General features: G+C 39.0%; 1 protein-coding gene and 1 long non-coding RNA gene across 2 annotated transcripts; both read left to right on the top strand.

Moving 5' to 3' along the window:
* Positions 1 to 29157: 29157 nt before the first annotated feature.
* Positions 29158 to 33047, top strand: LOC119719971. Its single transcript, XR_005270028.1, has 4 exons — positions 29158 to 29242; positions 29817 to 29895; positions 31207 to 31292; positions 32959 to 33047. It is a non-coding gene; the product is annotated as an uncharacterized LOC119719971 (long non-coding RNA).
* Positions 33048 to 46237: 13190 nt separating this feature from the next.
* On the top strand, positions 46238 to 58181 carry LOC119720441 (caspase-3-like). Its single transcript, XM_038190104.1, has 8 exons — positions 46238 to 46307; positions 46672 to 46794; positions 53170 to 53294; positions 53399 to 53566; positions 55872 to 56097; positions 56944 to 57108; positions 57446 to 57555; positions 58047 to 58181. The coding sequence occupies exons 1-8, from the start codon at positions 46238 to 46240 to the stop codon at positions 58179 to 58181; spliced, it is 1122 nt and encodes a 373-aa protein (XP_038046032.1).
* Positions 58182 to 65533: the final 7352 nt, after the last annotated feature.

Here is a 65533-nt window from a genome sequence, read left to right as displayed (position 1 = left end):
GACATGTATCGTTGCATCTAATGGAATGACTCATTCTACTTGTAAGTTGCTTTAATAAATGCTTTTGAATTACAAATTGAAAAGTTTATCACAGCTTTAATAAATGCTATTGAATTAAAAATTGAAACGTTTATCACAGCTTCTTAGTGCTTTTCTGTGGTTGACATTCATTTTTGTTTACATCATGATCAGGAAGGTATCGTTTTGTTTTATAACCTTTCAAATTCTATTTGCAAATAAAAAAGAAATTGCCGCTAGAGTACTTAGCAATTGCCCAACTAGGCTTTTACATAATGTTGCTTCAATGTAATGTTGTGTATTTGATTAACATGTCGATTTTTAAAAGGATTCAAGGATACAGATTCGTAAATTATTACACTCAGCAGACCATCGTATTGGCTATATTGTTACCGTATGAATTAAAGTGACTTCAATTTAGGCAACAGTTATAATTATCAAGCACACATTCAGATTCCGCGTTGTCCTAACGGAACATTTTATTATTTTCGTATTACCCAGTTAAAATTATTTCATCAAACTCAGTTACCAGCGACAAGACGTATCAGACCGGGATCTTTAAGGTTTAATTATTCCAACCATTAAGAAAATGATGACCTCTCTTATTGACGCTTTTCATCCGAGCAATGAGGTGCCCGTCATGCTCCCGCTCCGTCCGACCGTCATCGGCGATTCCAACACATTCAGGCACCTGGCTTTTTATGATGCGGTCCATTCATTATAATCCTGCATCACTGATAAGCCGACAGGTAGGCGACGAGCGCAGTATTGCGGCCCAATAGTGCTCTAAATTTAGTCAGCTCCTGGAATTCCTCTACGATGTGGACGGACAAATACCCTGCTTTGGTGGCTAGTTTGGAAACAAACTTTGCCAGTGTAAATTCTGGATTAAGCTCTTTCAGAGGGGATCTTATGTGGACACCGTTTTAAAAAGTTGCTTTGGATAGATACACGGCCTGAGTGAGCCGTCTTTTTTTTAAACAGCCGTTGTTAATCGAGCTGCACCAGTCCAAGTGTCGGGAGATTCTTCTTATGACCAAGTCTTAATTTCTCAATCTTGCTCAGCTCGGCTTGCAATTTGGGTGTGATGTAAACGCTCCACTCACGTGGCGGGTCCATGTAGGGTTGAGCATCTGGCTTGGGATGTAGGCAAATGCGCACCTTAAAGTTACCTAGGGTGTGTCAAACAGCATTGGGTACCGTTGCCTCGTGTCTTGTTTGTCCTCACCGGAGTGTTAGGATCATCCCCCGATTCTTGTGGGGGCCCTGTCGGTACCTGAGGCTGTGGAACATGTGTGCCAGTATGGATCGTCATCACCAAGTCTAGGGTGCTGCTTTTAGGGACCCCAGCAATAACAGGATCTGGCTCGTCTACCACAAATAACTTCTCACGGCTCAAGTCATTCTGCTTGCATCCGTAGCAGGTGATTTCGGAGCCATTGTATGCCTTCGGATTGGTTTGGATGGGGAGAGTTGGTTCCTCCACTTGTCTCATAATTTGACGCGTCGTGCGAACTGGTAAGGCATTAGCACTCTCCCCCGTGTCATTCTGAACGTGATGGTGGTGTTGCCAAAGACGATCGGGACAGATCACAATAATGTCATCTAGTCTGGTGAAGGCCTCGGCTGGTTCTCGTCGGTGATTGTTGTGCACATGTCTGATACTGATAAGGTAATGGAGCTGAATGTTTCGGACGGCACATCAACTGCGGCTTGGTCATCCTCGAGTTACTCTTGTTCTTCCTTGTCACATGTGAGGTATCTGTCATTGGAACCACTTCCGCTATTGGGAGAGGCTATGATTACTAGCCTCTAGTTTTCTGGAAACGCTCTGCGGCCATCGGCGTCCCCTATGTGATTTGCTTTATACAAGCGTTCTCGTCGCCGAGTTTTGGTTTCGGTGTCCTTGCTACCACAGGCTTTGCACGTGTCACAGTAGGAAGCAACACATGTTTGCACAGTGGATTCACTTGAGAGTGTGTGCAGGCACTGGCTACTGGCAGCCATGGCCTCATGGCGGCGCCCCTCCTCGAGCATTGCTTCATAATTACAGCCATGGACCTTTTCAAGCAAACTCTGTCGAAATCGCTCTAGTGGTGTAGATGCAATAACTAACTCAACTTCTCGTTCATTTGAGTTCTGCGAGCAAAACGTCGCACGCGCAATAATTGGACTAATATCCCTAAACCTATTGGCAAATTCATTTCGTTTTCATTTTGTTTTTGTCAGTAACGCATAAGTTCAAGCCTATTGAAACGGACATTAACATTTTATCCATAACTGGTCTTTAAAATGTGCCCACAGTTTATCTGGCTTTGCTAGGTCTTCTTGTGATAGACCGAACGCATTAAGGCGTCTCAAACCCTCTGCGCCAATAGCAATCTTGATCTTTATTCCTGGCTGGCTAATATAGTTGTCCTGTGTTTACAGGATCAAGCGTTTCCAAAGTATGAATTCCTCCGCCAAGTCTTCAGCCTAGCAGTGCCAGTTCATTTCAGGATATCAGGCCATGTTGCTTGGTTTCGGCTACAACTATAGCACATTTTAGTATGCAGAGTATGACAGACAGGGTGATCTAGCTTGCTGCTGCTTTGACTACAATGATTAAGTATGTTCAGTGTTGTTGCATACTTTAACTTAGTCATTAGTGTTGTCCGTGCAAAATTTGGCATCGAAATCAGATTTACACTGTCGCGTTGCACGCAGAGGAGAATGGCTTTATAATAATTCAAAAAACCTTAAGTCTATACAACTCTGACAACTTTATATACAGACGTATTAAACAGCGATAGTTCAAACTGATATAACTTACAACAAGTGAATTGTGACACCCGTTCAGTTTTTTTTGCTGTGTAATTGATTGGGGTAAGTACTGCTATAATCGGGTCATCTGAATGCACGTACGTACCAGTTGGAAGAATTATCCGGCGAGGTCGCTGGCAGGATAGGCGGTGCTCTTGGAGCGCAGTGATGTCACACACTGTCGACTGGGAAGATGTGGTTTTGCTTGCGTTGCTATGCTGCTGGCGCCGTCTTCACGCATTAGGTGCAGCGACGGTGAATGACAGGAGTGCGGATGTCCATGAGAGGTCATGCCAATCAAGGAGTTTTTGTTTCGGCACTGGGATGCTGATTCAGATCATCGATGGCTTTCTGGTATTGCGATGTGCCGTGTTGCAAGTCGATGCGTGCTGGAGCACCCCGCCGTAAACATTGTATGTCTGCCATGCGTGCAGCGCACAAACTTAGTTCAGTTTGGTGGTTATGTGCACTCGACGCGTATCGCGGGTGTATGTACAGCACATGAGTACGTACAATGCACGTTGCCGTGGCTGTGGTCTTGTGGTGAGTTTGCCTAGCCTGACGGTCGGGTAGGAGTTTTCTGTATATGCCGCAAAAACGGGCCATTCTTGGAACGCCGATCATCAAAAGACAGTCCAAGCGGTGTTTATAGACGAAACTCCGGTCCTTGGCACGTACCGTTGCCACCATATGGATCGAGGCTGAACCACCCCAATAAGATGAAGCATACAGGAGGAGATGGACAGGGGATGTGTAGAGTTGTGTTATTTGACCTCTGACTTTTCTCGACATTTCTGCCTGTCCGGGTCGTAATTGTGACGTCATTTTAACATAAACCAAGCCCACTGCACACGGAGAAGCTTAATCGCCCAAAACAAAATATCTGGAGAACGCTTTAGCGTGTCATGTAATAATACACTCAACCAAAATAGAAAGTTCCCCCTAATACTTTGTTGTCTAACTCAAAAAATACTGAGCACCTGTCGCTCAAATAATGACTAATCATGACAGAAACTCCTAAGCAATCCAGTCATACTCTTTATTGGGCCCAAAACAGTGACAATGTGTACGAAATTATGCAATTTATCATTTTACCTTCCTTTACTGAACCTCGAATAACATAAAAAGTATGCAGTAAGAAAAGGGTGAAAATATTTGAAATTAATTTTATATTTTTTTCTTGTTAGACGATTGCGTTAGAGATGAAAATGTTCAGACTCAACTTGCACGATTTCAAAAAGTGCAACTTGTTTTCGGGATCATTGTCTTAAATTGCATAAATGCATAAACACATTGTCACTGTTTTGGACCAGATAAAGAGTATGACTGGATTGCTAAGGAATTTCTGTAATGATTAGTCGTTATTTGAGTGAGAGGTGCGCAGTAGCTTTTGAGTTAGACAACAAAGTATTAGGGGGACTTTCTTTTTTGGTTGATAGTATATACAGCGTGAAATATTTCCCTATCGATATAAATAGCTTAGGGAATTCGACTTTTATTAGAAAAAAATGCCCGAAGGAAATTGGTAATGAAGGTACCATTGTTTGTCCAAGCGTGTTGAAATAGCTCCAGTTCCTTCAATTCCAGCACTTTATTTGCAGATTTAAGCCCGCCGCACAAGGGAGCTACGTGCTCAGCTACGTGCTCTGGTTTTTCTACACGAATATATCCGGCTTGATACATGTATCATCCAGATAGACCTAAAACAGTTTGCCTACGAACTTTCCATTATCTGATTTTAGGGATTTATATGTGCATTTTTTTTTAAAGAGAGTTTGAATTTCTTTTAAAAAAAGATACCCACAATATTTTCACGGCTAATCCCATACAGGTTTACCACGGTTTCTCTTTGTTGTGGAAATGTTTCTCAAATTGCGAAGGAGGAAGATGCACTATTATCCTGCCCGGTTAAGGGAGATTTACAGAAGACCCTCCGACGAAAAAAAATGATTACAATAGACAATAGTAAAAAAGATTTTAGCATATGGGACTTTAAACAGCACCTGACACATTATAAATGTGTAACATGCACAAACTTTACATTTAAAGCTTCGCTACATATATAGAAATTATCAATCACGTCCTTTCCATTGAAGTACAGTTAACCCTAAAAGGGCCGGGTTATCTCTCATCCTGGGGGGGGGGGCATTCCCCGCCCCTAAGATCTCGGCCATGGAGTGACGAACATTTTTTGAAACTCGGTACATTTATGACGCAACTCAACATAAACATACCCAAGAAATGTCATTACTATAGGTCAAAGGGTTTTGGAATTATGGCTAATTAATTATCTATTATTATGTACGAATGGTAATTCTGCTCTGTGTACACGACGTATATATGGGAAAATTCAGTTTTTACGGCGCGAAGCCGGGGGGGGGGGCGGATGATGACTGTCATTTATTTTGTAAAACTTGCCATTTTGTTAGTGTTGGCATTGGGGAGGCCACTTAGGTGGTTTCTTTTACAGTAGAAGCACGCAATGAGTTTCAAAAATTAAACACAAATTTCTTTCTCCCCAACATTTTAAGGGGTTGTGCAGGATTGGGGAGCACACGTGGGGGAGGGGAAAAAGGCCTCAATTGGGACGTGACCCGACTCCCTCTCCGCCATTCCACCACTCTATAACGGCATTCGGCAGAAAATGTCAAATGAGTTTGTTCGGTAAAGAGTCATCTCTTCCTGAAAATTTTGAAGAGTTTTGAGGGCAGAAGCCAGTGCCATGTTGATGATGACAACACTGATTATGACAATAACGACGGTAACGTTCTTAAGATGCTCTTTTTTATATTGCCATTTAAGGTGAAACGTTGCAAGGCTCAACTATTCAAAGGGTATTATTTCGCTTAAGTGTTGGAAAAACTCTGCTTTTCAATATCAGTTGTGCATCACTTTTGCTTTTTTAATTAATTAACACCTTTCCAACGAACAATTCTAATTATGAGGACCAAATCACAGAAACCATTACTTTCCTCAAATATTAGTCATATGTATAATGTCCCCAAGTGGTGACCTTGACTGGCAAATGTAGTTGTATTTATAGTGCAAAGACACAAAGACTATCTATTCGAATAGTGTGGCTGTTGAGTGACAGAATTGTGCACTTTGTGACTAAAGCATGAAACTGTGCATGTTGGTTCTTAATGCCATGAAGAAAATTTTCATATTTGACCACTGGTAACCTTTAGAGGTCAATGAACTTTGTGTGCCCTATTTATAGATATTTAAGATTTACTATTCAAAACCCCTTTTTTCACAAATGTTGGTCTTCTTGCAATTATATGAATTTTCAGATGTGTGAACATTCATATCTGACCACGGGTGACCTTTGAGAGGTCAATGAACTGCCGCTATTTATCGTATTTTTTTAATATTTCAAATACCACTTCTTCATGACCTAAGTCTTAATACAGGGTGTATCAGCAAAAAAGGAGAAAACCAAGATGTAAATTATAAAAACATCTTATAAATATTTTCAAATAAATAATAAAGTTAAAAATCACGTGAAACACCAATGTGTCCTCTTTCTAATGAGACCTTGATTATGTGTATGTGGCCATGGATGATTGAGCATTCGTTGTTTATATGTCAAGGGTCAAAACCTGAACTGGGCCAAGTTTGTGCAAAAGGGTATCTGGTATCTGGGCCTGTGAAACGGCTTAATTTAAAGAAAGAAGATATCCTTTTCTTTAAAACAATTTATTCACCTTCGACACAGTGATTTAAACTTCTCATTTTTGAAGTTAACCCCTCACACCCTTTAACCGTCAAAGGGCCAGGTTATTTTTACCATCTCTCAGCCGGGTGGGGGGGGGGGGGTCGGCGGATTCCGCCCCCCATGATCTCGGCCATCGAGTGACGACAATTTTGAAACTCGGATACATGCATAGAGCAACTTATCATAAACATACCCAAGAAATTTCATGATTATAGGTCAAAGGGTTTTGAAATTATGGCTAATTAATTATATGTATGGTAATTCTGCTCTGTGGCACGACTTAATGGGAAAATTCAGTTTTCCCTGCACGTAGCGCCGGAAAAGTTTTCGCTGCGCGGCAACCCGTGTTCCGATTTTTATATAATTTTTTGGTATCAAAAGATGTGCAAGACACACGGCTTAAAGGTCATTACAGCTTGGGTTCAATAATTCCACCGCGCTTTGTTTAAGTTAGATAGCTGGCATTCCGGGCGTTTCGTTTAGTTTTCCCTGTAGGGCTAGGTCCAAAATATTGTTGATTCCGTTCCAACTCTACTTTGAGTTGACATCTCCCTGGTTCTGCTCCTGCTTTGCAACCAGCATTTTCTGCGAGCATTGCACACTCCACTTTTATTACTGCAAATTTTGGGTGCGGCTACCCGTTGTAGCAGCAATATAATTGTATATCCGGCGTTGCCGGCATTGCAGTTTTGCAATATTTTTCTGCTGCTGCTTCTGCATCGATTTGACATCGACAGCCTGGCATGAAGGTAGATCATCCCAAGTGGTGAGTAAATCCCTTGTGTGTTATTTAACTTTTTATGCCTGAATCTTTTTATGCCTGAATCTTTTTTATGCCTGAATCTTGTTATGCAACAGTCAGTTTTATGCAACATTCTGTTCACTTACTGATGTATTTATAAAAAGTATTATTTGATTTAAAATAAGTAAAAACAGTGCTTCCCCAAATTACTTTGAATTTATGATGTCTTTAATTATGTACTTTGATCTGAACGTTTTCCCATAATTCATTAGTGATTTATTGTTTGTAATTTTAGATCATTGGATAGATCTAGACAACTTCCATTCCCTATTGACTGTCGTTCTTTTTATATACCCAAGTTCTTTGCATACCAAAGTTCTTTATACACTAATTCTTTCGTTAACACCAGATATAAATTTGTAAATACATCGTTTCATATATTTGAAATCAATTTAATTGTGTTGTGAATAAAATATTGTGATATTATTGAGACATCCAAAAGACTTCGCTCCACACAATTCTTTTAGTGGAACCACTCGGTTGTGAGGAGAGTGCCACATTTAAAACTAATTCATATCGCTCTCCCCGGTTACACAAGACCATTTTTTTTCTGGTGAAAAAGACATCTTTTAAACCCCTAGACTTGCATGACGTGAGCATAATTATTTCCAAACCATTCAAGCCCCTGTCACACTTTCGTGTATCCTAATTCCTTATGAGTTCCTTATGAGTTTCTTATATGAGTTTCCTTATGAGTTCCTTTTCAATACGCAGCCGTACGCTCAAAACGTCGATTTTTTTTTAATACTTCGACTTATGTGGGACGCACATCTAGCGTACAAGTACCGAATTCAGCGCATCCATCGCGTATGAGATGCGTATGAGTTGCGTATGCAGTGCACAACATTATTTTTTGGGCTGCGAATAGGTCAGTATGCAGTGCGCATGCCTAGCGTATTCCGGACGCAGCCGACTTATGCCGACCGCATGCTTGACGCATTTTTGAGCGTATTCCCGCCGCATTTCCACCGCTCGCCGTTCAGCGTGCGTTGCATCTGCGCTGCAAGTACGTTATGTATAAGTCCAATACAGGCGGCGCATATGCTGACGGGTGCGTCAAAAACACATAGCGTACTCGTAACGCACTCGACCGATGCGGGACCGATGCGCTGCGTATTTATAACGATAGTTTTGGGCATGCACAAAACTACGCTGCGTACGCTGTTACGCAGGTCATAAGTTATAAATACGCAGCGCATCGGTCCCGCATCGGTCGAGTGCGTTACGAGTACGCTATGTGATCGTGTCGCACCCCGTCAGCATATGAGCCGCCTTTATTGGACGTATACATAGCGTACTTGCAGCGCAGATGCAACGCACGCTGAACGGCGAGCGGTGGAAATGCGGCGGGAATACGCTCAAAAATGCGTCAAGCATGCGGTCGGCATAAGTCGGCTGCGTCCGGAATACGCTAGGCATGCGCACTGCATACTGACCTATTCGGAGCCCGAAAAATAATGTTGTGCACTGCATACGCAGCTCATACGCATCTCATACGCAATGGATGCGCTGAATTCGTTACTTGTACGCTAGATGTGCGTCGCACATAAGTCAAGGTGATCAAACAAATTCGACGTTAATTGAGGGTACGGCTGCGTATTGAAAATTTTTGATAAGGAACTCATAAGGAATTAGGATACGCAAAGGTGTGACAGGGGCTTTAGTTAACGCACAATGTAGGTGTATCAAAAATTAGTGTTGGCGTAACATGGCGGTCACTTGACAGCGTTTTGCATCCAGAATTAAACAATGTAATATCATAGGCGGGTAAAGGTTTTCGTTTAGAATGTCTATGGTTAAAATGGATCAAATTATCCCCCAAATAGCAGTTTGACTGAAAAATGGGTAAAACATTTGTACACTGCCTCCGTGCGTAAGACGTAGTGCTACCCGATTAGGTCATCGGCTAGCAAACATTATGCCAAAATGGTCTTCAAATACGAAAATTACAACGGTGGTACTGGTACTGGTATTTTGCAAAATGGCTGCCAGGCCTTCAAAAGGGGGAGTTTGCGTTAGGTCCATATCTGGAAATATTTGTCTCATACTTAACATTATGTTTGAAGTTTCATGCTTTTATGAAAGCAGGGGGGGGGGGGGGGGGGCTGGGATGGACACCACATAACACAAAAGGTTTCGCTGTTAATAGTATATTGATGCAAATTTGCCCACTTGCTTTACACTCTTAACTTTACATCCAAACGGATATTTTAAAGTATGTGTACAGTTTGTTCTTCGTTTTCAGAACTATTTCAATTCATTTGGAATATTGGAATATTTCAAGATTACCTCAAAATCGCCACCTTTTGTTTCTCGTAACAAATAGGTTGGGAGGGGGGGGGGGCAGTCCAATGGCCCATCCCCCGGTCATAAAGTCATTTACGCCCATGGAAAAAAAAACGATTGAGGGCGTGCTCTCTTTTTCTGCTCATGCGATCGACTATTATTTACACAGCTTTTTATATGCGAGTTTTAGGTTAAGCTGTCGCATCGTCAAAGGGTAAGTCACAAAAATAACTATTTTCGGACCTCAACATTATTTTTTTTGATATGAAACTTGGTTTCAATAACTTAACCATAATGTGGATCGATAAATATGACTCAACTGGTTTAATACAATGTGAACTTAGGCCTAGGAAATAATGGCATAATGGCGTGGAATTCCAATGGCGTGGAATTCCCCAAGATAAAAATACATTTGTTAAAGCATACAAAGTACCATAAAGGTAAGTTATTGTACTGTTATTAATCAAATTGTATTCATTTCGTATAATTGTTGGAAGCAATGTTTGCTCAGGCTGCGGATGTGGTTATCGCCCAGGATACCTTTGATATTTTTCTGCGTCATCTTGAATGTAGGGATGGTGTCAGAGATGCCACGGCGCTGTCTAGTCGCGTTAGCATTGGTCGTGTTGCGGAAATGGCGCCTCGGGGGTAGGGCTTCATGTTGAACAATACTGCTTGGAACGGAACTGAACACCAAACCCTAGGTGTTAGCTGTAGTTTCAGTGATAGGCCTACGTGTTGGTTCCAGAACATGCTGAATCAAGAAGTGCACTATTCACATGTCAATGAGATGGGTATCGCCTGATGTAAAAGTCTGTATCCCATTTCCCTCAACTGATAGATTTGGCACTGTAGTCACCGCTGAATTTAGCACACTTCAGAGATCTGCAGAATCCTTTCCAATGGTGAATCAATATACTTCCGTTCGCTAGACGTTAGGGTTAGCGAATGTAAGCGATATTAACAGCCTTGGAGCAAAATGTGATCCCAAATAATTTCAGACTCGGTAGCCAGTTCTTGAAAAGGAAAGCAAGCATACTCATGTTAATAGTGTAATAAAAAAAAAACAGTTCGGTCTTTCCTATAAACGTTGGAAAAGGCCTCAGGAAACAGTTCACAGTACAGAATTCCGAATAGAGCTGTCTGAGTGGGTTTTGGTGATGCAGATCACATCAGGTTCGTGATCTTCAATCAGTGCTTGAAATGCCCTTACCTTTCCACGTAAACTGACAGACTCCACACTATATTTTGGGCCCTAGCCTACTTACAGAAACCTATCCCTTTTTTCCTGAGTTGAAAACGTTAAACATTATGGGCCTATGCCTATACTTACAGAACCTATAACCATAGAGAGAGGCGGTACTGTCAACCTAGATACTTAACTTATGAACTTGTAAATATTAAGTTGTATGTTGATTACAGCTAGTTTAAAGTGGGTCTAAGCTTACAGGTAGTAGGATATGAAATCAAGACATTCCAACTTTTTCTTGACTTAAGACAGAGCCTGAGTCCATGGTTCCTTACGTATACAGACGTGTGTGATTATGTCCCCCGTCTTTACAGTTTGTTGTTTTCAGGATTTCAATAGAATCAAATTTATGACATGGACACAAAGTAACAAGGGAATAAAATCTAAGAATGTGATTTTTGAAGGATTCGAAGTGGTGTAGCATACAATTGTTGAAATGTGAGCTTAATTCGCAGTTCATGAGCTCAAAATACTCATTGTGTGCTCCGCGTATTCTGTTTCACTCTTGAATTTTTGTAAATCATTCTTACTGACCGAAATTCATGTGTGCCTGCATGCATGCGTCTTGCAGCTTCCAAATATTGTTTGTGAGTTATCTTTAAAATTTAGCCAACAAGTAAACGATATATTTTGGTTAACACAAACTTAAGTAAACGTCCTTCATTATGAGCGTTGTCTTGCATTTTTCAAATTTTTCCACAATTGCATCTAATAAATAAATGAAAAAGGTGGATTTTTATTGCATACATCACCTATTTTTCAGTATAGTTGGCAGTTGTTTATCTATTTTAAGATACGGGGTTGAAAAAGTCGAGGTGAGTAGGCCTAATATCAATGGACTCACTGAAGCGATGCCTTGGTTGGTAGGCTGTTTCTATGGATCGTTCAATGGCAAGCCGCACTGCAGTGCTTTCATTTGTATTGGCCAGTACATACGTTGGTACGGGATTGAAAACCATGCATAAACACACGTAGTCCTCCACAGAACTTCATTGCATATAATATGTATATATGTAGCGGCGAGTTGTGAAATTTAATTTGGGTTTAATCATAGTTGTTATTTCAAAGTGTTTTCTAAACTTTAATTTATGATCACGCATACCTTTGATTGGAAATAAGCTTGTTGCGGTAAAACTGTTCATTAATTGTTCCCGTACTTTCGTAATAGCGCCCTCTTGTGATATGGTGCATTTTGAAAGGTCAAAGTGTAAATTCTTCATGATTCCGATGATTCGTAAACAATGAACGTGTACCAAATTTATCTCCCCAAATAAATGTAAAATTATCAGGTTTTCTAAGTCCCAAATGTTGTAGTTTCGGATCCAGCACAATCGGTAAGCCTTGTTGATTTATTCATGGTTAAAATTTATCATATTCTGAGTGATTTAGTAAGATTATTTGTAGCTTTTCAAAGTGAAGATTTATATGTTTTGGGGGTGTTTACTTACACGTACAGGGATAATGTACGCACTATGTCAAGTGAAGGCTCAAGCTCAATCGCAAATATTTGACTAATTAATCTCATGGTTTATTATGTTTTTCTGTAATTGTTAATACTAAAGTTAAGTATTGTAATTTGTGTAATTACAGTGAACCACCACCACCACCACCTCCATAAGAACCAAATACAGCAGCAATAAAGTACTACTGCCTCAGGGTGCGTTCAGAAAGGGACCGAATAAAAACACTTGTGTAGCAAATGACGTTTGCAAGGCTACAATATATATATATATATATATATAGGTTTGCGTTTGTCTTTGTAACAAACGCAGGGTGATGGACTGATGGGCTCCGCTGAACTATTACATTTGACATTGTCGAACTCAGTTGTAAATAATTATTTAATATAAGATAACTTTGAGGGGGGATACAAGAATATATTGCACGAGCTAGCTATTGTACGAGTCGAAGACGAAAAAGCCTTGATTACTATTTATATTAGGCTGACTAGCTTGATCCGCAAAAAATATAATTATTTCAGGACACTGCCTTTATTTCTCAAATTTCGTAGAATTATTGCGCCGCTCGAAGCTTTTGTCAACAGTGCGCGTATACCCTGTGCCGCCCGCTACGCTCTGTTGGCTGGTTGACTGTGACTTGCTTTAAATTGTCGGGAACCAGCGAAAATGCCATGACTGCAACATCAGTATTAATTATTGCAGTCATCCGGGTACTTTTTGACATACTATTGTAGTCATCTGGGTACTTTTTACGAAATCATACAATACCTTGATTTATTGTTTACTACTGGAAACCTGATAAAACTAATAATTACGTTTATGCAAAAACAGATAAAATATGAAATACCCTTGTTTTCGCTGTTAAGCATTACATTAAATTGAGCAAATTCACTAAGAGATCGATACATTTTAAGTCACATTTTATCTACACGTTATTTCTGCTTTAATTAACGTCATCATTTTAAATTGTATATAACGGATTGATAACTTCAGGATTGATGAGATCACAGTATTAGCTTACCCATCGTCAATAATGATGCTGACATCATTGTTATGGTAACAATGATCCCCAGTAGGTACCACACGATTTAAATTTAAATATACAAAACATTGATCATTGATAAAGTCTCCCTACAATGACTGATAATGTTATCTTTATTAAACTTCGCGAAGTGTTGATGTCCAAACAATGTTTATAGGCAATTTGGTCATTAACAAAATAAACTCTGAGTGGATCTGCCGCAAGAAGGAGTCCTTTCGGAGGATGACGTCACCATAATCCCTTTGTTTAAAAGAAATTACCTTTGCTCACTAAACATTTCTTGTATTAGTTTTACTGTAGTACAATGCCTTCGTATTCAAAATTTAATCATTGCAATTCCGGTAATACCAAAAGTAAAGGTTCAAGCGGTTTTGTACCCGAGAATCGATAATGTTGGCCAAGACGATATCAATCGCTTCACTAAAAATGAACCAAGAGTTCAACAGATATAGTTGAAAGAAAGTAATGTCAGGTTTTGAACTTAGAACGCTGAATTTGATATGTGGTGACGTCAAAATGTTTGTTACATCTTTGGCAATGAGGGTGCATGTTTGTACGAGGTTTCAAGGTCATCTGACATTCCCTTGCACCGTTCTTTTTGAAGAAATTTCGTTTGTTTTAATTATTTCGCTCCTTTCGGCATTTTGAATTCACCTTCCATTTGCCCCGGTAGTAACGACCAAGGGACTTCGCGTACACTACATATGAAATGCTTATCAGGGCACAGATTATAAAGACTTTAGTGTGAACGTGATTCTTTGTTTGTTCATGAGTTAGGATTGAAACAACACAGTCGCTTTTTGAACTAAAGTCGCTTGTAATTTGATATACCTGATGACGTCACACTTGTATTTACTGCTCAGTATCGGGACTGATGGTCATACCAATTTTAAAATTCATGCGTTAATTGTTCCGTTTGAAAGAAAAGCGGCGGAGGATAAGCAAACGAACACGACAAACTACCACGACAAAACCAAGGGTGGTGGGGTTCCCCCCACACTCAATTCAAGTGTAGCATTATTGAAATATATGTTCACACTACCTATACAAAATATTTCAAGTATTTGAAGGCGTGGAAACAAACTGTTAGTCACTGCTGGCGGGTCACCAAGCAACACAGTGCTAAAGTGGGAGTATATAGTATATATACGGAATCATTCACTTTGAACTTGTCCTCTGGACGGACGCTTATGCTTCTTTGTCTTTGTGCAGCCTTTTTTTGCAGCCGTGATGTACGGTGAGAAAATTAATTCTAAAATTCTAATGGCATAAGGCGCATTCGAGAGTTCCACAATATCTGTCATGGTTTAATTTGTGATGATGTTTTCGTGTTTATTCGTATAGTGATACAACTGGTGTTCAGATGTGTTTCATAAATAGTGTGGTTTTTAAGCGCCAGTCATAAATAGGAAATAAAAATGTAAGCATGAGATGACTTTTACGGTCAGGCATTGTTCTTTTGCATTTAAAATGGAGATTTAAACGCTCAAATATATCCAAGTTGGTTTGTTCATTTGTTGCGCTTAGATCGACAAAACATGAACAGTACACACATGTACATTGCAACTTGTGATGTCGAGCTTGTAATAAATCATACACGTACAGGCAGCACATCATCAATCATCAAACTGGTGGAGTCATCAAAGGTCAATCGTGTTTGCATTTATCAGGTACACGACCAAACATGACACTTAATTAGCATAAACCTTTTAAATGTCTGACCTGGGTCAGGTGGATCATTGTTTACATTTCTAGTTGTGAACTTTGGACATGTCGGAAAATCCCGAACGTATTTGTGTTTCTAGACTGATAGTTGTTTGTTTGCTAATTTTATATCGATGCGCGGCTCGTAAGGATCAAAATAATTACGATTTTTTTTTAGTGTTGTGTACAATTACCACATAACTCTTTTACAATCGATTCTATACCATTTCAAACCTCATACCCCCCCATTCAAATGACTGTAATGTAAACATACAGTACATATGCCAGTAAAATAATACCAAATGACTTCAAAGCGAAGTGCGTTTCGTAAATGATGGAAACAGTTTATCAGTCGTATTACCTTTTCTTCAGAAACAAAATATCGATCCTATTGCAGTTGGGTTTTCGTTAAAGTAAAAGAGCCGAGAAGGTATAAACGACTTATACAAAGACTAATTCGAATTGAGGGTTACTGTTAGTTCATATTCCATTAACCTTGTTTACTACATTAGAAAGCATGGGAATCATTCAATCCAATCATAATAATGCAGTTCCGTAAGTAAGTGGTCATGAGTGCTCAGGTGGCACTTGGGAAGCAGTTGACTCTAAATGCCCTGAAAAGATACGTCTACTTTATGAAAATGTACGTTTTTGGGAGTCAAACAGCTCATTATTTGTGATTTTTTTCCCCCATGACCGTCACTTTGAGTTTAGAGTTTAGAAAGGTTTGCTTCTCAGTTTTCTTTGGCAAAGTGAGGTCGTTGAAAATTTATAACAAGAATTTGAGAAACTATTTAATTCATATTTACGTACAGGGCTTTTAAGGAGAGATCAAGATTAAGAGAACCATTAGTGGACATTGTGGAAAGGGTCAAACAGACGACGACAAGACCAAGATGCAACAGGGGACCCAGGCACCATCCGTACCAGCAGGTGAGTAATGCTAAGGATCCAAGAAAGAAGATCCAATGACGACCTCTTTTGAGAATTCCCAGCTGTAAAGCAAAAAAAACCAAACTTGTTTTCTCATTACAAACCCAAGTCTTCCAAAAGGAAACATAAACACGCAGACTATTTTCATTCAATATTTTCAATGTTTTAAAATTTCGATCTTTTTTTCCAAATTGTTGGTGGGTGGGTCAAGCTTAATAATTGAAAATCGAAATTCACTTTCCATGGTAAAAAGATAAAAAAAACAAAGAAAGATAGATCTTTTGACTTGCCTGAACTACGCGCAAGCGTTCCGATATCGCGATGCGTGTTTCTTTTCCAACTTCGTCCCCTGTATGTACTGTCAATGGCGTAGCCAGGAATTTTTCAGTGGGGAGGGGGCGCTGGGGGGGGGGGGGGGTGCTGGAACATTTCATGGGGGGGGGGGGCGTCATGTAGATCAATGATAATTTTTTTAGAAACTCAAAATCTCAGTGGGGGAGGCGACTGGGGGGGGCGACAAGGTTTCATGGGGGGGGGGGGCGCTGTCGTCCCCCACGCCCCCCCCCCTCCCGTGGCTACGCCACTGCCGGTCATACAGTTAAAGTTTATGTAAACTTGTATGAAAAGTCAAAGAAAAGTAACTCCCATGATCTATTTGACACCAAGTTTGTGTTAACTTGCCGGTAACGCCATAAAAAATTATCCAGACAAATATGTTTATTTTGTAACATTATATGTTCGTCTGTCGGTCTTCTATGATGTTATGTTTACTTTAAGGTACCTTCAATGGTACTATGTTTAATAAACCTGTTCATTTAATAACGCACATATAGTTGCCAAATATGGCACTAACAATTTTGAGGTCGGCAATTTCGTCTTTAAAAATCTGGGAACGTCGGGTTACCGTACACACAATTGTCCTGGAAACAACAGTACCAAAGTACAGAAAGTCGTACGCAAGAGCTCCCCAGCAAGTACCGCTGACGCCATTATGATTCCAAAATTTCTCACTGTGTCACACAGTGAAATAACTAAACAAAGTCGTTGTATTGTGAACACATAAAAGCATTCAAGTCGCGTTCCTGTACACTTTCTGCAAGTGGACATAGATATCCTTGAACCGCTGGCCCTGCTTTGCATAACAAGTGCACATGAATGAACGATTCGACTTTTATTCACAGAAATTTCTATGTACAGTCATCAGACTCTATTCAGTAAAGTCCCCGTCAAAACGAAAGTAAACAATCCACGTGCATAACGCACGGCTACACCATCGTACAGTGTGGCAGGGACACCAACAAGTAACAAAACAACTAAAATTTAAAAAAAAATGATAAATATTCTGATCGAATTTCGTTAAAAAATACTTGTTGGTGAGGTATCACATATTCTAGCAAATTGATAAAAATGTACAATATTACAATATGCAATTTTGAGGGAAATGGGCAAAATACTGCATAAATATTTTCACTTGATCATATTCATAATACACAAACCTACAATTTTCATTTTCAGACCAACAACGAGAAATATTGTTAACACTGGGCTTATTGTGAGGAGTTGTGCTGGGAATCCATGAAGATGTTATTTTCAACATAATTTCTAAACAATTTAATGGGACATTCCGTGACATGAGCCTTCCAGATGAAAATTTTATGTGTGGGAAAGTATGGTACACAAACATGACTGTGTGATTCAAAAGCAGTTGTTGATGCGATCCCTGAATTTACAGCACTCCGTTTAACGGTGCACACCAATACGTAAATTCCCATAGGCACCAAAGATAAATACCCCAATTTAAACAAATCGGGAAACATACTCTGAACCCTCACAGGTGATCAAAGCATACATCAAATTGAAAGCTGAATTAATCCTCTTTACCTTTTGAGTAATTTTTTTTTTTTTTTGGGGGGGGGGTTTGACCTATGACTTTTAGGTGATTTTTTCCTCCAACGATGATCACCTCATCGCCATTTTGAAAAAAAAAAAAAAACAGATTCCTTCCACTCCATATCAATATAGATTCCATTCAAATGTTTTGTTCAGAATTCCAAATTCAGGAACATGGACCCTTCACTTCTACAAATACAGACCCTCAAGTGCAGGGGCCAAAATTCTTTATTATTACAGATAAACTGGTATACAAATCGTAATTTGGCCGGATTAGGTCGCGCCTATTTGGACTGCCTCTCATATGTACTGCGATCGGGGAAATCTCCAGCGTAATAAAGACTTGAAGAAACTTTATTTGATTTATTTGATTCAATTATTTTATTTTAAAACTTAAAACATAAAATAAAAGCTAAAAGTTAGACAGGCTGCCACGGATATGTAAAAGTAAAAAAAAAAATTGTCATCAGACATTTATCCAAACCCCTGCCAATAAAACAGATTTAAAATTCCATTCATAAAAAATAAAGTAATATTGAAAAGTAAATTGTACAAATAATACGAGACGAGACATGACGAGACACGACGAGACGAGACAAGACGGGGAGATGAGACAAGACTCAACAAAAAATCATAGAGTGAAACATTGGACAAGCCAGACATATACAAAAATATAAAAAAGGAACTAATAAATAAATACTCTTACAACCCAACAAACACACAAACAAACAAAACAAACAACCAGATTCAATAACGGGAATGAATGACAAAAGGGCTAAAAAGATTATTACAAACAAAACAAAACAAAACCGAGAAACAAAAGCAATCCCATTTCCCAGAGAGAAAAATGCAACCATAAAAACAAACAACCTAGTTGACATACATAGGTCTACACTCACATTAAATACACACACTAAAGAAACAACAAGAAAATACCCGGGAACAAAATGAAATAAGGCACAATTTTACATTGACGATAAAATAAATATGACTGCAATATTCCTCCCTCAGTTTTGAAAGAAAAGATTCACAACCTTCCATAGTTAAAACTTTTTCTAATTTTAACACGGTGACTTCGGAGAACATCAATGAGGAAATTGAACAGTTCTCTTATCTTGTAATCCATGTGTCTATCAGTTCTAAGTTTCAAGTGGTGAAACGTTAAAGGCTATGCGACGGAGCTGCACTGCAATTCATTCCTGAAATTATTGTTGCATTCCCTATTAGTTCATTAACTTTATATTAGAATCAACATTATTATCTATGATAACGAATTTGGCGGGAAACAGAGCTTTCACACAGTGACTTTACTGGGTTTTTTTTAACTTCGTGGGGATTACTCCAACGTCAGGCTTTTCCTTGGTTTCAACACCGGTGTCGGAGTCTCACAACACTAACTGGGGAAACCAAGTATGCCAAAGATTCTAGCTGAACCGAGTGGGCACGCTACGAGCTTTCGCTTCGCAGAGACGGCCGGACTGAAGCGGGAGCGGACCGCTACAGTGACGGGGAAGCAACAGCTGGACGGGGCCAGCGAGTGTACCGGATCACACTATAGTTCGAGCCATGGTGTGCATGGTCAACCGGGGCCAGTGGCGTAGCCAGGAATTTGTCGTTGGGGGGGGGGGGGGCGCTGGGGGGCTGGAACATTTCATGGGGGGGGGGCGTCATGTAGATCAATGATAATTTTTTTAGAAACTCAAAATCTCAGTGGGGGGGGGGGGGGGGGGCGAATGCGGGGGGTGGGCGCCCCCGTGGCTACGCCACTGTGTACTGTACATGTACGTCATGTAGGCCTACGTGTATCCGATCGCTATAACAACTGGACTATTCAACCACTGGACTCCAAGACTACGAGGACCGCAGCCTGTGATGTGATGTCTGCCCAAACCTGATGTTTTCTTTCGCTCGTACCCCCCGCCCTGCAAACAGGGCCGGGGGGGGGGGGTACGAGCGAATGTTTTTCTCAGCTACCTCACGTGACAGGCACAACCTCGTATGTCACATGTCATCCACCTCATCTAGAAAACGACAAAACCACGGTCATCTTTGTGGCTTCCAAAACTGCAACCTGTCATTCCCAACAGCATATCAGCTGGCGAAACACAAGAAAACTAAAGGTCACCAGTGCAAAAAAGGAAGACCGACAACGTCACGCCGTCACTGAACTGTACATGCAAGTGCATGTACATGTACATGTTCAGTTTTTTATTAATCGAAATTAGGGGTGGGTGGGTGGGTCAAAATAATTTGGAAAAAAAGTCGAAATTTTAAAACATTGACAATTCTGAATGGCCCCTAACTGTGCTAGTGATGCGATGATTATACCGTGCTGATTGTGTGATTGTGTTGTTTTAGATTCCCAACAACAGGGTGCACACGTCGGATCCATCAACCATGTTAGCGGTTCTCACAACCTTTTCACTGTTGGTAGTAGTCAAGTCAACTATACTGTCAATAGCCCTGCGCCGCCAGAGAGGGCAGGTAAATACAAATCTTCGTAACGTAACTTTCAGGCGCTATCAATTCATGTTTTTCAAATTTGGAAACTTTCAGACGCGTTACATTGTCTGTGACAGAGCCATATTAAAAGTATAACAATAGAGCTTTATTGTATTTAAACCAGACGTGTGGATCATTATTTCCACTGAATCATTAACTAGATATCGTGGTTTATTGGCTATGTCAGGGACATTGCATTTCTTTTTTTAACGCTGGCATTACCCACAGGGCAATTAGTATTCCTATTCATAATCAAGTCAGCTACATTAAGTGCCAAATTGAAGTGTGCAACGCTTAGGCGATTCTAAGTGTTGTATTCATGATAGTTATTCATCCCTGTGTTTGTAACGATGGAATGTAAATGCACTTGTAAATAACTGACACTGAGAGACCATGTAGGTGCAACCCAGTAAATCGGCCAAAAATCCGTCCCCCAAGCTCATGAATAAAAGGTATCAATTCATATCATTCTATATTAGAGAGCTTTGAGAGACATGGAGTTTGGGGATTGAAGACATCACTTCTGACCTGGACTTGGGATTTCCAATTCTAAGCATTTGTGGTTGCAATTTAATATGGTCCGAAAGTTAAGTGGCACTATTAAGCCATACAGTGGAGGGATCCTTTGTCAAAATAGCTACTTCTCCAGTTTAGGAAATATCATTATCATATCATTATCGGCAGTTCTTCTTTGGGTGAGAACTTCTCACTTAGTCATCGGTCAACTCACGAAAAATTGAAAATGAAAGACAACATGTTTTTTTTTCTGTGCAGCCTGAACACCATTGAGAGTTTTGAGTATTAAAACATTTTTTGAGTATAGGGATTTGTCACTATATGGGAATTTAATTACGGTTGCACCCTCTGGACCGACAAAATGAACGCTGCGCCACGCATGCACTTTGCCGCGACGGTGGTTTTCAGTGGGCGGAACCAAGGGGAGGGAGGCCTAAGAATTTCAAAGGGTTCACCAAGGCAAATGTGCAACAAGTGCTCACAATTCTTCAAAGGGCTCTGCTTACAGTTAGCGAAAAGTCCCTGCTTACCATAGCAGAAAATTCCGTGCTTACAATAAGCGTATTTCACGTGTTAGCGGGGAATTGTGGCTTGAGCGCATGCGTACATTCCATAACTAAGGCTTCTGTGCAGTGCAGGGTTAGCGCAGAATATTTCTGCTAGCGCGGTTTATAGCACACAATGGTGATCGTAAGCGCGGAATTCTGTGGTTATAAGCAGCGCCGTGAAATTTGGCCCAGATGCGTGTATGTCAACCTTTTTCGTCTGTCAAACCCTCGGATGGTGTAGGCCCCTACGCAGAAGCAAAATAAAAATGTATTAACCGTTTCTATGCATACAATACTCACCTATTGTCAATGTGGTATTCAAATGCCCGGGGTAATACATCGCCTTTGAATGATTAGACTTTTTTTTTAGTAAAAAAAAAAACAAGGTTAGAATAAGCGTTAACTTTTGTTTTTCCTGTTGGTTGGTTGGCTCGGTCCCGTAATGACTGGCAACCTGTGATGATCTCAACAGTGTTTCTACTGCAGCTAGAGTATGTACCTCATCTACCTATTAATCCATCAAACAGACAACTTGTTAAGAGTAATTTCGTGTAAATACTTCATATATCCAAGCTCATTTTTTTTTTTTTTTTTTTTTTAACTTTGTTGGATGACAGGACTTAGGGAGCAAGTTTACCAAAAAAGACCTTTTAAACTTTTATTTTGCCCGTTGCCATGGTTACGGGCCATTATGTGTTTTAGCCATTTTTCGGCAATTTTGAGGCTGCAAAAATTCATTTGTCGCGTTATTTTCAAAGGTCATCCAGCCAAACTGCAAAGTAATGTCACAAAAGTAACTATATCACGACAAAGTATCATCCTTACCCTTACAAGAAAAAAATAAAAACACTCCTGAAAATTCTCCTTTATACTACTTTTAGACCCTATAATACAGCATGTTTTTACAACTAGCAAAACTGCATTTTTTACCCCATTTTTATCCCTCAAAAATGGCACTTGCCAGGGCACTCAGAATAATTTCCCTTCGGCTATGGTTAGTTCAGACATTGGTCTTTTCATATCGGGTGAGAAAATTTTGGGTTATTGTATAGCCTTTGTGCAGTAGCGCTCCAAAAATGGTAAATTTCACAAAAACGTTAAAAAGTGTATTTTCAGTGTTTTCCTTTGTTTTGAGTAATACAGAGATGCCACAAGGTTTGCTTGAAAAAAACGGAACTGGGTCTGCTTGAAAAAAACCGGAACGGCTGCTTGAAAAAACCGGACTTTTGTGTATGTGAAAAAGCCACTCCGTGTCCGACACAAAGTCCCCGCTGTCATCTTTATCTTGTAGCCAAGCCAAGTTCTGTTTATTTTTTAATTTTGCTTCTATGGCCTTGAAAGCTGTCGGTTCGTTCAATCACTTTGACTTTTTCCATCCTAATATTTATTCTGCCTACCCGAATTTCCAACGTAATATTCGACACGAAACATGCATGATTCCACAACACTGCTGTCGGTGTACATGATCCTTGCACTACGCGATGCGCTCAACGAAAACATGGTTGGTACCCGAATTTTTTGTATTCACATATATCACTGCGATCGGAAACCACCGATAGCTGAAATGATAGACTTGATTTCCAGGCTGAATGCCTTGTGTGCTTAGCACACAACACGCCCGCACGCGGTGAAGCACGCGCGAGGCGCCGTTGTATACTGCGTGCAATTAAGTACGTTGGCCGTTTGTATCGCATGCAGGCTCGGCAACAACATACACAAAGACTGTTTTTAAGACTACTTCAACGAACAACGTTGTGCCATGCGTGCGCCTAAATGTACTAAATCGAGGTAAAAATCAACGCATTTCCACAGTTTTTCTTCTCTTTTTCTGGTTAATTTGAGGGCCGGAAAAACCGGAATTTTGTGAGATTTTTTAAAAAAACCGGAATTCCGGTTAAAACCGGAAAAGTGGCATCTCTGGTAATAACTTGTGTAATTGGTATTGTTCATGAATCTAGCACATTTTTACAAACAGAATTAGACTGTTTATCATTTTAAGACCATTGGATGAATAGTAGGTCGTGTACTTCCCCCCTCCCCACACCTGGCTAGGCCCCGCCCACTCCCCCTGTGCCACCGAATTTTGAACTTGTATGTTGCATAACAAAACATGCAAGTGAACACTTTAGAAATAGCATAGAGTTCCTTCCCTCCCAGCTAGGCCCCTTCCCTTGCCACCAAATTCAGATTTTGATTTGCCTAAATTAATATTGTAAATAGATGTCAATTTGCAAGTGAAGCTTTCATAATCTACACCAACAGGCGTACCCGTCTCACAGCCCACCCCTGCCATTCCTTTTCCTACTCCAGTGCTCATTATGAGCAACAACCCCTCCCCTCCCAAAGAATTGTGCAGAATATGTATTATTGTTAAGGGTACATATTGCCTTGCGGAAAGTCCACATATTTACATACTCTATGTAGGTTTCGCTATTTGTTTCGTCAACGTGGGAGTAGTTTGGAATATCTGGAAAACCCAGTGGGGGGGGGGGGGGGGTGTAATATGGATACATGCACATGGTACATGTGAATGATGCTGAATTTTTTTTAACACAATTGCATTTATTTTATTATTTTTAATACAGAGAAGTGATATGGCGATTACGAGAGCAAATAACTCATATTTTTATATTAAAATACATGTACATTAAAACAACTATCACTCTAGTGAAAACTCAAAATGGCCTCTATATTGATTGATTGAATTTAATGTGTAAATATGGTCAGATCATGCACATATAAAGTCGAATATAGTACCGTTATGGGTGCTGCTATGCTCTCCAAAATCGTAATTTCGTAATCAGCATGACATTTTGAGTCTCTTCCAAACTGTCATCAGCAGTCAACATGGCCACACTTCTGTGGTGCATCCATTGTTACATGGCAAGCAATCTAAATGTATTGGTGCTTATAAATTACAGGTTTGTTTGTATACGAGCAGGTTTTTTTTCTGAAAGGGAGGGGTACAGCACACTGTGCTCCCATGTTGATTTGCATATACTTTGACCGATTTTCCTACAACCGATTTGGCAGGAAAATATTGGTTGACCATTACTCTATAATATGACATTCTTGGTTCTATTGCTGTTACCACTAGAGGTGTTTTTTATATATTTTTCGAAACTCTTGTCTAGATAACATTTTGGGCATAATTTCTGTATTTCTGTGTAAACATTCATCCCAGTCAAGCAATTGTATGCATCCATTGTCACTGCCATAGGGACTTATAATTACTGATTTTATTCCAAAAATGTGTGGGTTTTTTACCCGAATTGGCAAAACTAAAGTAAATATACACAATTGTGGTGATGTTTTTTAATGCTCTGCAATTGATTCATGTAATAACTATAAGAAACGTATACATCAAAACAAACAAAATGGTACAGATTAAGAGGTGAAAATTACATGCGCTTCTCGCACCAATGGCGGCCATGTGACATACTGAGCATGCATTGTTGTTAATTATATAGCCATGAATTTCAGTCATAGGATAATACTTATGTGATAGGCTTTGAAAATGGAAGTATTTTTGACTTTAGTTTATTAGCACCGATGTCTTTACAACGGTTGCCATGGTAATAATAAGCACACTACAGATGTGTATTTGGTGCCATAAAACTTCATGTTGATCAGGCAAATACAAATTTGGAGGACACTTCCACTAAAAAAATACTTCAGACCCTAACTACATGTATATAGCCAAGTCAAGTCAGAGTGAAATTCATGCAATCAAATTGATGCTGTGTTCTCTCGGAGCTTTCACTGGAGTGATCGTTGTTTTAAAGTACATGAATTTCAATATAAACAAATAAGAGTTAGTTGCTCTCTAAATCGACAGATCTTTTCCGTTTTGAAAATAATAAAATAAACGTCATTTTGTTCACCACACGTTTTACTGTAATTCCAAAGTAGCTTGCAATATAAACACATGTGTACAGCGTACATGCGTGTGTCCAGATTACCCTTCCCACCCCCCCACCCCTGCGACATACACACCCCTTCTCCTCCTCACTTTTCGGATATTTCAAGCTGCCCCGTGTTGTAAAAAAGCCACCTTACATAATTCAGACTTTCCCCATGAAATTGTACTTGTTGACTTGTTGGGGAGGGCATGGTTATCTTTGAGCTTTGGGATTGGGGGTGGCAGGGGAAGGGGCTATCTGTGAGACGGCTGTTGGTGTAGATCTTAAAAGGTTCACTTTCAAATTGATATCTAATATTTACAATTTAATTTAGGCAAATACATGCAGAAATCAAAATCTGAATTTGGTGGCAAAGGAAGGGGCGGGGCCTAGCTGGGAGGGGAGGACTGGACATCATTTGAATAATGGTGTGCTTCAATCAGAGGACAATGGATATGGCCATTATTATTCATTGCGGCTTGCAATCACATGAGTTGTGCCCATGTGACAATGATTGTACCGACAATGCTAAGTTATTGGTGGGTGGTCACACCCCACCCTCAACCCCAAGCAATGCCCCGGGGGTGGGGGAAGGGGAGGCTGTGAAAAGGAACTCTGTTATTTCTAAAGTGTTCACTTGCATACTATTTATTTACATTTGTTTCGTTACGCAATATACACGTTCAAAACACGTTCAAAATTCGGTGGCACAGGGGAGTGGGCGGGGCCTAGCCAGGTGTGGGGGGAAGTACACTACCTACTATTCATCCAATGGTCTAAAAAAAGTTAGACAGTCTGATTCTGTTTGTGAAAATGTGCTAGGTTCATGAACAATACCAATTATACAAGTTTATTACCCAAAACAAAGGAAAACACTGAAAATACACTTTTTAACGTTTTTTGTGAAATTTACCATTTTTGGAGCGCAACTGCACAAAGGCTATACAATAACCCAAAATTTTCTCACCAGATATGAAAAGACCAATGTCTGAACTAACCATAGCCGAAGGGAAATTATTCTGAGTGCCCTGGCAAGTACCATTTTGTGTTCACTTGCAGTTTTGCTAGTTGTAAAAACATGCTGCATTATAGGGTCTAACAATACTGAGTATAAAAGAGATTTTTCAGAAGTGTTTCTATTTTTTTCTTGTAAGGGTAAGGATGATACTTTGTCGTGATATAGTTACTTTTGTGACATTACTTTGCAGTTTGGCTGGATGACCTTTGAAAATAACGCGAAAAATGAATTTTTGCAGCCTCAAAATTGCCGAAAAATGGCCAAAACACATAATGGCCAGTAACCATGGCAACGGGCAAAATAAAAGTTTAAAATGTTTATTTTGGTTACTTGCTCCCTAAGTCCTTTCATCCCACAAAGTTTTAAAAAATTCGATTTTTTGAGCGTGGAAACTTATATGAAGTATTTACACGAAATTACTCTTAAATCGTATAGTTGCCATAATAGCGTCGTGTTGGGGGAAATTACATAATGTGTATGTACAAATCTGTGTGTTTGATCATAGTGTCAAGTCTCAGCGTTGCTCCTATGGCTTTCAAACAGTATACTGTCACTGAATCTGCCAAGGATTACTGACTAAAATGCTGTGCGCAGATCCAGAAAAATGTATCGTTTTGTACAACTTCTTACAGTTTTGGTAGTCGTACACATGTCAGGCTCAGGTACAGGCACATATTGACTACAATAAAATATAAAATAAAGTGTATGTGTTACAAGAAATTAGCAAGAGTTTGTGTAACCTAATTAACAGAATCAGCTCAAATTACATATCACTTACAAGTAAATGTACTATATATACAGGCACACACATTTCTAAACTAAAAGCAATGCTTATGAAAATACACATGTGTAGAAAATACAACTTTTAGGCTTACAAAATATCACTAAATATCACACTAGTCACTGAATCATTGATTTAAATTATTTAAGAGTAACCAACCGTTTAATAAACCTTGGCCAGATTAATGCTTTGGGCGAAGAATAACACAAGTTGCAACTCTATCGAGATCGAGCTGAGGCCATGTTGCTTTTTTGCTTAGCTGTCGTCTTCCCGGTACAACGCCCTCACTTGGCAAAAAAATAAAAAATCTATCTGAGTTTGGCCGCTACAGTCATTACAAGTAAAGGTATTTGCCCTCTCATCTTGATATTAGATCATTCGCAAATTAACTTCCACTAACATGATTTTGAGCAAATTAAAACAGAGAATTGTTTTAGAAATACCAATGAGCACACGTAACAAATAAATATCAAAAATTGCACGATACGTACAAAATTATCTGCTAAGTAAATTTGCTGAAAACATAGCTAAAATGTAGAGGAAAGAAAATAATTAACACAACTAGATCCGCTTTTTGTGATAGTGACGACATGCTGTCTGGAGGCAAGTGTGTTTCCAAGCCAAAAAGTAAATATTTTGCGATGTACTTTATTTAACGGCGAACACTCAGCCGTTTTTCAGGTCGGAGATGTCTTTACAGATTTCCTTGAGCATAATTATGTCGCGTAATCAGGGTTTTGTGTGCCCGTTGCAGTGTGGCGTATGCAAAGGTCATTTGGACCGTACACCCAGTAAAATCAAAACGTGGTAGTGGTGGTGGTGGTGGTGGTGATGATGATGGCAGTGCATGGTAGAGGTGGAGGCGTTGTTCAAACCGGAAACCTTTGGACAATAGGTGGCGCTCTTCAAGGTGGCACAATCCTAAACAAAGGCACTCGTGATTTAAGGGTCCTCGTGCAAAATGGCGGTCTTAACAAATGGGTACATTTGAGAAAATATTCCGTTGCAAAATAGAATTGTCGTCCCGTTACTCATTTTCACCTTCCCAATTTTGTTTCTCTCAGCGTCCCGATTTTTGCTTTTAAAATCTCCATCCCGTTACAATCTGTCACTCTGCACCCCCGTCTTTTTACGATACTGATTCTGTTTACGCTACTGATGATAAGTGCTTTTTATTTGAGGCGATATTATTATACCGTGCTGATCATTTGATTAATTTTATTTTAGGTGCTCAACAACCACGTGGAAACATCACGGGAAACACCGGAAATATTACCGGCGCTAACAACCCTGTCATTACTGGTACATCAGGTCCAATTAACCTCAATTTCGGTGCGCCGCCAGAGAGGGCAGGTAAATACGAATTTTCACTGCGTTACTTATGGGCCCTGTTTTGTTTTATTTTTTAAATACTACCACTGAGTGATAGGGGGCAATTTTAGCGTAATGTAATTTCTGTGACAGAGCTTTATTGCATTTGTCACAATGTCATCACTGTCGCACACTACAGAGTTAAGGAGCAATCATGGTTACTTGGCTCTGTCTCGGACATAACATTTCCTTTCTTAACGATGAAATTGCCACAGGGCAATTCCAATTCTAATTTATAACTAGACATTTGCGTTTATTGCGTTAAAAACGCAGGGTGCTCGGGCAGGCAAACAACTAGTTCAATGGACATGAGGTTTTGAATATTAATATGCCTGAACAAAACAAAAGAATAAGGACACTCAGACTGGAACCATTTTTCTCAATATAGAAACAATGCTTCCTTTGGGTCTGATTAATATCACTATACATTTTATTTTACGTACGTTTTGATTACGTCATCAGTTAAAACTGTGTAAACATATTGATTTAGTTCAGAAAGCATACATATTCATCATAAGGTGAAAAAAAACTTCAGAAAATAATAAGGAGTACAACGAATGTATTTGTCGATAACACCTAATTTCCTGTTCGATAATGTGGCAGCAAATGAGGAAACCCAAGGTCAACATTGTAGTGACAGGGAGGAGAGGCAGATGGACAGTGATAAAAAAAGAAGGAAAATACAAGATAAGTATGACAGGTGAGTTCAATATGTTTTGAGTACTGACTTGAGCATTGCCTTGGTAACCAGACATGTAAAAACTGCATCTATGTTTGTGTGTGTTGACACAACTCGGATATGTTTGTGGAACCTTTTTCATTTATACCGGTATGTAAAAACAAATTCACATATTCCTGAACAAACCATTTATATTCGTGTACTTGTAGATTTAGACTGGTTAGTAAGTAGAATTTAACCTGAATTTATTGGTAAGTATTTTAAAAAAAAATATTGATGTTTGCAATGCTCTTTGTCAATATGTTTGTGTACATACTGTAACCATGGATAATGTGCTCACAGGCTTAGTACAGAAATAGAGAATGATCATTTTGTGCATAATTCTGTGGTTGACAGAGAGCTTATTGGCGCTCATGTGTATTGCTATGCTTTGCCAGCAGTTTCAATTTCAGCTTCAGTTTTCAATTGAGATGTCTTTGAGTTTTTAGCAAAGGTAGTAGCAATTGTCTTTTGACTTGGAGTAACTTTTAATCTCAGTAATTAGTTTATTAGAATAGATACTAATAAACTAATACAGATCTGTCTTTTCCTGCAGCGACAGTGGCAGTTATAATACGCCTAGTGCCAATGCACAGTCCAGGGAGCAATCCTATTGGCTGAGACCTGATCTGAGGGTACGTTTTATTGACAAACAGTATAAGAAGGGCAGGTACTACAATAGCAAAGTCTTTATTGTGGATGTTAAAGCACAGGGAATCTGTACTTGCCGGACTGAAGATGGCAGAATTTTGGAAGGCAAGATACCCTTGATGTTTTTTTTAATAAGATGAAATTTGCATAGGGAGATGTAAATGTTACATTGGGTTTTGCCCTTCACATGTATATTTATAAACACTGTATACTCAATGTTGTCCGAGGGCTTGCTAGAAAAATTCACAAGCTTATTCAGGTGGGACTCGAACCCATGGCCTCCTGCTTACTAGTGCAGATGTCCTACCACTAGACCACTGAGCTTTCTGGTGTTGGCTGGCTGGTTCGAGGCGATGTAGCAGCGGGTACCGCACCCAAACATTTGTTGTTTTCTGCACTAGTAACAGGATGTTGTGGGTTCAAGTCCCACATGAGTAAGTTTGTGATTTTTTTTCTTGCAAGCCCGTGAAAATGACTTAGTATGTTACAGTGTTTATATAAATACATCGGCGAAGGGAAAAATCCAATTATAAAAACTCTTGGTTTGTTTGATTGATATGTGTTTGCTCAACATCCTTACTTTAAATATTGCAGTTTATAATATAATAATTGTTGATATTCACCCCTTTAACTGCCCTAGTCAAGGGCAGAGGGGAACATGTTCAAAAAAGTTCCGTTATGACCCTTATGTTCCCGAACTCATGATAATTTCTCCTTTTGAAGTTTGTAAAAATGTAGGCCTACCATGTCATTTCATCATGTGTAAAGGCCAATTTACACATACGCGACATTATGGCCCATATTTTACAAGTAAATTTATAGACATATCAATGTGCATTTTTACATCTAGCCACAAAATCTTGCATGTTATCAATCATTTATTTGTGCTTGTTTATAATAATGCGCAACATTGTCATGCGACAATGTCACGTATGCGTAAATTGGCCTTAAATGTATTTCATTTCGGCTAGTGGAAAGTGCCACCTGTGGGAAGTTGTTTTTAGAAATATCTCAACATGCTTTCAAACTTTTGATTTTAACCTTCACTTGGCTCACCTCAAACATGGTCACAGGTCAAACACAGGCTTGATAATGTACTAAGTTGTTCAAACCCCATGTTCTTGTAAAATATAGGAACTGGATTACTTTTGTTGTCTGCACTTGAACATGTAATAAGTTCCCTTTTACTCAGTACCCATCAATGCATTTCATCTGCATCAGGTGAATGAACAAGTTGCATTTTGTTTATTTCACAGTTCACAATTGTTTGTGTGTGTTTTGTGTTCTTTTGACAGATATTGACCAAAGCATGCTAGAGACATTAATCCCAAAAGGAGACATGGCATGTGTCATGATCGTTGCTGGGGAACTACGTGGACAGGTACACTCCTGATTAATTTTGTGCAAACCCGAACCAAAACCGACCCGGCCCGACCCGAAACTGACTTCGGGTCGGTTTTTCCAACCATTTCAGTGGAGTCAGGTCGGTTTCGGTTTTGCGTTTGTCAGTTTGGGGTGTTTGCAATTTTCTGAATTTAGCTTAGTTGCCCTAAGAAGTCTAAGTAATTCATTTAAAAGCAAAATTACAAATTATATGTCACTTTTTTTTTTTTTTTAATGTTTCACTTTTGTGTGCATTGTTATCTTTATTTTACATCCAAAAACTATAATTGTAATCAATATGTAAATTAGCCAAAAGATAGTAATCTGGTTTCAAAAAGTATCTCTTTTCCAGAAATCATTGAAAATAATCATTTGTAGAATCAATAGTAGAATCAATAGTGTATATAACTTGAATTGAATTTTTTACGACTTATATCACCTTTTCCTGGAGTGGGTCACATATGGCAACTCAAGACCAAAACAGTTGGACTCTGATTAATGGTTGTATGCTTGACCCCATGTAAAGCATAATCAGTTTACTAGTGCAGTCCTCACTCTAACAGAGTCAAACAAAACATGCAGTTGCATTTCAAAGGTTTGGGGTGGTTGGGGTTATCCAAGAAAAAAAATGTTTAACCATATTCCATCTCACTGCCACATCACTCAAATGAAACATTTTGTGCCCTTTAATTGGATACCACATTTGAGATATTGATGCTTGCAGTTTGAAGATTTCATAATTTTTATCCATTTTTTAGCCATGTCCACATTCTCATGGAATTGCCCATATGTATATTAGATTACACTTTTTTTTCTGATTTCAGACCAAAAACGACATACGTATGGCCTTTTATTTAAAAATCATTATTTTCCTCCTACCATGGCCACTTTAAGAAAACATAGTTTTACGTTAAAAAAAAATACCAAGTTAATTAAATTGCTTGACAAACCAAGATTTTAGTCATTATGTAGGCTTTGGTTCATATGCCAGATGTGCCCATTTAAGCTTGTGAAATGCCCCCAAAGGGTAAATACGTTTTGGTTTGAAATGAAACCATTCTGCCAACTCCCATATTATTGGCTGAAAAAAAATCGCACCCAGATTGCATGTTAAGCTAGATTTCTGGTTTACTCCACCACCCAAAAAAGATTTGGGCAAATGGCATTAAGTGGTGTTGAACCATTGATCTCTATATAAAGACTGGATTAGTGTACGGAAAGCAGCAGAAGAAAGTTATTTGAAGCTACATCGGAGAGACCAGCTAGTGCTAGTGATCTATAAAGGACAAGTTGGCGTTCACAATTTTCAAATGTCTGGGTTTACCTTTTGAATGCTGCAGTTCACTGTTTGTGACATTTGGAAATATAATCACAACAGAGTGTGTCCTTTTTAGAACATCATAAAATGTGAACATGTATGTGACCCAAATCCGCATCAAATCTTGATACAGCGCATGCTGTATGTAGGCGTAGAACATTCGAAAATATCGGTGGCCATTTTTGGAAGATTGGGGGCAAATTCAACTGTGTGACTGGTGTATGAGCATTTGCTATCCATATAGAGATCAGTGTGTTGAACTAGCTTGGGAAAGAGATTCAAAGATTACATCTGAAAATGCATCATGGGCCCCACAAGCCCACTGACTATTTCTTTTTTCCTCCAGTTGGGGTCTGTGGTGAAGAGAGACAAATCCAAGGCCAACGCTGATGTCCAACTTCTTAGAGACCGCGACCAGATTAAAACACTGGACTATGATAACATATGTGAATATGCTGGCAATATAAATGATAAGGAAGATTACTAGGTTGAATTTTAAACAGAAATCAGATTGTGAAAAAAAGAGGATGTGTAAAAAAAATTGACAGACAGAACTTGTAATTAGTCGTGACGTCGTGACGTCATCAGACTGGAAGTTATTGTGGGGAGAATGAACAAATGATAAGTTTGTTTCCTTTAAATTCAAATTCGGTATTTGATCCGTTTCTAACGACTATGTTCGTACCTCATAGCATAAATCTATTCGGTACAATGTTGACCTTGGGCGTTCAAATATTGTGACGACATCAAACCGAAAGTTAAGTGTTAAATACATACACATACATATTCATTATCATTTCAATATTTTCAAAGTGTTTTTAACTGCATAATGAATTTTTATTCTGTCTGAACTGAATCAATATATCTAATGACGTCAACATTTAAACTGATGACGTCATCAAACCGGAAGTAACATTTAACAGTAAATAAAATGTATACTGAAATACAACAAAAAATACAGATGGGTGCATTTTTGTTCAAGTTAAAACTAATGGTTTTACTAGAGAAAGATGAAATTTGCAAATGTTTTGCTATGAGCATATTCACAACTTAAGTGGGCAATGTCCCACGAAAACGTTGCAATCCTGATCACCCAGCGTTTGTAATTCTTCAAACGCCAATCTTTGAAATTGTTCTTTCTTTCTGATGCAGGAGCTCATGGACATGGGGACAACGCCCCAGCTCCACAAAATCCTTAGTCTGGAAATCCCATTTTAGGTATTCTTTAAGAATTTACAAATTACTGTCATGAATGATGAAATAAATACCCATGGTTGGTTGCACTTTATAATTCTTCTTTAGAAAGAGATCTCCTTTTTACAATCGTCATTTTTCAATTATTATACTTACGGTACATAATGCGTCTACCGTTTTTCGCCAATTGTACTGGTACTGCGTCAAGGTTTAGATAAAAACCAAATAATTTTGTTGACATCCAGTTGGTGGGTGAGGATGAGGAAGCATAAGTCTGTGACTTGCGCAACAAACTATCGCGTAATTTGCGCAATCATTTCAGGTGGAGTAAGTTGTGGCATAGCGACTGAAGATTTACCATCGTATGGGAAGGTGTTATTTTTTTTCCATTTTGTGTATAAGTATTTTCAAGTGACTACCAAAGTACCCCGTAATTGTCTTGCAAAGCTGTGGCATGCACAAATAGTTATAGTGGCTGGCTAATATTTCAATAATAAAAGTGGTCACTTTTCTTCACAATAGTTCCATTGAACAAGGTTGGGGCAGTTAATTGTTTACTTCAGTCTCATTGGCGATAATTCGAAATACTATTATACGTATTTTGTTTTACCTGCGTGAATGAAAGATACTGATCGTTACTTGGTATGATGGTTATGTTATACCTGGCTTTAGTAGAAATTTTGAATTGCAATGGAGAATTCCATAACAGGCAGTATAGAACACAGTTAAGAATGTCCTTATAATACCAGAGACCGTCATGTGCCATATTACAGTTTTTATGATATGTAAATAGTCATTTTTCCTATACCTTTTACTTCAGATTGAAACCAACAGTTTGTATTCAGTTATTTTATTAAATCAAAAGAAGTGAGATAGATATCTAGATTTTTTTTAATTGCTTGTTGTCCAAACGCCTCTGCACGTAGCATTAAATTCCATTGAAAGATAGAGACGGGTACTTTCTGACCTGGCTTGATAGATAGTAGCAATTAACAATGTGATTAACACATCCCAAGATGATAATAGATAATACTCACTTCGCAATCTTTTGATTTAGTTTTTTACCTAAAAGTTAGGAGAGCCTTTGTTTTAGCTTTTGTTTGTATATTAATCCATCATGTATAATTGTATGCGTGGTTGCTTTGTTTAACCCTAGCCCCATCGGACCAGTGGGGTGGACTGTATGTGTCCCCCTCAAGAAACTTTTTTATAATAGCTCTAGAACGATTATGTTGATCCACATGAAATTTACTGACTTTTACTTACCTTCATCGGTGATGAATATGGTGCCAAAAACAAAGCCTGTAGGATGTCAATGGTTGTCTTGTAACCGTTGCAAAAACGCTAGTGTTTTTTTGTAGCATTTTTGGTAATGTTTTGTATAAAAACATGGAAATAGACACTTTTGTGAGTAAAACCTTTCTGTGACCGAACAAACCAACCAACTTTCCACTTAAGACTAAATAACATAGTCACGTGACCACATACAATGCATGATGGGAATCCAATATCGCATGAAAACCCGCGTATAATTGTCATTTTTTTTGCAAAGGTTTCTTCTTGTTTTTTTCCTACCCACCTTTTTTTTTGTTGGGGGGGGGGTTGGGTTTGGTACCTTTTGGTAGTTCTTGCATAAAAAGATATTGAGCATGTCTGACAATACCAAAGTACTTCAATAGAGCCGAATTTGATAGACAAATATCCAAATTTACGACAAATGACGATGTTGACCACAAAGTGGGTATATTTGTATGTCAAAGTGTGTAATTGGATGGAAATTGACCGATAGGATTTTTTTTAACAACCTTGATAGCATTTGAATGTTAAAATCATGCCATATAAGTACCGTTTTAGACCAATTAATAGGCTACAGACAGTAAAACGCCATCTTTTGGTCACTGAGGCGCGTCCAGACAAGGTCACCTTATAAATAATATGCCAACCAACATTCCTGCAAAAATTTATGAAAATAGGCTGTCGAATATGGAAATAAAAATGGGGACACAGTTTGCCCTCCTGCCGGTCCAGAAAAGATCCATGAGGAATATCCCGGTGCTAGTAGTTTAAATGCATGAACCCTTTTCAGATTTTAGAATTCTGATGTATCAAGTACAAGTGATGTTGAGGCGAAGCAGCATTACATTTTGTATGCGCGTTATTTCATTGTACTACTCTATCCAGTACATGACTGTGGTTTGACAATAGTTCTTGTTTGACATTTTTGAAGCAGTTGTACTTGGTTTTAGGAAATCGTTTTGTCCTAACCATCGGCACCTCTGACTATGTATCGTTGCATCTAATGGAATGACTTATTCTACTTGTTAGTTTGCTTTAATAAATGCTATTGAATTAAAAACTGAAACGTTTATCACAGCTTTGATAAATGTTATTGAATTAAAAATTGAAACGTTTATCACAGCTACTTAGTGCTTTTCTGTGGTCGACATTCATTTTTGTTTACATCATGATCAGGGGGTAGTTATCGTTTTGCTTTATAACCTTTCAAATTCTATTTGCATAAAATGAAATCCGAAATAAAAAAGAAATTGCCGCTAGAGTACTTAGCAATTGCCCAACTAGGCTTTTACATAATGTTGCTTAAATGTAATGATGTGTATTTGATTAACATGTCGATTTTTAAAAGGATTCAAGGATACAGATTCGTAAATTATTACACCCAGCAGACCATCGTATTGGCTTTATTGTTACCGTATGAATTAAAGTGACTTCAATTTAGGCAACAGTTACATCAAGCACACATTCAGATTTCCCGTTGTCGTAACGGAACATTTTATTATTTTCGTATGACCCAGTTAAACTATTTCATCAAACTCAGTTACCAGCGACAAGACGTATCAGACCAGAATCTTTAAGGTTTAATTATTCCAACCATTTAGAAACTGATGACCTCTCTTAGTGACGCTTTTCATCCGAGCAATGAGGTGCCCGTCATGCTCCCGCTCCATCCGACAGTCATCGGCGATTCCAACACATTCAGGCACCTGGCTTTTTATGATGCGGTCCATTCATTATAATCCTGCATCACTGATAAGCCGAAAGGTAGGCGACGAGCGCAGTATTGCGGCCCAATAGTGTTCTAAAATTAGTCAGCTCCTTGATTCCTCTACGAGGTGGACGGTCAAATATCCTGCTTTTGTGTCTAGTTTTTGTGTCTAGGAAAAGAACTTAGCCATCGAAATTCTGGATAAAGTTCTTCGATAGGGGATCTTGTGTGGACACCGTTTTAAGAAGTTGCTTGGGATCAAGAGACAGCCTGAGTGAGCCGTCTGTTTTAAACAGCCGTTGTTAATCGAGCTGCACCAGTACAAGTTTCGGGAGATTCTTCCTATTACCAAGTCTTTCTCCATCTTGCTCAGCTCGGCTTGAAATTTGGGTTTTGATGTGAACGCTGCATATACGTGGCGGGTCCATGTAGGGTTGAGCATCTAGCTTGAGGTGTAGGCGAATGCGCGCCTTAAAGTTACCCATGCAGGGTGTGTCAAACTGCGTTGGGTACCGTTCCCGCAGGTCTTGTTTGTCTTCACCGGAGTGTTTTTATAGGTTCATTCCTCGGTTCTTGATTGTGGGGCCCTTGTGGGAGGCTGTGGGACCTGTGTGCCAGTATGGATCGTCACCACCAAGTCTAGGGTGCGGCTTGTAGGGAGCCCAGCAATAGCAGGGTCTGGCTCGTCTACCACAAATAACTCCTCACGGCTCCAGTAAATCTGCTTTAATATACACTTAACGTGTAAGTAGCTGTAACAGGTAATTTTGGAGCCATTGTATGCCTTAGGATTGGTTTGGATGGGAAGAGTTGGTTTCTCCACATGTCTCATATTTGACGCGTCGTGCGAAATGGTAAGGTATATTAGCACTCTCCCCCGTGTCAACGTGAACGTGATGGTGGTGTTGCCGGAGACGATCGGGACGGATCACAATATGTCATCTAGTCTGGTGAAGGCCTCGGCTGGTCCTCGTCGGTGCTTGTTGTGCACATGTCTGATACTGATAAGGTAATGGAGCTGAATGTTTCGGACGGCACATCAACTACAGCTTGGTCATCCTCAAGGTACTCTCGTTCTTACTTGCCACATGTGAGGTACTGTCCTTGGAACAACTTTCGCTATGGGAGAGGCTACGATTACTATCCTTTAGTTTTCTGGATGCGCTCTGCGGCCGTCGGCGTCTCCTGCTATGTGATTTGCTTTATACAAGTGGCCTCGTCGCCGAGTTTCGGTTTCGGTGTCCTTGCTACCACAGGCTTTGCACGTGTCACAGTAGGAAGCAACACATGTTTGCACAGTGGATTCACTTGAGAGTGTGTGCAGGCACTGATCACTGGCAGCCATGGCCTCATGGCGGCGCCCCTCCTCGGGCATTGCTTCATAATTACAGCCATGGGCCTTTTCAAGTAGGTTCTGTCGAAATGGCTCCAGTGGTGTAGATGCAATAACTAGCTCAACTACTCGTTCATTGAGTTCTGCTAGCAATGATTGGCCTTATATCCCTAAACCTATTGGCGAAATCGTCAAGCGTTTTCATTTTGTTTTTGTCAGTAACGCATAAGTTGAAGCCTATTGATACGAACATTTATATTTTATCCTGGTCTTTAAAAAGTGCCCACAGTTTATCTGGCTTTGCTAGGTCTTCTTGTGATAGGCCGAACGCAATACGGCGTCTCAAACCCTCGTGCCAACATCAATCTTGATCTTTCTTGTCTGTTTTTTTTTTCTGGCTGGCTAACACAGTTGTCCTGCGTTCACAGGATCAAGCGTTTCAAAAGTATGAATTCCTCCGCCAAGTCTTTAGCCTAGCAGTGCCAGTTCCTGTCAGGATATCAGGCCATGTTGCTTGGTTTCGGCTACAAGTATAGCTACAAGTACAGACAGGGTGATCAAGCTTGCTGCTGCTTTGACTACAATGATTAAGTATGTGCAGTGTTGTTACATACTCAACTTTAACTTAGTCATTAGTGTTGTCCGTGCAAAATTTGGCAACGAAATCAGATTTACACCGTCGCGTTACACGCAGAGGAGAATGGCTTTATAATAATTCAAAAGACCTTAAGTCTATACAACTTTGACAACTTTATATGCAGACGTATTAAACAGCAATAGTTCAAACTGATAAAACTTACAACATGTACAAAGTGAATTGTGACACCCGTTCAGTTTTTGTTGCTGTGTATATTGGGGTAGTAGTGCTATAATCGGGTCATCTGAAGGCACGTACTAGTTGGAAGAATTATCCGGCGAGGTCGCTGGCAGGATAGGCGGTGCTCTTGGAGTGCAGTGATGTCACACACTGTCGACTGGGAAGGTGTGGCTTTTCTTGCGTTGCTATGCTGCTGGCGCCGTCTTCACTGCAGCGCCGGTGAATGACAGGAGTGTAGATGTGCACGAGAGGTCATGCCAATCAAGGAGATTTTGCTTCGGCACTGGGATGCTGATTCAGATCATCGATGGCTTTCTGGTATTGCGATGGGCCGTGTGGGAAAGTCGATGCGTGCTGAAGCACCCCACCGCAAATATTAATGTCTGTCATGCGTGCAGCGCACAATATAGTTCAGTTCGTCGGTTATGTGCACTCGTATCGCGTGGTGTATGTACAGCACAGGAGTACGTACAATGCACGTTGCCATGGCTGCGGTCGTGTGGCGAGTTCCCCTAGCCTGACGGTCGGGTGGGAGTTTTCTGTATATGCCGCTAAAACGGGCCATCCATGGAACGCCGATCATCCAACGACAGTCCAAGCGGTGTTTATAGACGAAAATCCGGTCCTTTGGCACGTACCGTTGCCACCATATGGATCGAGGCTGAACCACCCCAATAAGATGAAGCATACAGGAGGAGGATGGACAGGGGATGTGTAGAGTTGTTTTATTTGACCTCTGACTTTTCTCAAAATTTCTGCCGGTCCGGTTCGTAATTGTGACGTCATTTCAACATAACCCAAGCCCACTGCACACGGAGAAGCTTAATCGCCCAAAATAAATCATCTGGAGAACGCTTAAGCGTGTCATGTAATAATACACTCAACCAAATTAGAAAGTTCCCTCTAATACTTTGTTGTCTAACTCAACAAATACTGAGCACCTGTCTCTCAAATAACAACTAATCTTTACAGAATTTTTTTAGCAATCCAGTCATACTCTTTATTTGGCCCAAAAAGTGACAATGTGTACGAAATTATGCACTTTATCATTTTACTTTCCTTTACTGAACCTCGAATAACATAAAAAGTATGCAGTAAGAAAAGTGTGAAAAGATTTGAAATTAATTTTATATTTTTTTGTTAGACGATTGCGTTAGAGATGAAAATATTCACACTCAACTTGCACGTATTCAAAAAGTGCAACTTGTTTTGGGGATCATTTGTCTTAAATTGCATAATTTCATTAACACATTGTCGTTGTTTTGGGCCAGATACAGAGCATGACTGGATTGCTTAGGAATTTCTGTAATGATTAGTCGTTATTTGAGTGAGAGGTGCGCAGTAGTTTATGAGTTAGACAACAAAGTATTAGGGGGACTTTCTTTTTTGGTTGAGTGTATATACAGCGTGAAATATTTCCCTATCGATATAAAAAGCTTAGGGAATTCGACTTTTATTAGAAAAAAATGCCCGAAGGAAATTGGTAATGGAGGTACCATTGTTTGTCCAAGCGTGTTGAAATAGCTCCAGTTCCTTCAATTCCAGCACTTTATTTGCAGATTTAAGCCCGCCGCACAAGGGAGCTACGTGCTCAGCTACGTGCTCTGGTTTTTCTACACGAATATATACGGCTTGATACATGTATCATCCAGATAGACCTAAAACAGTTTGCCTACGAACTTTCCATTATCTGATTTTAGGGATTTATATGTGCATATTTTTTTTAAAGAGAGTTTGAATTTCTTTTAAAAAAAGATACCCACAATATTTTCACGGCTAATCCCATACAGGTTTACCACGGTTTCTCTTTGTTGTGGAAATGTTTCTCAAATTGCGAAGGAGGAAGATGCACTATTATCCTGCCCGGTTAAGGGAGATTTACAGAAGACCCTCCGACGAAAAAAAATGATTACAATAGACAATAGTAAAAAAGATTTTAGCATATGGGACTTTAAACAGCACCTGACACATTATAAATGTGTAACATGCACAAACTTTACATTTAAAGCTTCGCTACATATATAGAAATGATCAATCACGTCCTTTCCATTGAAGTACAGTTAATCCTAAAAGGGCCGGGTTATCTCTCATCCTGGGGGGGGGGGGGCATTCCCCGCCCCTAAGATCTCGGCCATGGAGTGACGAAAAAATTTTGAAACTGGGTACATTCATGACGCAACTCAACATAAACATACCCAAGAAATGTCATTACTATAGGTCAAAGGGTTTTGGAATTATGGCTAATTAATTATCTATTATTATGTACGAATGGTAATTCTGCTCTGTGTACACGACGTATATATGGGAAAATTCAGTTTTTACGGCGCGAAGCCGGGGGGGGGGGGCGGATGATGACTGTCATTTATTTTGTAAAACTTGCCATTTTGTCAGTGTTGGCATTGGGGAGGCCACTTAGGTGGTTTCTTTTGCAGTAGGAGCACGCAATGAGTTTCAAAAATTAAACACAAATTTTCTTTCTCCCGATTATTTTAAGGGGTTGTGCAGGATTGGGGAGCACACGTGGGGGAGGGGGAAAAGGCCTCAATTGGGACGTGACCCGACTCCCTCTCCGCCATTCCACCACTCTATAACGGCATTCGGCCGAAAATTTCAAATAAGTTTGTTCGGTATAGAGTCATCTCTTCCTGAAAATTTTGAAGAGTTTTGAGGGCAGAAGCCAGTGCCATGTTGATGATGACGACACTGATTATGACAATATCGACGGTAACGATCTTAAGATGCTCTTTTTTATATTGCCATTTAAGGTGAAACGTTGCAAGGCTCAACTATTCAAAGGGTATGATTTCGCTTAAGTTTTGGAAATACTCTGCTTTTCAATATCAGTTGTGCATCACATTTGCTTTTTTAATTAATTAACACCTTTCCAACGAACAATTCTAATTATGAGGACCAAATCACTTTCCTCAAATATTAGTCATATGTATAATGTCCCCAAGTGGTGACCTTGACTGGCAAATGTAGTTTTATTTATATTGCAAAGACACAAAGACTATCTGTTCGAATAGTGTGGCTGTTGAGTGACAGAATTGTGCAGTTTGTGACTAAAGCACGAAACTGTGCATGTTGGTTCTTAATGCCATGAAGAAAATTTTCATATTTGACCACTGGTAACCTTTAGAGGTCAATGAAATTTGTGTGCCCTATTTATAGATATTTAAGATTTACTATTCAAAACCCCTTTTTTCACAAATGTTGGTCTTCTTGCAATTATATGAATTTTCAGATGTGTGGACATTCATATCTGACCACGGGTGACCTTTGAGAGGTCAATGAACTGCCGATATTTATCGTATTTTTTTAATATTTCAAATACCACTTCGTCATGACCCAAGTCTTAATACAGGGTGTATCAGCAAAAAAGGAGAAAACCAAGATGTAATTTATAAAAACATCTTATAAATATTTTCAAATAAATAATAAAGTTGAAAATCACGTGAAACACCAATGTGTCCTCTTTCTAATGAGACCTTGATTATGCGTATGTGGCCATGGATGATTGAGCATTCGTTGTTTATCTGTCAAGGGTCAAAACCTGAACTGTGCCAAGTTTGTGCAAAAGGGTATCTGGTATCTGGGCCTGTGAAACGGCTTCATTTAAAGAAAAAAGATATCCTTTTCTTTAAAACAATTTATTCACCTTCGACACAGTGATTTAAACTTCTCATTTTTGAAGTTAACCCCTCACACCCAATGCCTTTAACCCTAAAAGGGCCAGGTTATTTTTACCATCTCTCAGCTGGGTGGGGGCGGGCGGATCCCCATGATCTCGGCCATCGAGTGACGACAATTTTGAAACACGGGTACATGCATAGAGCATCTTATCATAAACATACCCAATAAATTTCATGACTATAGGTCAAAGGGTTTTGGAATTATGGTTAATTAAGTATATGTATGGTAATTCTGCTCTGTGGCACGACTTAATGGGGAAATTCAGTTTTCCCTGCACGTAGCGCCGGAAAAGTTTTCGCTGCGCGGCAACCCGTGTTCCGATTTTTATATGATTTTTTGGTATCAAAAGATGTGCAAGACACACGGCTTAAAGGTCATTACAGCTTGGGTTCAATAATTCCACCGCGCTTTGTTTAAGTTAGATAGCTGGCATTCCGGGCGTTTCGTATAGTTTTCCCTGTAGGGCTAGGTCCAAAATATTGTTGATTCCGTTCCAACTCTACTTTGAGTTGACATCTGCCTGGTTATGCTCCTGCTTTGCGACCAGCATTTTCTGCGAGCATTGCACACTCCACTTGTATTACTGCAAATTTTGGGTGCGGCTCCCCGTTGTGTAGCAGCAATATAATTGTATATCCGGCGTTGCCGGCATTGCAGTTTTGCAATATTTTTCTGCTGCTGCTTCTGCATCGATTTGACATTGACAGCCTGGCATGAACGTAGATCATCCCAAGTGGTAAGTAAATGCCTTGTGTGTTATTTAACTTTTTATGCCTGAATCTTTTTATGCCTGAATCATTTTTATGCAACATTCTGTTCACTTACTGATGGATTCATAAAAAGTATTCTTTGATTTAAAAATAAGGAAAACAGTTCTTCCCCAAATTACTTTGAATTTAATGATGTCTTTAATAATGTACTTTGATCAGAAAGTTTTCCCATAATTCATTAGACAGTGATTAATTGTTTGTAATTTCAGATCATTGAATAGATCTAGACAGCTTCCATTCCCTATTGACTGTCGTTCTTTTTATATACCCAAGTTCTTTTTATACCAAAGTTCTTTATACACTAATTCTTTCGTTAACACCAGATTTAAATGCGTAAATACATTGTCTCATATATTTGAAATCAATTTAATTGTGTTGTGAATAAAATATTGTGATATTATTGAGACATCCAAAAGACTTCGCTCCACCCAAATTATTTAGAGGGAACCACTCAGTTGTGAGGAGAGTGCCACATTTAAAACTAATTCAAATCGTTCTCCCCGGTTACACAAGACCATTTTTTTCTGGTGAAAAAGGCATCTTTAAAACCCCTAGACTTGCACGACGTTAGCATAATTATTTCCAAACCATTTAGTTAACGTACAATGTAGGTGTATCAAAAATTAGTGTTGGCGTAACATGGCGGTCACGTGACAGCGTTTTGCATCCAGAATTAAACAATGTAATATCATAGGCGGGTTTAGGTTTTCGTTTAGGATGTTTATGGTTAAAATGGAACAAATTATCCCCAAACATAGGTACCATGCCTCCGTGCGTAAGACGTAGTGCTACCCGATCAGGGCATCGGCTAGCAAACATTATGCCAAAATGGCCTTTAAATACGAAAATTATAACGGTGGTACTGGTACTGGTATTTTGCAAAATGGCTGCCAGGCCTTCAAAAGGGGAGTTTTCGTTGGCTCCATATCTGGAAATATTTGTATCATACTAAACATTCTGTTTGGAGTTTCATGCCTTTATGAAAGTTTTTTTTTTTTTTGGGGGGGGGGGGCTGGGATTGACACCACAGAGCACAAAAAGTGGCGCTGTTAATAGTATATTGATGCAAATTTGCACACTTGCTCTACGACTCTTAACTTTACATCAAAACGGATAATTTGAAAGTATGTGTACTGTTTGTTCTTCGTTTTCAGAACTATTTCAATTCATTTGGAATATTTCAAGATTACCTCGAATCGCCACATTTTGTTTCTCGTAACAAATAGGGGGGGGGGGCAATCCAATGGCCCATCCCCCGGTCATAAAGTCGTTTACGCCCATGGACAAAACGATTGAGGGCGTGCTCTCTTTTTTCTGTTCACGTGATCGACTATTATTTACACAGCTTTTGTATATGCGAGTTTTAGGTCAAGCTGTCGCATCGTCAAAAGGTAAGTCACAAAAAATACCTATTTTTGGACCTCAAAGTTAACTTTTTTTTAAATAAATTTGGTTTTAAAAACTTAACCACAATGTGGATCGATAAATATGACTAAATATTGAGTTCCAAAATATCAGTCATGGTTTAATTTGTGATGATGTATTCGTGTTTATTCGTATAGTGATACAACTAGTGTTAAGATTTGTTTCATAAATAGTGTGGCTTTGAAGCGCCCGTCAGAAATAGGAAATACAAATGGAAGCATGAGATGACTTGTACGGTCAGGCATTGTTCTTTTGCTGATTTAAAATGGAGATTTCAACGCTCAAATATATCCGAGTTGGTTTGTTTATTTGTTGTGCTTAGACAGTTTTGCATAGTCGGCAGTGTTTAAAAAAACATGAACAGTACACACATGTACATTTCACCTCGTGATGCCGAGCTTGTAATAAATCATAGACGTACAGGCAAAACATCATCAAACATCAAACTGGTGGAGACATCAAAGGTCAATCGTGTTTGCATTTATCAGGTACACGACCAAACATGACACTTAATTAGCATAAACATTTCAAATCTCAACAATTGCTAATGATAAATATCTGACCTGGGTCAGTTGGATCATTATTTACATTTCTAGTTGTGAACTTTGGATATGTCGGAAAATCCCGAATGTATTTGTGTTTCAAGACTGATAGTTGTTTGTTTGCTATTTTTGTTTTATATCGATGCGCGGCTCGTAAGGATCAAAATAGTTTCAGTTTTTTTTAGTGTTGTGTACAATTATCACATAACTCTTTTACAATCGATTCTTACCATTTCAAACCTCATGTCTCTCCGTATTCAAATAACTGTAATGTACACATACAATACTTATGCCCGTTAAATATTACCAAAAGACTTCAAAGCGAAGTGCGTTTCGTAAATTATAAAAACAGTTTTTCAGTCATATCACCTTTTCTTTAGAAACAAAATATCGATCCAGTTGCAGTTAGGTTTTCGTCAAAGTAAAATAGCCGAGAAAGTATAAACGACTTATACAAAGACTAACTCCAATTGAGGGTTACGGTGAGTTCATATTCTATAAACCTTGTTACTACATTAAAAAGCATGGGAATCAATAGATCAAATCATAATAATGCAGTTCCGTAAGTAAGTGGTCATGGGTGCTCAGGTGGCACTTCGGAAGCAGTTGACTCTAAATGCCCTCAAAAGATACGTCTACTTTATAAAAACGTACGTTTTGGGGAGTCCAACAGCTCATTATTTGTGGGTTTTTTTCCATGACCGTCACTTTGAGTTTGGAGTTTAGGAAGGTTTGCTTCTCAGTTTTCTTTGGCAAAGTGAAGTCGTACAAAATTTATAAAAAGAACTTTAGAAACTATTTCATTCACATTTACGCACAGGGCTTTTAAGGAGAGATCAAGAGAACCATGAGTGGACATTATGAAAGGGATCAAACGGACGATTCCAAGACCAAGATGAAAGACGAAATCCAGGCAGGTGAGTAGTGCCGAGAATCCAAGAAAGAAGATCTAATAACGACCTCTTAAAGACTTTGAGATTTCCCAGCCATAACGTAACAAATACAAACTCTTTTTTCTCATTACAAACCAAGTCTTCCAAAAAGAAAAATAAACACGTAGACCATTTTTCATTCAACATCAATGAACCAACCGTGCCCTAACTGTGCTCGTGATGCATTTGATAGAAAACCCCGTTGTTTGTTTGCCGGTTGGATATAATGTCTCTAAGAAGTCCCTGAGCATATGTCAATAGAAGAGACACTTTTTGTCTCATTATGATTAGCGCTTTTTATTAGCGTCGATAATTATACGGTGCTCATTATTTTATTATATTGTTTTAGATTACCAACAACAGGGTGCACACGTCGGATTCATCGAACATGTTAGCGGTTCGCACAACCCTATCATTGTTGGTAGTCAAGTCACCTACAATTTCAATAACGCTCCGCCGCCAGAGAGGGCAGGTAAATACAAATCTTCGTAACGTAACTTTCAGGCTCTATGATTTCATGTTTTTTTTTTCAAATTTGAAAAATTTCAGCTGCGTGTAATATAATGTCCGTGACAGAGCCATATTAAAAGTATTACAACAGAGCTTTATTGTATTAAAACCAGAGGTGTGGATCATTATTTACACTGATATCGTGGTTAATCGGCGATGTCAGGGGCATTACAATTTTTTCCCTAACGCTTGAATTACCCACAGGGCAATTAGAATTCTTTTTTATAATCAAGTCAACTATATATTTATTAAGTGCCAAAATTGAAGTGTGCAACACTTAGGCGATATTCTAGAGATTTACTTAGTGTTGGATTCATGATAGTTATTCAATCCTGTGTTTGTAACGATAGAATGTAAATGCACTTGTAAATAATTGACACTGAGAGACCATGTGGGTGCAACCCAGTAAATAGGCCGAAAATCTTTAGGGCTTCCAATTCTGAGCATTTTGGATGCAATTAGGTCCGAAAGTTAAGTGACGCTATTATAGCCATACAATGGAGGGATCTTTTTTTTTAAATGGCTAAATCTCCAGTTTAGGAAATGTCATTCGTTTTAGGGGTGGTCTTCTTTGGGTGAGAACTCAGTCTCAAAAAGTCATCTGTCAACTCACCACAAATTAAAAATGAAAGACGACATGTTGATCATCATTTTTCTGTGCAGCCTGAACACTTTGAGAGTTTTGAGTATCAAATCTTTTTTGGAGTATGGGGATTTGTTACTATATGGGAATTTAATTACGGTTGCACCCTCTGGACATTTAAAATGAACGCCGCGCCACGCATGCACTATGCCGCGACGGTGGTTTTCGGTGGGCGGAACCTAGGAGAAGGGAGGCCTAAGTCACCAAGGCGAATCTGCAAAAAGTGCTCGCAATTCTGCAAAGGGCTGATTGAAGCAATTCCGAGGAAAAAAGTGAGGGGGTCTGATTGGGGGTTGTGAGGAGTTGGAACTTAATCGACGCCACGAGGGCGCTCTATAGCCGGGGAATGCGCATAAAAGCTGCCCATGTGCAAGCCTGATATTCCCCTCAGAATTGTTTTTTTTTTATTTATTTTTTTTTATTTTTTTTTAATTTAATGTGGGTTATGCCTTTCCCTTGCCGTAAAAGTGGTTTGGAGAATATTTAAGGGTGCAACCCAGTAAATAGGCCTAACCGTCCGCCGAGCCCATGAATTAAAGCTATACATTCAAATCATTCTATAATATAGAGGTTTGAGAGACATGGAATTTGAGGATTGAAGACATAGGGCACTGCACCTCTGGCCTGGAATGGGGCTTCAAATTCTGAGCATTTAGATGCAATTGGGTCCGAAAGTGGCGTTTTTTATCTATAGTGGGGAGGGATCCTTTTTCCTAATAGATATATTTCAAGTTTTGGAAATATCATTCGTTTTAGGGGCCATCTGATTTGGTCGAGAATTTCCGAAAAAGTAATAGGTCAGCCCACCAAAAAGTTAAAAGAAAATGAAAAGACAACATGTTGATTATCATTTTTATTGTGCAGTCTAAACACCTGTGAGAGTTTTGAGTGTTTTTCAAAGAATTTGGAAGTATGGAGATTGAACACTGGTCTCTGTGTGAATTTATTTACACGGTTGCACGATATAGTATTTCAAGATGGCTGTGTACTTGGCCCAGTTACCGGCCCGTCAGTAGAGTGCTATATATAAGATTGATAGTAGCTTATGGTACTCATTACAGTGTTTACACTTGTACTTTTTTTCTGATGCAGGTACAGCTTCACAAAATCCTCAGTCTGGAAATCCCACTTCAGGTATTCTTTAAGTTTCAAATTGTCACAGCAATTAATTACATTCCAACGATTGATTGTCCAAAAACGTAGACCCTGTAATTTAAAATCCTTCCTATATTAAAATGAGATCTCCTTATTACATTTTTCAATTTTTGTTGTAATCTTAATTTTGTTTTGTACCGATAAACACGGTTGTATTGATCAATGTTTTAGTCCATTTTTGGTTTAACAAAATACATTTACTGGATTCGTCAGTTGTATTGGTACTGCTTGTAGATTAAAACCCCTTGTTTATGGCATCCGTAGTAAATATTAGCGGTGGTGTTGGCCATAATAAGTGGGGGAAAACGAGTCATTTTACCCAAAAAAGTGGCCTCGATATAATTGCTTCGTGGTTATAACTTGTTAAAGGGGCGGGGTTAAGCATTACTTTTAGCGGTAGTGCAGTGCTGGTCCTATCATGCACTTTAGAAAAAAACAAATGATCAAGGGTCGTAAGGGGACGTTTCCACCACCCTCAACTACCATCATAGGAAGGTGTTTCCATCCGTGTTCTTTAAAAAATATTCTCAAGTGACGACCCTAATCCTTTCAATAAAATGAGTGGTCAATATATTTTTTTCTGTCAAAATGTTCCCCTGAACACGGTTGTGACATTAGATTGCTTACTTTAATCTGATTGGTGATGAGTTTCAAAAATATTATAGGCAGTTTAACAGTGCACGAAAGATATTGACCATTACTAGGTTAAATCCGATGGGCATGCCATATTTTAATCATAATTTTCCATACCTTCTATTTCAGACTGAAATCATTTCAATATTTATGAAGCCAAAAGAGGAGCATGCAGGAAAAATGAATTTCAAGCAATTTTAATGGCAATCCAGGATAACATCCCAATATTATTATCAATGGTCCTTAGTTTTACTAGGAGATAAAATATAATTCTCGCATAATAGTTTGATGATTTTCATAACAAAGTCACAAAATAACTAGATTTTTAAGTTAAGCCTCGCCTTTGTTCTGACAAATCAAAGGGATGTTACCTCGGCAAATGGATTCTCGTTAGGTCCGGGGCCCGATTTCTGGGCTCTGCTTACAGTTAGCAAAAAACCCTGCTTACCATAACAGACAATTTCGTGCTTACAATAAGCGTATTTAACGTGTTAGCTAGGAATTTTGGCTTGAGCGCATGCGTACATCCCATAACTAAGGCTTCTGTGCAGTGCAGGGTTAGCACAGAATATTTCTGCTAGCGCGGTTTATAGCACACAATGGTGATCGTAAGCGCGGAATTCTGTGGTTATAAGCAACGCCGTGAAATTTGGCCCAGATGCGTGTATGTCAACATTTTTCGTTTGTCAAACCATCAGATGGTGTAGGCCCCTACGCAGCTGCAAAATAAAAATGTATTAACCGTTTCTATGCATACAATACTCACCTATTGTCCATGTGGTATTCAAATGCCCGGGGTAATACACCGCCTTTGAATGATTAGACTTTTTTGAGTAAAAAAAATTACAAGGTTAGAATAAGCGTTAACTTTTGTTTTTCCTGTTGGTTGGTTGACTCGGTCCCGTAATGACTGACAACCTGTGATGATCTCAACAGTGTTTCTACTGCAGCTAGAGCATGTACCTCATCTACCTATTAATCCATCAAATTTCCTAAGTGTCGATTTTTCCCAATAGTTCGATATCCAGAGAAGGTTTACGTATGTGGGAGACCGAGTGAGTGTGTGAGTGAGTGACTTTGTTTACATGCGAGAACTCTTGACACAGACAACTTGCTAACTTCTCAATTTTCTTATTTTGATGTATGGAGCAAAATTGATATTAAGGAAAAGTAATTTTAAGTTGTATGCTCGTTATTTTATTTTGTTCGTGTCCATAATTCGGCTTGGCTTTAGTAATTGCTTTTACATTTTAAAGCTGTCATACGTGGGTCAAGGAAGTAGGCCTTCCTATGTGCCCCTAAACTTTCAGCATCTCTGATTATGCCCATTGAATCTAATACAATGCTTGTTTCGATAAAATACATAGTTTTGTTATTGAATTACATGGAAATGATTTCCTAAGCTATTCAGTGCTTTTTTGTGGTGGACATTCATTTTCTTCACATAACATGATCAGGAGGGTTGTCATTTTTGGCTTTATATCCCTTACAAAAATCTTCCATGGGACCCCATGAGAATAATAAGGTGAATTGGCCGCCATGTAGCATGGGACTTTTCCCATGAGAGTTTCAAAACTCACGTGGGGAAAATCCCATGCTACTTGATGGCCAATTCACCATGTCATCCCCAGAATAATAAGGTGAATTGGCCGCCATGTAGCATGGGACTTTTCCCATGAGAGTTTCAAAACTCACGTGGGGAAAATCCCATGCTACTTGATGGCCAATTCACCATGTCATCCCCATGGGGTCCCATGTGAAAATTATCCAAGGGCTTTTGCCAACAAACATAGAACCTCTAGTTTTTCTTTCTTCTAGTTTTTATTTCAGCCTTTCCCCATAGCATTTGTACACGTTTTCATCGTGTTTGGTACTTTGGGCACTTACATCATTCCGATTGCCTTTATACTTGGCACACACTTAGACCAGCACCTGCCGCTGTGTGCTGAACATTGGCGTTATCATGACGTTATCACGAGTCACGTGACGTCACATTTAATGTGTATATCTTGAAGGCCTATATCTACTGAACGACAGGTCTGATTGGGTTGAAAGTTGGTATGTACCTAGACCGGGATGTGTTATAGATGAAAATTGAAGTGACGTCGCGATTATGTAACGTTATATCAAAAGTGCATATTTTGAAGGTCTATATCTACAGAACTGCAGGTGCGATTGGGTTGACACTTAGCATGTACCTAGACCGGGATGTGTTATCGATGAAAATTTAAGTCGCGTCATTATGACGTCATCACGTGACGTCATATTTAATGTGCCACTTAAAACATATGCAACATATCCTGACGCTGAACCTGAGCCATAAGTGCTCATTGCAGTGGACAGACGTTGTCCCATCCGTAGGTAACATGCCCAAACTGGGTGACATGATACTTGCTGGGGCTGGTATTGCCTTGATTTTCAAATCAAACTTAAAGTTTGTGGGGATTTACTGGAAGCCATGAGATCATCATGGGCATTTTATAGACACGTAGGTACACCATGAAGGTTTGGACGCCATTGGGAACACCTTTAGTAGGTGATATATGAACACCATGGGAACACCATAAATATTTAAAAGACAGCACGGAGACGTTTGGTTAATATTGAGACCATGCATATGCCATAGGAACCGTCATAGACCCACCTGCACAGACTTTGTTTAATTTAAATACTTCAATTAACAATGTTTCCCAATACGTTCATGGATGTTATCAAGAATTTTCCTTTTTGTATGCTGACCATGGGAAACTCCTGCGGATTTTCACCAGTTTCACCATAGGAACACCATGGGGATTTTATGGACATCATGGGGAATTTATGAACACCATGGGAACACCATGGGGATTTTATGAGCTCCTTGTGAACACCATGGGGATTTTATAGACATCGTGGGAACACCATGGGGAATGTATGAACAGCATGGGAACGCCATTGGAATTTCATGGACACCATAGGAACACCATGGGGATTTTATGGACATCATGGGAACACCATGGAAAATGTATGAACACCATGGGAACACCATGGGAATTTTTTTTTTTTTTTTTTTAGGCCAAAAAAAAAAAAAGTTTTTCCGCTTTTAAGCGGAAAAGCAATAACCCCTTGTCGTGCCAAACAAAGTACATCTGTCACACACAGTAAGTTGAGTATGGGTATAACATTGTGTTAGAAGCCGGTAAGGCATTTGCGGGGAATAGATTGCGGGGGAGTTTGGTGCTTACTTATGAGGTATACTTTGCAAAAAAATCTGCTCAAGCATGGGTTTCCTTTGATTCAAAGTAATTAAAACATTAAGTTAATTAGATTCATTAGAAACACTAGAATCCTGCCTACAACCACTTTGTTTCAAAACACAAAAGGGAAGAAAACTGGGACAGGAAGTCATAAAACAACAAAATGCGGACTCATTACGACTCAGCAATTTTTAGTGAAATTTTCATTCCATTTTGAAAAGTTCGGCCCACTGGTTTTGGGGCTTTACATTTATAAGATCCTTCTTCAAAATATGATGAGACGCAATTATTCTGCTTGTATAAATTTGTAAATTATTACATGTTTATTACATGTATATTATATTTTTAATTACCTCACCTCAGAACGAGTTCAGATCTTGAGGTAGTGAAACGTATAGTTATTGTAAGCGCATTTTATCGCTGACTGTGATTTTCTCAGGTTGCCAAATTTCCAGTGGGGGGGGGGGGGTTGACTGGGAGGCGACGATATTGTTGTTATGGGGGTAGAGGGCGTGCGCCCCACCCTCGTTTCTACGCCGCTGACTCCAAAATATCTTTTCTGGGGCTATAAGAATTATTTATCTTCCAAGTTTGGTGCTTTGGACCAGTCGGTCACAATTCCACCCATAAGCCACCTGACTAATATGCTTGTCGATTTCTTCCCACGATGTAGGTGCTTGGAATGCTCCCCAGAATGCAGATGACTTGCCTGCAGTGGAACCCGACTGTAAAGGTTCCTACGCAGCTCTTAAGATGAAGACAGCTCGACCCACGCAGGACATGCTGAATCAAGAAAATGTAATTTCTATTACATACACCTATGTTACTTAGGCTTTTTGTAGAACTTATAAAACGTCATTTTGCTTTTTTTACATATGGAGTTTTCTTTTTTCAATTGACAGACTTATCAGCTAACGTCGAAGTGCAAAGGACTTGCGTTCATTCTAAACAACAGCGTTTTCAACGGAGGCCAGCTGCGGAAAGGCTCACAGATTGATACGGAAAACATGAAACATCTCTTTAAAGAACTCGGATATACACCAATTCTCCACGAGAATCTTAAAGGAGAGGTAAAAAAGAAATATGGAATTAGCAGATAGAGCTAGAGGGGCGCTCTCTGACAAAAAAAGGAAGGTGCCACCTATGAAGTACGTATACACAAAAGTGCCGACTTTTTAGAACCCACCTGTACGCACGGCATATATGTACTATGTCATGTACACCTATCCGGTTCGTAAGTGTGAAGCCATTTCAACTTAAGCTACACCCACTGAACACCGTGTAGCTTCTTTGTCCTTCAGGTATCTATCAATGAATCCTCAGGAGGTTTTCCTCCTAATGTATGCAAATTATGCAGGACTGGACTAGGTCTGGTTCCTGCACCCTGAACACAAAAATCACAACAGTATTGTTAGCGCAGAACGCGCCTATTGCAAAATGACAACAACGGCTACCACTAATGTGCAAGTTGCGTGGGTATGAGCTTTGATTTTCGCTGAATTTGAAAGTGTCTCAGGTAACTATCAATAATAACGAGAGGGGCATAATTTTCAGTATTTTGAAACCAGTGCTGTTGAAAGGTTTGAAATTTGCCTTCGTGGAGGCATTGGCGATTGTGTCTACTGTATGGCAAGAGTAGGATCACACTGCGCACGCTGAGATGATGCAATATTAATCATAGCCTTAAATTGAATGAGGACTAACTACCGGTCCCCGTATTTTATGAGGGTGGTGAACAGTCTACATTGGAACCATTGGAACCAGTGTCATATGAAAATCAGACTCCTATGATAATCTAGACTTGACCAAGGCTGTCTAGCTTGTTCCCTGAACGAGCAAGGGGCCGCTACCGTACAGCATTAGGCTGATTTGTCCGGTACCCGTCGTATGTATAACTGTACTTGCCATGGCACAGCTCCACGCCTATTTGCTTGCCTGCACATTACAGTACGAACGCCACACACACATATCCATAAACAGTATACAGTAACCATTCCCAAGTCGAGGCGAAAGACAAACTTGGAGCAACCGTTGCTAATTCCTTATGTGTTTCTCTACATTTTCGGCCGAATTCGGCCGAGTATTTCTGATGCACAATTTAACATGATATCCAATCAAAGCCCGTAAACTTGGATCCGCAGTTGACAGCTTACTGCACACAAAACAAGCGTGCTCTACACGCTCGCACGTATACGAAGTTGGCTGAACTTTGATGCATACACCAGTTTCCCAATAAAATCAAATTCATGCACGCTTGCGCATAAATATATCCAATTTTCCAATTTTATCACATTAAAAAACAAAATGCAGTATTGCAGAAAAGGCAATGCTTATTGATATATTATTTCAAAAATGGAATAGTGTTGCAAATTAACACGCGATAGTATTGCTAAATTTGCTATCTGAGGATTGAAAAATATCTTTTTGCATTACTTCACAATATTATTGTTTTATTTCACAAAATTATTGCATTATTTCGCAAAATTACTACATGAATTCGCCAAACTATTGCGTTATTTCACAAACTATTGCGTTAGTTTTTTTTTTTTTTTTTTTTAAAACCTGGCACGAACCGGCTTCCATAATTATTGAATAATAAATATCCGAGAATTGAAAATGTTGCCTTCGCTATCTTTAAAGAACTAGCAGTGCTTGACGAGAATGTTGCACTTTTTGCCGCTGACCGATATAGAGCAGCGTGATTTCTGTGTGGGACGGCCTGGGCTTTTACGCACGATCTCCAGACAACGTGACCGTCCGTTGCACGGTAAAACATTTGCGCCGGCGTGGATGGTACCCAAAATCACACAATTATTTCTTGGCACTCTAAATGCATTTTTAAAAGTTTTTATTTCTTACCTTCCAAAAAGACCAGAAAGTAATACCTTTGACGATTTCAGGGACTTTTTAAAGACAACTGGGACAAGTCCTGGAGAAATTGAAAGAAAATGACAAAACTTTTTTGCTCCCTGTACATTTTTAATGAACAGATTTCGCTTTTTGCTTCAAGCCCTATTTATGCGCATGCGTGCATGAATTTGAATTTATTAGGCATTAGTAATAAATATTCGTTATTTTGGTCAACCAATAACCAACGAGAGAAAACTGTTTACCATAGCCCGTACTAATTATCTAACTGAGCATATACTGTTGCTTCAAGGCTGTCTTTCGCGTGTGTACGACGCAATGTATATGACAAAATCACTAGTTTGCACGTGCGTGATTGTCCAATTTATAGTGTCTTTCGGCGGAAAAAAAACTGACATCCACGTATTTTTCCGCTGACTTTTTCTTCTATGTATTGCAAGGAATTTCATTCTTAGCAACATATTTTAAATGATGTGTATTTTATCCTTTCGTTGATTTCCTCTACAGGATATCACCAAGTTTTTCAAGGAGTTTGCCTCCATGTTCAATCACACTGGCGTAAGTTACGACTCAGCCGTGATAGCATTGATGAGCCACGGCCATACGGGAGTCATTCTCGGCATTGATGACGTTCAAGTGAAACTGCGAGATTTGCAGCGGGAGCTGGAACCCCATAACTGTCGGGGGCTGGATGGGAAACCCAAGATGTTCTTCGTGCAGGCGTGCAGGCGAAGTGAGTACAATTCCTTCCAGTAGGCCGTATGAGGGCGCTCCAACGACCCCATTTTCTGGTTACAAACAGTTTTAATCAGTGGAAGCACTATTGTTAACCATAGTTCGACTAAGTTAGCCCGAACTCTATTTATTCGATGATGGTTGGACTACGCTAGTCGACTATTTGGAACCAGCCTACTGGGCCTGGTTGCATCGCTGGTTAGCAATAGCCTCGTTCAGTAAAGTGCAGAGGGAACCATTGACAAAGGATTAAACGTAGCGAGTTGTTCTACCTGCTGGTTGGCCTTGGAGAATTTTTTCAGTTCTTTCAACAGGTCAAAAAACGTAAACAATCATACTCGTGACCGCCATTTATTGACAACTGTTCGACTAGAGTCATTTGCACTTTAATGTTACAGCGCAAGCGCACTGTTTGACACCAACCAACCATTGGTCGACTAATGGTTGTTGCGCGAACTTGCCCCAGCCTTCAAGTTTCAATTTTTTTTTCATACTATTGTCAGAACTTTGAATAATAGTATGTTGAGGTCAGACAATTTGCCGAAGCTTGTATTGGGTCTGTCCCCTTCTCTAATCATGTTTTCATAATGACAACACAAACTAGTTGCAGTATAAATAACAAAAATGTGAACTCTGAATTAATGCAAAATGTATACGTACGTTATTAATAATCGTGATTTAGGATTTCTCTGTTGTGAAGGCTAGATTCATGAAACGACTCGATGCATGAAACGGCTCGATGTGACTGTATCCATTCTGAAACACTTGAACAGATTTGTGCACCCAGTGACCAGCTTTGTCTTGTGTTGTTAATAAACTCGTGTCTGTGTCCCTGAAAAAATAGAATTTGTTACCACACTACCCGTAAGTCATGACGGGCCCAACACTGCGTCCGGTGCCCAAGAATCTAACCAACTTCTCGAAGAGTTAGTCCTGGAACAACTAGACACCTTCGTTGCAGATATTGGGAACCCCGCGGATGTATACTTCGCTTATGCAACAACGGACGGTGTGTACTCCGTACATATTTGTTTTAAATTGTGCAATGAAAAATTTAAAATATAATTGATACATTGAGTGTCAGATGACATCTCCACGCATTGGAAAGAAAATTGAAAAACAAATCACATCGATATTCCCTCAATTTTTCCTTATTATCAATCTTTTTTTTTTATCCTTTTAATATAACTAGCCTTTCATGTGTACCTGATCGACAGCACCACAATTTTGTTTTTACCGAAATGTTATACATTTATAAACTTCTCATGAGACGATTGTTTTCTTGATTGAAAATGCGATGCTCAAATACCAGCTTAAGTCTATGAGTCCTCTGCGTTTATTTACAGGTTATCTTTCTCTGCGGAGTGAGGTCAGTGGTTCTTTCTTCGTTCAAGCTTTATGTGAGGTCTTCTTCGCTCGAGCCCATCTGGACAAGCTAGATACACTGATGACTAAGGTGAGAAATTGTGCTCTAGAATGGATGCATAATAAGGAGTGGGACTCGGGTGCGACAAAAAAAAATATTAGTCTTAGCCACCTGGGAACGATTGCATCAGAATTATTCCCTTCTTTCGATCGACGCCTATAAGAAGTCTCCATTTGCAAATATAAGACCATGCGATAAGTTCTGAGCGAACGAGTTTACATGTCGCCATAATCAAAAATTACATATTATTACAACCGAGAGAAGTTGCCAGTCAACTTAATATTTCTAGTTCATAGCAAACATCGCTACAGTGCCTCATTATGTCCGTGGCCTCTAATTCAAAGTTGTTGACGGCATAATTTAAAGTTCATCAAGCCAAGGGAGTCGCTAGTTTCCATTTCGAGGAAAGATAATAAAGAAAGATGAGATAAGGAACAAAACGGTCGAAAATCAACTATGTTTTTAATCATACTTAACATCTGCATTTTCTTCACGATTTCCCTCATTTTGGTGCTGCCTAGGTAAGAGCTCGAGTAAACAGCAGGAAAGGAAAGCTGTTCGACCAGGAATTAAAACGTGTTGTTACCGTCATGCAAACGCCGGAGTGCGTCAATCGCACGCTCAAAGATGTCTACTTCCTCCCTAATTATCCATAAATTAGCTTCATTGAAACATTCAATATTTTACGCCGAAAATGTATCCGGTTAAAATTATTTGACTTGCATATATCTACTCTAAAAAAAAAATATTTCGATCCACTCAATAAAACTGAGGCAACACTGTTGCCTTAAAGGGAAGATACAACATTTGCAAAAATCAACACACGCAATGGTCAAATCATCACGAAATACCTTACTGGATTGTGAGGAAATGACAGTCTAAAGCATTCTGTAAAAGCGTGGCTCCTTGTGTGCTTACCTTTTAAAGGAAATGTATTTTTCAAACGCTTGTTGGCGGACCAGCGTTGGAAAAAGCCTGGCTGTTTTTCATATTTGGTTATTCCGCCTATTCTTTGCAATTGATTACACACCTGTGAAGGGGAAAAAGCCTTCTAGACTGATTCTTTATACCTTACAATTTCCTAAAGTGTATAAAGTTCTCCAGCATCTACAAGCCCAAAACGTGATACAAGTAAGTTTAACATTATTTGCTATAATATACAAATCCTCCACATCCATTTATTTTTGAAAATTGCAGCAAAGGCAAATGTTGTACGTTCCCTTTTATTCGATAACGTCATATTAACTTGTAATAATTTAAATCAAATTAGGTTTTGCCCATCTTATAATTGTAATAATTTAGTTATCGCCACTTCAGTTTCTAAGTAAGTGTGAATTAAAACAAGAAACGGTAACTTCATATACAATTGGGATCTAGCAATTAATACAAGAATGGAATTATCCGCTACTTTGTTACATTTACCAAATTGTAGTGTTGCTACCTAACATCGGGGTATCCTCACGTATCACAACATAATCTCCGTGCATATTATAACAAAGTTCCAAGTTGAATTTTCATATTCAATATCGACAGCACTGCTGAAAGAACGTGTGCACTCTTTGCATTTACTCACTGTCCTAAAGACAAGACTCCGTGCGCATGCACTGAAGTGCTTGATTTACAACAGGGATACGATGGCCACGTAATGCCATTTAATATAATCTCCATAACACTCATAACTCATCGTAGTTAGTGTAACTCCTTTTCTGTTTGTTGGTTGGACGTAATAATACCCCCCCCCCGAAAAAAACTATATTTTGTTCGCACGAAAAGCAGTGTAATGCCAAATACATACAACCTAATAATCAAAACAATTTTATTGAACATTAAGTTTATCATTGAAGACTTAACAAATTTAAGTTATACCCACTCTTTGTGATTTACGTGTTTATTACTCAGACTTGCTAATCAAATGTTATGTATAATTAATGACTCTTTTATCGGTATCAGCTTTACTTAGCTCTGTTATGTTTCTTTGACGTAAATACTTTACGCTGCATCTACGAGTTAATGATTTAAGTATTTAGTACTTAAATGCAAAGTACACATGATGAGTCTGTTTTGCTTTTAGTAATATTAACCAAACCTGTTTATGTATCATTAACTCAATTTCAAATGTTGTTGTCTTTACTCATCGGCTTTAAACGTTAACATTTTCATGGGTATATTCTGGCGTTAACAATGATGCACATTCGTAAATAATGGTGGTAGTAATTAGTTTTCTTAAACAGATAAGCAATGAATCAAGATGTATTTCCATTTGGGACTCGGCTACAAGACAGTTTGTTTTCATTTGCTCAAAAGCTTGGAGTTGATCTGAGCAAAGACGGTGTCAAATTTTGTGAGTTAAATTAAATATTAAAAAATTAAAAATGTAATGAAACATGAACTGTTGACGTCATTGTGACGCCACTTGGGATGTTACATGTTAATAATATTTTCAAGCTTCCCACAATAATAATAGTCTATGTAATAGACCATTGAGCAGATTCGCTGATTACTTAAGCAATCAACCGCATTTTGACCTCTAGATTTTGACCGATCAGCGCGCGTGTTTTTTTATATCGGGTCGTCGGTTATTCACCTTTTGTTGCGACAAAGACATGGATTAAAACCTAGACACAGCAACAAAGGCTGTGCCACGCGCTCTGTATTATGTTACGCGGTACGCGCCCGGCCGTTGTTGAAGGTACAAAATGTATACGTAATACGCTGTACATATAGAGCCTTTTTAATTTTGGGGTCCATAGAAGTTGAGTTAAATAGTTGCTCAAAAATGTTTGTATTTTTTGAAAGAAACGAATATTTCAGGAGTGAAAGTGCGTATGTTTTTGTACAAATTTGTGTTGAAAAAGATGAACTTGTGTATGTCTTTGTTTTGAGTATTGAAAAAAAATGCCTAATTCATTTTGAATATCAGAGGATGGTAGATAAATCCGTAATAAAATAGATTACAAAGAAACGTGCATACAATTTTCTTACGAAACACAGATCATTGTGTGTTTTAATTAACATCCAAAAAAAGCGTGAAAAGGGAAAGGCCTTATAACCAGATGTACACACTCAAAGACAAACAGTATATTTCAAAGTCGCGGCGTGTTTCGGGCCAGGCTGCAGCGCCAGGCCCTGTGGTATGATAGTGAATAGTGAAAAGCGCCCTCTTTTGTTAAGGTAAGTATAATTTAGTTTAGGTGAACCTTAATAATCGACAGATTTGAACAGCGCCCCCATTGAACGTATGGTACGAGCCCCTATCCCCCACCTATGGATTTTGGGAGTTTGAGACTAGTTCGGAGAAAAAAACCTTGTCTGACATTTCAGGGTTTTTTTTTCACGATGAAACCCCCCCCCTGCAAAAATTCCTGGATCCGCCCCTGGCTGTGCCACCCCCCCCCCCCTACGCACACATTTTCACGCACACATTTTCACGACATTTTTTAAAAGTTTGTATACGACTTGCTTTTTCAAAATTTCGATTTTCTTTTCCGAGCAAAATGTAAAGAACTATTATGTCCTGTAACAAATAAATGTGCTTGTTTGTTTTTGTTGGCCTTTACACACTTTTAATGTAGGTTTTCCAGGCCAATTTCCTAAAATTTTCATTCACTGCTGAAAATCAGTCATTCATTTTCGTCTGAATTTGAGAATCGGTCTGAACACGCGTTTCATTTTGAAGAGTTTTTTGGGAAGAAACCAATGATGACGACACTGATTATGACAACAACGATGACGACGGTAACGTTTTTAAAATACTCTTTTCACAATAATTTCGGTCATGTTTCTAAGTTTGCAATTTTATATTGCCATTTAAGGTGAAACGTTGCAAGGCGGCTTGCTCAACTATTCAAAGGGTATGATTTCGGTTAAGTGTCGAAAATAATCTGCTTTACAATAACAATTGTGCATCACTTTTGCTTGTTTAATGAATTATCACATTTCAAACGAACAAATCTAATAATGAGGACCAAATCACAGAAACTATTATTTTACTCAAAAACTAGTTACATGTATAGTGTCCCTCGGTGGTGACCTTTACTGTCAAATGTAGTTTATTTATAATGCAATAACACAAAGACTATCTGTTCCAATAGTGTGGCTGTTGAGTGACAGAATTGTGAAATTTGTAACTAAGGCATGGAACTTTGAATACTTGGTTCTTCATCCCATGAAGAACATTTTCAGATGTAGAGGCATTTCATATTATACACCTAATGACCCTTTAGAGGTCAATGGACTCTGTATGCCTATTTATGGATATTCATAAGATACATTACTGTTCAAAACCCCTTTTTCAGAAATGTTGGTCTTCTTGCAATGATATATGAATTTCAGATGAGAGATGAATGAATTAACTTTGTAAACCCTATTTACCGCTAATTATCTTTATTATTTAATCTTTCAAAGACCACTTTTATGACTCAAGTCTTAATACAGGCTGGATCAGCAACAACAAAAAAGGGAAACACAGATGTAAATGTAAATTATAAAATATCTAATAAATGTTTTCAAATAAATAATAAAGTTAAAGATCATGTGAAACACCAATGTGTCCTCTTCCAATGATACCTGAATTATAAATCTGTGGCCACGGATGACCGATCTTTCGTAGTTTATCTGTCAAGGGTCAAAACCTGCACTGTGCCAAGTTCGTGCAAAAGGGTAACTGGTACTGTGGGCATGTGGATCGGCTTAATTTAAAGGAAGAATACATCATTTTCTTTAAACCAATATATCCAATTTCGACACAGTGATTTAAACACTCTCATTGTTGAAGTTATCCCCAACACCCAATGCCTTCAACGTGGCCACCACCTCTTTCCACACAAAGCTCTGCACGATGTCTAGTCCATGTCAACCTTGCGTAAGAAACCAGCCATCAAGCTCCGCCAGGCACGGTTAACCAGTACAGGTTTTGACCCTTGACAGAATAACAACGAATGTTTAGTCATCCATGGCCACAGACACAAAATCAAATCAAGGTATCATTGGAAAGAGGACACATTGGCGTTTCACATGATCTTTATCGCATTTGAAAATATGTATCAGATTTTGTCATTATTTTATATTTACATATGGGTTTCCTCTTTTATACTCCCTATAGTGCAAACGAAGTGTATTTTTACTAATACTCCACAGCATGTCATGAATTTATACCCCAAAGACAATTTTTTCAAGACCTCTAATCTCCATTTCCCTTTTTAAGGGCGGACACAGGCGATACAGAATATTAAGTGGTACATTGGACATGCATCATACTCTAACAGTGACCAGTGGGCTTGGTAAACAGGTATAAAATGTGGTTATTCAAGTCCATCTACATACAACAGAGTGTAATAGGTACCCAAGGGTGAATACTGTTAGACACTTACATATTCCATAGTACAGAATGTCTCAAAGCCTTCTATTCAAGTCGCATCATGTTGCGTCTGCAAATACTAAAAGGGAAATAGAGGTCAAATGTTATCCCAGTTGTTTGTGTGCGGTTTGAATTCATAAAACGACCGTTGAATAATAGATACAATACCTTTCTTTTGCACTCAGCTTCGGCACGAACAATTGGCGTTTGACGAATAAATATGACATATAGCCACGAATAAGGTATTCACAATTTATTGTGCTCCCAAAGGATATCAAAGTTCAGATATGATGTCCCTACATCTGAAAATTCTTTTCATGGCACGAAGAGCCAACTTTTAGACCCGGGTCATGAAAAAGTGGGCTTTTGAACGATAAATCTTATAAATATCTATAAATAGGGCAAACAAATTTTTTTCAATGTTTGCAGGACATCTCTTTCATAGCAGGAGCACCTAACATATAGCAGAGTTGTAATGACACAAGTCAATGACTCGACTCGAGTCCGACTCGAGTCACAATTTTTGGTGACTCGACTCGACTCGAGTCCCTAAGGGTAAATAACTCGACTCGAGTCACGTGCGAGCAAATGACTCGACTCGACTCGAGTCCCTCATCAGAAGACTCGACTCGACTCGAGCGAAGGCTAATAAGACTCGAGTCCCACAAATAAAAGCACACTTTTGCGAAAAATATTTGCAATGACTTACGGTGCAAAATTCATGCTCACTTCGCTTTGCGAATTAGTCATGCATAAATATACAACGTGTCACAGACTCCCACCTTATGGTTCTAGAACGCACAAAATACTATCCAGGAACCAGATTTTTAAACACATTTTCTAATTCGCTGTTTCATCATTGGCTTTAGGCGATTTCTTATAAAGCTCCTGGATTCGAACGCTGGCTAAACTTATGGCTCCTTTTTTTTTTAAATATTGGTATATAGTAATCAAATATTCGTGACTCGAATTGACTCGAGCTAAATATTTGACTCTACTCGACTCGACTCGACTCGACCTTTGGACCTAGTGACTCGACTGGACTCGAGTCACTTCTTTAAAATGACTCGACTCGACTCTAGTCACTTCTTTAAAATGACTCGACTCGACTCGAGTCACAAAAATCAGTGACTCGTTACAACTGAGTGTCACTCAGACTTGTCTTGAAAAAGTTGGGGTTTGAAGAGTTAATCATATAAATAATGATAAATACGGTATACAAAGGTCATTGACCTCTGTAAAGTCAAAAGAGGTGGAATGCAATTTTTTTCTACACCTGATCATTATTTTTTTTAATGGCCTGAAGACCTATGACATGGACTTGGGTCATATGGGAGTGGTGTTCTCAAGAACAGTTGTTATAAGTAGAGTATATAAAGGTGACTGACCTTTCAAATGTCACCAGAGGTCAATATGAAATGCCTCTACATCTGAACATTTTATGAAGTTTTATGCTTTAGTCAAAAGGTGCACATTAGTATCAGATATTTGACCTTACCAGCCCAACCACAAGACAGTCGTTCTGGTGAAGCCGACATTCTTTAAACCCCTAGACCTGACATGAGCATGTATTTATTTCCAGACCATTAAGTTAACGCACAATGTAGGATATCCAATAGTGTTGGCGTAACATGGTGGTCATGTGACAGCGTTTTGCATCCAGAATTAAACAATGTAATATCATAGGCGGGTATAGGTTTTCGTTAGATGTCTATGGTTGAACTGGAACAACTCATTCCCCGAATAACATTTTAACAAAAACACGGGCAAAACATTGGTAAAGTGCCTCCGTGCGTAAGACGTATGCTACCCGATTAGGTCATTGGCTAGCAAACATTATGCAAAAATGGCCACCACATACGAAAATTATAATGGTGGTAATGGTCACAATGAGTAATATTCCCCCATTTTGCAAAATGGCTGCCACGCCTCTCAATGGGGAAGTTTGCGTTGCCTCCATATCAGGAAATATATGTCTCACACTTAACTTTCTGTATAAAGTTTCATGCCTTAATGAAAGCGGGCGGGGGGCGGCTGGGCTGGACACCACATGACACTAAAAGGGGCGCTACTGATGCAAACTTGCACGCTTGCTTTACGTTTCTTAACTTTACATTGAAACCGTGTATTTTAAAGTTTCAGAACTATTTCAATTCATTTTGAATACTGGAAAGTTAAAAGATTTTTATTTCACGTAACGAATATGGCGGGGACAATTTAATGGCCCATCTCCCCTGGTCATAAAGTTATTTACGCTAATTGACAAAACGAATGAGGGCGCGCGCTCTTTTTCTTCTCACGTGATTGACTATTCACACACCTTTGTTTTATAAGTGAGTTGTCGGTCGAGCTGTCGCATCGTCTAAAGGTAAGTCATCCAAAAATATCTGTTTTCAGACCTCCAAATTAACTTTTTTGATATGAAATTTGGTTTTTAAAACCTTTACCATAATGTGAATCGATAAATATGACTCAACTGGATTAATAAAGTATGAATTTAGGTCTACGAAACCAACAGGCATAATGGCGTGTAATTCCAATGGCGTGGAATTCCCCCAAGATAAAAATACATTTGTTAAAGCGTACAAGGTACCATAAAGGTCAGTTGTTGCACTGTTATTAATCAAATTGCATTCCTTTAGTATAATTGTA

Source organism: Patiria miniata, unplaced genomic scaffold (assembly GCF_015706575.1).
Source record: "Patiria miniata isolate m_02_andy unplaced genomic scaffold, ASM1570657v1 HiC_scaffold_9, whole genome shotgun sequence".
Taxonomy (NCBI): domain Eukaryota; kingdom Metazoa; phylum Echinodermata; class Asteroidea; order Valvatida; family Asterinidae; genus Patiria; species Patiria miniata.
This window is presented reverse-complemented; position numbering and strand designations above follow the sequence as displayed.

Bases quoted from the DNA above. Each gene is read 5' to 3' on its own strand.
- LOC119720441 (XM_038190104.1), top strand. From the start codon at position 46,238: ATGAGTGGACATTATGAAAGGGATCAAACGGACGATTCCAAGACCAAG. The intron at 56,098-56,943 runs GTGAGTACAATT...CTGAAAAAATAG, and splicing joins CGTGCAGGCGTGCAGGCGAA to AATTTGTTACCACACTACCC. The intron at 57,109-57,445 runs GTGTGTACTCCG...GTTTATTTACAG, and splicing joins CGCTTATGCAACAACGGACG to GTTATCTTTCTCTGCGGAGT.